The 71,531-nt window shown below is 46.5% G+C and overlaps 1 protein-coding gene across 3 annotated transcripts; it reads left to right on the forward strand.

Moving 5' to 3' along the window:
• The first annotated feature begins 6,356 nt into the window (after nt 1-6,356).
• On the forward strand, nt 6,357-36,246 carry LOC128096272 (GDH/6PGL endoplasmic bifunctional protein). Of its 3 annotated transcripts, XM_052715630.1 has the most exons (7): nt 6,357-6,654; nt 11,455-11,626; nt 13,013-13,151; nt 19,595-20,231; nt 21,395-21,512; nt 31,746-32,015; nt 33,038-36,246. In XM_052715630.1, exons 4-7 carry the CDS (start codon nt 19,614-19,616, stop codon nt 34,399-34,401), a joined length of 2,370 nt encoding a protein of 789 aa, XP_052571590.1. In that variant the 5' UTR covers nt 6,357-6,654; nt 11,455-11,626; nt 13,013-13,151; nt 19,595-19,613; the 3' UTR covers nt 34,402-36,246. The 3 variants fall into 3 exon arrangements, with proteins under 3 accessions (XP_052571590.1, XP_052571589.1, XP_052571592.1); XM_052715629.1 differs by lacking the exon at nt 11,455-11,626; XM_052715632.1 differs by lacking the exons at nt 11,455-11,626; nt 13,013-13,151.
• The last annotated feature ends 35,285 nt before the right edge of the window (nt 36,247-71,531 follow it).

Below are 71,531 nucleotides of genomic sequence, written 5' to 3' on the forward strand. Positions count from 1 at the left end.
ACAGACGAACATCCTCCCAGTCATATTGGTCATGTGCAGAGCGAAGGGACCCCCACTCCCCAGCACCTGGGCTTGGTGTCTGTGACTCCTCAGTGTGCCCTCACTCTGTGGACAGTTGTCATGAGGGTCTTTTATTTGTCAGGTACTGGTTTCCTGGGTCAGTCGCACGGGGTGGGATAAGTGTTTCGGTCATGTGTGCGTTGTGTGTCTGTGAGCAAATGCTTCAAAGGTACACCATGTGAATCCTGAGACAGGCAGATGTCCACGTGCCACAGAAGTTAACTAAGAATGATCTGAAACGTACGTTGGGCTAGCGGGGTAGCTCGGTGGTAGATTGCTTTTGTCATAGGCTCAACGTCCTGGGTTTTATCCTCAGTAATGAAAAAGACAAAAACAGAAAACAAACCTAAACATAGAAGCCTAAAGGATTAACTTCTAGGACAGAATGCAAAGTACGCATTTCCCTGGCAAGACTGTGGTGTGGCTCAGTGGTGTGGGTCAGTGGTGTGGCTCTGTGGTGTGGCTCAGTGATTTGGCTCTGTATTGTGGCTCTGTGGTGTGGCTCAGTGATTTGGCTCTTTGGTGTGGCTCTGTGGTGTGGACTTTGTGGTGTGGCTTGGTGGTGTGGCTCCGTGGTTTGGACTTTGTGGTGTGGACTTCGTGGTGTGGCCTGGTGGTGTGGCTCTGTGGTGTGGCTTGGTGGTGTGGCTCTGTGGCAGAATACTTGCTCTAGTGTACATGAAGCCCTGGATTTCATCCACAATACCATACACAGAAAAATCTTTATGACATTGGGTTAGCCTTCTTAGATAGGACACTAAGAGCGAAGACAGCAAAAGTAAAAATAGATAAACTGGACATCATCAGAATTAAAAACTTTCATGTCTTAAAGGACACCATCAGGAAAGGAAGAGAGAGCTAAGGGAGGCTGGGGAGGTGCAGCTCAGTTGATACAGCGCTTCCCTAGCATTCACAAGGCCCTGGGTTCAGTCTCCAGTCTTCATAAACTAGACCTGATGGTGCACACCTATAATCCCAGTATTCTAGAGATGGAGGCAGGAGGATCAGAAGTTCAAAGTAATCCTCAGCTGCATAGTGAAGTTGGGGCCAGCCTGGGCTATATGAGGCCCTGTGTGCTGGTTGGCTTTTTTTGTCAACTTGGTACAAGCTAGAGTCATTTGGAAAGAAGGACCCTCAAATGTAAAAATGCCTCCATCTGATTGGCCTGTAGGCAAGTCTGTGGGGGCATTTTCTTGATTCATGATTGATATGGGAGGGCCCAGCTCACTGTAGGTGGTACTGTCTCTGGGCAGGTTGTCCTGGGTTGTATATAAAAAAAAATCAGGCTGAGTAAGCCATGGAGAAGCCCATGAGAGGCTGTTCTTCATGGTTTCCGATTCAGTTCCTGCCTCTAGGTTCCTGCTTTGAGTTTCTGGCAACTTTCTCAATCTTGGATTAGAAAACGTAAGCTAAAATAATCCTCCTCCTCCCAAAGTTGTTTTTGGTCACGGTCTTTGTCAGAGCAGTAGAAGGCAAACTAAGACAGCAGGTCTCAAAAAAACCAAACCAAAACAAAAAAAGTGAACAACAAGAAGAAAAACCAAAAAACCAAAACCCAAGTAACTTAGCGGATGAGGAATTTGTACTGGGAATGTTTTGAGAACTGGGGCTGGAGAGACGGCTCAGCAGTTCAGGTTTCATGCTGCTCTTCTAGAGGACCCGAGCTCCACTCCTGGCACCCACACCACATGGCTCACACCAACTGTAACTTGAGCTCCACAGGATCAAAAGCGTCTGGCTTCTCCTCAAGTACCCACACACAGATACACACAAGATCAAAATGGGCAAAGAACCTCTCCTCAAGTACCCACACACAGATATGCACAAGACCCAAATGGGCAAAGAACCGAACTAGACATTTCCCCAGAAAACAGCGATGATAAAGAAGACAGGCAATGGTCATCAGCATCATTAGGTGCTAGAGAAAATGCAAATAAAAATGACAAGCAGATCCCCCTTCGAAGCCTCGAGGATGACTACAATCAAGAGCCAGACAATCACAAGTGTTGGTGCCTTGCAGGGTTCAAAGCCCACCCCCACAGTGACACTCTTCCTCCAACAAGGCCACACCCACTCCAACAAAGCCACACCTCCTAATAGTGCCACTTCCTAAGAGATTATGGGGGCCGATTACGTCCAAACCACCACAGCTGGGAACCAAACTCCAGTCTACTTCAGGAGTGAGCACAAGCTCCCTTGACCACTGAACCATTTCTTCAATCCCCAAGAAATAATGTTTACTTGCTTGGGTGTGCCTTGTTTTGTTGATGCCATCATGGTTAGATGGATATTTGGATTATTTCTACTATTTGGCTCTTGAAAATTATGCAGTTATGAACATGTATATGCATGTTTTAATGTGAATACAAGCTTTTGCTTTTCTTGGGTGTGTATACTCATGGCGGAACAGCAAGGTCACAGGGTAGTTCTGTGTTTGACCTTTGAAGACCCGCTCTACTGTTTTCCAAAATGGGGTGTGTGTCACTGTGGGGGTGGGCTTCCAGGTTTCCTTTGCTCAGGATACTACCCCGAGTCTCAGTTGACTTCCTGTTCCCTGAAAGATGCAGGGCTCTCAGCTGCTACTCCAGCACCACATCTGCCTTCACGTGACCATGCTTCCAGTCATGATGATAATGGACTGAACCTCTGAAACTGTAAACGAGCCACCCCAATTAAATTTTTTCCTTTGTAAGAGTTTCCATGGTCATGGTGTCTCTTCACAGCAATAAAAACCCTAACTGAGACACCAGCACACACATTGGGTGGCCCACACAGCCTGTAACTCCAGTTCCAGGGGATCCTATGTTCTTTTCTAGCCTCTTCAGGCACTTGTATACACATGTATATACACATATATACACATACGTAAAAATAATCTTAAAAATACTTTTGGGGGCCTGGCAGTGATGGCACAAGCCTTTAATCCCAGCATTCAGGAGGCAGAGGCAGGCAGATCTCTGTGAGTTCAAGGCTAGCCTGGTCTACACAGAGAGTTCCACCCCCCCAATATGGAGTCTAAAATGAGAAATATTATAATTTGGAATTATCATGTGTCCCTCCCCAGTCTGATATCACAGGCTCTTAAAGCAAACACTCTGTCCTGGCTGAGTCAGAAACTGCACCCAGATAAGAGCAAGAGAAATTCTCAACTCTCAACTTTCATCCAAGCCTTGAAGATAAGGGGCCCCAGGCAAGGAACTTTCAAGCTAAGAACAGTCCTCAGCGAAAGTCAGAGGGAAACTAGGAATTCCTTAGATCACAGGCACTGAGCTGTGCCATGAGCAGAAGAAGACAGCTGAAGCAAGACAGAGTCAGAAAATGGCTTCTCTACACCGGAGCTCAGCCTTGACCCTATAGCCCAGCCAGACCAGAGCCAGCGAGCAGCAAGATGACAGATCTAGGCTGTTTAGATGTGGTACCCTATTATGGCAGCAAAAGAGAATAAAATAATCGCTACTTTAAAACATAATGAGTTATTTGGAGGTTTCTCATCTGGGGATGAAAATGTCTACCCAGGGCTGAAAGACATAGGACACCTGTTCCCTCCCTCCCCTGCGAGAAGCAAGGAGCCAGCAAGTAGAGCCGACTTGGGGCATGGTGCCTGAAAATAGAAACTGCAACGTGATTTTCTTTCTAACTCCGTAGACATCTCTGTGAGTCATTCATCTCCCTGGGTTTCACTTTCCAAGTCTGCAAAGCAGGCTGAGTTAGCCCCGACTTCTGCTTACCCAGTACGCTGTGTGATGACTAGGAAGCAAAGTCTCACCAATGTGCTTCATAAATGGAGCCCTGGTGCCTTCCTTACCCAGGGCAAGATAAGTTGGATGCAATCTGGTCACAGAACCCTTCCCCCAAGAGGCACTTTCCTCCCGGCCCCACCTTCCTCCACGGAGCTCTGAGAGCACACTTTGTGATATGGTTTGGAGTGGGTAGTAGCAGCTAGCACAGAATAAGAAACTCTGGGCAGGCAGAGGCCCTGGAACCAATCCCACAGCCCTCACAGACAAGGTTTCCGGGACTGATTTGGGGGAGGCAGTGCTCTTATACCTAGACTATTGGGGGTTTAACATAACCAGATTGTTTCTCTGGAGAAAGTGAAGAAATTGTTCAGTTCAAAGCAGAAGCCACAGGGGTAGGACGGGAGGAGACTGAGGCGAAGGTGAGAGACAGGTCTGTGGGTACAGTGACTGCTGTGCAGGTGGAGGACCTAGGTTTGGATCCGGAGCACCCACATAAAATAGCCAGGCACAGTGAAATATATCCTGAAATCCTAGCACTGGAGTTGGAACAGCCCAATCAGCAAGCTCCAGGTTCAGTGAGAGACCCTGACTTAAAAAAAAGGGATGGAGACTGGAGAGACAGCCTGGCAGTTAAGAGCACTGTTGCTTTGCAGTGCTTTGCAGAAGACCCGGTTCAGTTTCCAGCACCCACATGGTGGCTTATAACCATCCATAACTCCAGATTCTTGAGATCTGATGCCCCCCTCTTCTGACATCTACCAGCACCAAGTACACATGCAGTGCACATAAATACATGCAAGCAAAACAGTCATGCATGTGAAATAAAATAAATACATATTTTTTAAAAAAGTGTAGAAAGATAAAGGAAGGCACCCGATCGATGACCTCTGACCTACACGTGTGCACACACAGACACAGATGAGGGGGAGGGCGGAGAAACTCAGCAACTTAGAACAACGTGGGAGCAACGGTCCAGCCGGGGTGTATGATGACAGGCTCATTCCTTCCCCAGCGCCGTCCTCACCACATAGGGGACACACACGTGTTTCCGATCAAGCCGGTCACAGCTAAATTGGTTTGGGGATGTTTTAAAAGATGTCTTCAAAGTAAGCAGAGATGACACTCTATGATGGCCACATAGAGGTCTGTGAAGTACCCTGCTCATCTCAACCTCTGGATATCTGTCCTCTCCCATGTACACTTTCCCTGGTCCTGGTTGTGTCTCATAGGACTAGGGAATGTGGGGAGGGCTCTAGGCTCTTGACATCAGCTGAGTCCAGTGTGGCTGACCCCTGCCTTAGACCCTCACTTCCAGTTCTAGGCCTGGCACTTTGCCCCATGTCCCACCTCAGACTGCACTCAATGTGACCTCAATCCTTGCTGAGGATCAGCAGTCTTTTCTTCAGGCCTCCTGGTGGCCCTGGGCGTGGTGACAGTGGGCCCCAGCTTCCCTTAGCTCCCCAGCCTTCCTGGAACCTTCTTGCCCAACATCCCATGTGGTAATCATGCCTGTTGGTTCTTCTGGTCCTGACAAATTCCCCCTGCTAGTGCTGCTTGGAGAGCAACTATCTTGAAAGAAAGGCCTGGTTCATGTTTCTTCTCACACCAGAGTCCCCTCTCCAGGTGGCAGGCTCAGGGGTGACCATGCAGCCTTTCATGCAGTCAGTGGGGTGTCTGGGAGGAGCCTCTGAAGAAGGAACAGAGCCCTGATGCTCCAAGAGTAAAGATGGGCACGCTCATCTAGGAGGTGGCCAAGGGCATCCTGCCGTGAGTACAGCACCATCCCTGCCTTCCTCCACCCAAAGTGGCTTGAGTTCTGCGGAGATTAAGGGCCACAGAGGAAGAAACAGCTTCATCTTCAGTGTCAGGGGTCATGGGGGACACTGTAGGGTTAGAATTAAAATGGGCATGAGGTTGAGAACAGGACATCAAAATGGATAGGCGTGGGATGGAGCCAAGAGCTGTCTTTTAAACACTTGCTGCTCTCTACCTAAAGCATCGTTTTATTTCCCATCTTACTTAAAGCCACACAGGCACAAGCTAACGCTCATCATCTGACAGTTAAATTTTGGCCCACACTCTCACTACCTTCATTTACAGAAGAACACAGAAACAGTCCCAAGACTCTGTAAATTAGGGGGTGTCAGAGATCTGGAGCTGACTGGCGAAGGTGTAGCAAGAGCGTGCACTCCCAGCTTTTAACTCACTCCTCTGGGTACGGGAATGCCTAGTGGATCAAGCTATTCACTCTACAGATGAGGGACCATGAGACCTGGGAAAGGTTCCAGACCACAAGCCAGGGACACTGCTCATCCTCTGAATCTTCTCAATGACACATCCACTATCTCCACCCCTAGCATCTTCAGGGGCACACGCGCATCTCCGCGCAGCAGGGCAGCCCTGCCACTGAGAGAATGACTCAGGTAAGAGAAAAGACCATGCATGCAAGCCTAGCAGCAGGACGCCAGGAAGCACTCGAAGGCCCCGCCTCCGCCACCGCGCCCGCGAGATAGGGGGCGTGCCCAGGCCCGAGGCCCCGCCTCCTCCGCGCGCCTCGCCCTTGGCCCCGCTGCGCGCGCTCCTGGCGCCCGAGTGAGCGCAGCGCGGGGCCGCGGTGGCCTGAGGCCTGCCCGCTGGGCCCTGTCGCTACGCAGCCTGAAAAACTGCGGCGTCCCAGGCAGAACTTGGCCTCGCGCCCGGGCGCTCTCGGAGCACCGAGGCGCGGCCCCGCGTGAAGCGCGCACCTGCCGAAGACGAAGCACGGGCAGGGGGTCCCAGGTCCCCCCAACGCCCCAGCCGCCTGTCGCCTGTCCTGTTAGCCAGCCCGGGCCACTTCCCGGAGGAGCGAGATGAAGTAAGCTGCACCCCCCTGCTTGCTCTGGGCTGCGTACTTCTTGCACTCGAAGGCACGCCATTCAGCTGGCCACGGGGGTGGCTGGGGTCCAACTGCTCGCCCGAGTCACCGACCCTCCACCCGCACGCCCCTCCTTGCGCGGAATAAAGGCATCATCTCCCCACCCCACCCCACCCTACCCCTGCAGGGCCTGGGGATGCGGTGCAGTTAGGTGGCGGGCCAGTAGGAGGCGGCCAGGCCCCTTCCCTGGCAGCCCTGGGGGCCCAGCGCGCCCTTGTCCCTAGGCTTCCGGGAACGTGCCGCAGAGAGTGAGCTGGTGATTTCCCAATGCTTAAACTTTGGCAGCTGCTATCGCATGAGCGTTCTCTAAATACCGACCCCGCAAATTCTTTTCCAGAGGCATGGAGCCTCTGAAAGTCGGCTTTCCCAGCCCTGAATGCTTAGCCGGAAGCAAAGAACTGAAAGTTCCATACAGCTGATTTAGTAGGTAGTCCACCCCTTCCTTCGTGGCCCTTAAAAGGTAACCAGTTGGAAAACCAGGACCCCTATAGTCTGCCGTGAAGCATGGCTGACCGACTCTTTTGAGTTGATGAGGCTCATCTTTACTTTGGGAACACATCACAGAAAAGCGCCTGTTTAAGAAGGGCGTAGTGGTGTACACCTTTAATCCCAGCACTTGGAGGGAGAGGAGCAGAGGCAGGAGGCAGAGGCAGGAAGATCTCTGAGCACTCTAGGCTAGTCCCACAATGAGACCCTACCTTAAAAAAAAATGTTGTGTTTGACTTGAGCATGGCTCATTTTAAAAGAGTTTTGGATTTAACAACAACAACAACAATTTTTTTTTTTTTATACAAGACAGTTTAACTGAAAACAACAGATTACTATTGGCTGTTTGGGTAGATCAGGGACCATTTAAAAAGGAAAGGAAAGATGGGCTGGTAGGGCCCACCCATTATCCCAGCATTTCTGAGCCTGCAGCAGAACATTGAGTCAGGCCGGCCTGGGCTACCTAGCCACACTCTTTTCTCCAACTAAAACAAAACCGAAAAGGAGACTTACGAAGACTGCTTTAGCATCTGTGGCGCAGTCCTCCAGACCTGCTAGAGCAGCTGTCCTGGTTTGTAAAGTCAGGAAGATCTCTTACATCATGGCCTCACGAAGTATGTTTTGTTCCCTGATCTGCTTTCTTCTGGCCAGCTATTAAAATGAGGTTGTTTGTCCCCATTTTACAGCCAGGGAAAATAATCTAGAATGAAGCCGGGGGGTTAGCGCCACACACTTACAGCCTTCCTCTTTTGACTCTTTGGTGTCATTTTTTCCCACCTAGGACATCATCCATGCTAGGCAAGCCCCAAACCTGTGAGCTACAGCCCAGTTTTTATTTCTTTTCAAATAATGTGTTATTTTTTAAAGGTTAAAAAAAATGTGAGTGTGAGTATTTTGCCTGCATGTCAGTATGCGGTGTGTGCGGTGTTCACTGAGTCTAGAAGAGGGTTTGAGCGCTCCTGGAACTGGAGCTATAGATGGTTATGAGCTACCGTGTGGACGTGGGGAATCAAACCTGAGTCCTCTGCAAGAGCAGCATGTGTTCTTAACCACTGAGCCATCTCTCCAGCCCCGTTTATTTTATTTGTATGTACGTGTGTACGTGTGTGCATGCCTGTGGAGAACAGAAGAGGGAGCTGGAGCCCCCGGAGCTGGAGTTACTGTGAACTGCCATGTTGGTGCTAGGAACTGAACCTAGGTCTCTACAAGAACAGCAAATGCTATTAACTGCTGAGCAAATTCTCTAGTCCTCCCCTCCCCCACCCCCATTTGTTTTGTTTTCATTTTACTTATTTATTGTATATGTGTGGTTAGGTGTTTTATCTCCGTGCATATCTGTGTACCACATATGTGCCTGGAACCCTTGGAGGCCAGGCGAGGGCTGGAGTTACAGATGGTTGTGAGCTGCAGTGTACATGCTGGGAATGGAACTCAGGTCCTCTGCAAGAGCAGCAGGCACCCGTAACTGCTGAGTCATCTCTCCAGCCCTGTTGCGGTTTTTTGGGACAAGGTCTTGTTTTGTATCCCAGGCTGGTCTCAAGCTCTCAATCCTTCTCCCTCAGCTTCTTCAGTTAGGGAATTACAGACATAACCCGGCTGTCATACTCTTCTTCTGGCCAGATGGTAGATTTCTCAAGATCTAAGAAGGGGCCATCCCAGCCCTGCAGCTCTTCAGTCAGCGTGATCAGAGGAGCCAGCTGAGCTCTTAGGAGCCGTGCCTTGCAGTTTTCCTGTAGCAAGGTGGTTAATTGTATTTGAGGCATTGTGGGAAGTGCCTTCATGATGCTCATGTTCAGGGGTAGAAGCTAGCATTTCATGAGAGCCTACGGCTTGCCAAGCACTGCGCTAAAGTGCCTTACACGGATCATCTTCGTGTGTGCTTATAATGGACTTGCTTTTCTGTTCTGTGGTTGAGGAACAAAGAAGTTAAATACCGTCTTGGGTCACCCAGCTGCAGGGAGGCACAGAGTTGAATTCCAGATTGTATACTCAGTGTCTTAGCCTTTAGCCTCACATTTGATAGCGGCATTGGAGGTTAGTACTATAACCATTTCTGTCACCTCTGACTTGTCTGACCTTCAGCAAGGTAGTTGACCTTTCTGTGTCTTAGTTCTCTGCTACACAAATGGTTGACGATGGTACCTACCTCACAGAATTGTGGGAGGAGTAAAAGAGGCCTAGCATTTGGCATATGGCGTATGCACCATAAATAGCTCACACTACTAATAGTCTTGGTATAAGCAAGAAGCAGCTGCTGGTGGGTTGCAGTGTCACAGTGCCTGAAGTGGCCATTACAACGTATTGTTTTCATGCCATCATTCAGTCCTAGGCATCTTGTACTGAGGTTACAGCGATCCTGTGCAAATGGTATTTGTTTAGCAGACATCACTGGGGCTTGCTGACTGCTTGGCCCTGTTTGGGATGCTGGAGATGCTGCAGTAAGATGAACGTACCTCTCCTTGTTCAGGCTGGACTTGATTTCTCGGGAGAAAGAGTGGCAGGCAGTAAGCAAGCTCCATGTAATCATCATACAGGGTCCTCGGAAGTGTTAGAGACCTAGGGCTGGGGATGTAGCTCAGTTGGTGGAGTGTTTGCCTAGCATATGTTACACATCCAACACTGCATAAAACTAAATCTGGTGACACATGCCTGTCACCCTAGCATTCAGGAGACGGTGGGGGGGGGGGCGGGGAGAGCAGAAGTTCATAGGGCAGGAGAGAAGGCTCAGCAGTTAAGAGCACTGGCTGCTCTCCCAGAGGACCTGGGTTCAATTCGCAGCACCCACATGGCAGCTCACACCTGTCTATAACTCCCATTCCAGAGCACCCCAAGCCCTATTCTGGCCTCTGCAGGCCCCAGGCATGTGTGTGGCACACAAACATACAAAACACCCACACACATAAAATAATTTCAGGGAAATTCAAGGTCATCCTCAGCTACATAGCAAGTTTGAGGGCAGCCTAGGATCCATGAAGCCAGGAAGGAAGGAAGGAAGGGAGGGAGGGAGGGGGGGAGGAGGCAGGAAGGGAGGGGAAGAAAAAACTACAGAGGGAAGTAGAGCGGGGAGGAGGCATGAAGTGGAGTGGCAGTTCTAGTATTTTGTGGAGTGGTCTGAGAGAGCCCGACTGAGCAAATGGTCTTGCTGCAGTTAGTGAAGGAATGCACCATGTGGGCACCTGTGGGGGAAAGTAGGCCAGACAGAGACAAGAGCCAGTACAAAGGCTGGAGGCAGGAGGATGGGCAGAATAGTACAAGAGGTCATAGAGGTGATAGGGAGAAGCTAGACTGTGTCGCCCCTCCAGACAGACCTGTGAACAGAGAACTGGCATGATACCAACCCTGGGAGGGTCGCTTTGGCCCCTGGGCCGACTCAACTCTGCAGGAGCCAGAGGAAGCTGTAAGAGGGAGGAAGGGCCTTCTGTAGTCAAGCAGGCGGAGGTGATAGCAGAACACTGTGCTCCAAACCTCTGTAACTTTTACTGTGTTTGTGTGTGCACACGTGTGTCCACATGTGGAGATCAAAGGACAGGTACTGGAGTTGGATCTCTCCTTCCATCCTGTGAGCTGAACTCAGGTTATCAGGCCTGGTGATGGGGACCTATAGCTGCCCCCAAATATAACCTGAAGGTCGACATTAGTGTTTTCCAACAGACCAGACACCTCTAAGGTTTGTGATCTGAACGTGTGTACGTTTACGGGGGCTTGTGGGAACTGCATTTGAAGCAGGTTGAGAGGTGTGGTGGTACGTGCCTGTAATCCCTGTGCCAGGGAGGATGAGGCTGGAGGATGGCAAGTGGAGGCCAGCCTGGGCTAGGTGGAGATGCTTTGTCTCAAAAACAAAGAAACACAAACCTGAAGGGAAGGAGAGAAGGGAAGAGGAGGGGAGAGGAAAGAAGGGAAGAGGAGGGGGAGGGGAGGGAAGAAGCTAGATTTTTTGGTCAGTAAACCAGTTGGATTTTGATGTGGTTAAGCCTAGTCAGCATTCAACTAATGTGACCAGAGGATCAGAGTGTGGGTTGATTGACCACTCTAGAGGTGAGGTGGGGGAGTCCAAACTGGAAATACAGCCTTGGCCACACAGATAGCAACTGGCTGGTCAACTTTGAACAGCTACTATGTAGGAGGCGTATTGACCTTTGTTCTTAATAGAATTCAGTTGGTTATTCATTCATCTAACTTTGATTTGGTAATGGCTATGCTTGACAACCCGTTGGGAAAACACCCAGAAATTTAGCAATCAAATCTTGCAAACAGGTACAAAGGGGCTTTGGGTGCCCTCACTGCTTCCAGCTGCCATCTGAGGAGGCCAGGGAAAGGGCTCTTTGAGTGTAGAGAAGAGCTTGGTCTGGAAGCCCAGGTCCCCAGATTGGCCGCAGAGGACCAAATGCAGCTCAAGGTTGATTGACACTCCTGTTTGCCTGCACTGGTGAGTCTGACATCGGACCTCAGAACTAGAGGGGACCTTTGGCTGGTAGGGATGGTTTTATAAATGTTCTTTCATTTGAATTCTTGCTTCCTTCCCAGTTCTTTTAAAAAGTCCAGATTTCTGGGCCGTGATTTGAGGAGCATCCCTTCTTCTAGCCCCGCCCCCAGGAGTCAGCTTTGTCAAGGCATCTGTGGGAGCTAGGAAAGAGTGTGTGTGTGTGTGTGTGTGTGTGTGTGTGTGTGTGTGTGTGTGTGTGTGTAATGACCCCTGATTTTCCCTCTCACTGCTATGGCTAGCCAACAGCACCAGCCCCATGCTTCTTTCTCTGCTGGCCTGGGCAGGGACAGCTGTAGGCTGGCTGGCCATGTCCCCCTTTCCTATAAGAGTAAATGGAAGACGGAACTGGACTCTTCTGTTCACCATGACCAAGTCAGTCTTTCACCTTTTGGAATGTTAGCAGGGCCTTTCTTAGTTGGGAGTTGGAGAGCCAAGAGTGTTGAAATAAGATCCTTGTGTGCACACTCAGTCCTAATTCTAAATTGAGCCTGTCAGAGCGGTGCGTTGTCACCCAGAGGAGGCCCACCTGTTTTCCTGCTTGCTGACTCCACCTCTTTTTTACTTATTTTATTTTGTGTGTTAGAGTATTTTGCCTGCATGTTCATATGAGCACCATGTGATGCTTGGTGTAGGTTTCCCTGGAACTGGAGTTAAGGATGGTTGTGAGCCACCATGTGGGTGCTGGGACTGGGCCCTCTGCAAGAGCAGCAAATGCTCTAAACTTCTGAGCCTTCTCTCCAGCCTCTATCCTCTCTCTTATTTTTCCTTGCTTTTCTTTCTTTTGATTTGGGGTTGCTATGTAGCCCAGGCTAACCCTGAACTCACAATCCTCCTGACTCCCAACGGCTGAGATTGTAGGCTTGAGTCACCATGTCCTGTTCCAGCCGTTTCTTGAACAACACAATTTGTTATATATGAAATTGTATTCTCCACACTCTCCTTAGCTTGTTTGGTTTTCTGAGACAGGCTTTCTCTGTGTATCCCTGGCTGTCCTGGAACTCACTCTGTAGACCAGGTTGTAGACTTGGCTTTATATCTCTTGGCCCTGTGACCCACAGAGGTCTCTGTCTCCCCTAGCACTTCCCTGCCTATATAGATAGGTGGTGGCATCTCCTTGATAGTGGAGTGGGGACCTCCCTGGAAAGCATGGGACCAAGGGCCAGTAAACTACCTGGACATACTTAGTTTACTTCCCTGGGGAGGAAGCTGAGACCTTGCCAGATTAAATGCCCTCTTCAAGGTTGTGTGATTATGGAGGATGAGGGTAAAAGTATGGCTGAGAAAGATGTTTTCCAGTGTCCATGTTGACATCTCTGTCCTTCTCTCCAGCTTCTCGGACTGTTTAGCAATGGTTTCCTGACTGATCGCTTAATTAGACAAAGAAGAAAGCAAGGGAGAAGAAAATTCCTAAGTGGGCATTTGGTTTCCTGCCTCTTGACCAACATCCAGCATCGTGTGCCCAGCTCTGGTAGGTTGTTTCATAGCCCCTTCCTCTCAGTCAGTGCGAAACCCCTCAAAGGTAGCCTCTGCAGCAGCGGGAGGTGCAGCTGCAGGGTGGAGAGCCAGGCTCAGCTCTCACTGTCCTCATCCTGGGAGACTGATATTGGTGAAATTATTAAGGCCACTCCATGTAGTTAAAAGGGAGGTTTATCTTGTGGGGTAATTTACAAATGAAGGGATAGCTTATAGGGTCTGGAAAAGGTGTGGTGCAGTCCGGCGGTGTTCTCTGGAGAACTCTGCTCGGTCTACCTCCAGCATCCAGGGTCCAGGAACCAAGAGAGCTGGCACATCCGGATCTCAGGTCTTCAGGGTCCTCCCTTGGCCCCGTCTTGTAGGTGTGACAGTTACCGAAGCCTCAGTGGGGGTTGAAACTTCCAGATCAAAGCTGGAATAGCTACCCACTACAGGCTAAGCTGATTGTGAGATTGGTAACAGACTTTGCTCACCAGAGTGCTTGGTGGGGTTGGCTCTGTAGCCCAGAGGAATGGTCAGTATCTCAGCAATGGTGTTGTGCCACTCTGGGGTGGGACATCACTTTATATTTAAATTTCTTCCCCTCCCCCCTCCAGACAGGGCCTCCAACTACTTATATTTGAAGCTGACTCTGAATTTCTGACCTCCCTAATTTCACCTCCCAAGTGCTGGGTTACAGGGGCACATCGCCATACCTGGCCCATTTGAGTCGTCTAATTAGTTAATATGTGTCTAGTATTCATTAAAAAAACTTTTTATTACTCTTATTTGGTGTGTGTTACATGCATGCATACCCATTTACCTGCCATGGCATGCATGTGGGGCTCAGGGAACAAATTCAATGGAGTCAAATTTCCTTCTACCATGCGGTTCCAGGGACTGCAATTGGGTCACCATGCTGCTCAGTAGTAAGAAGTGCCTTTACCCACTGAGTCATCTCATCCATCTGGGGGTGGGGAGTGAGAGAGAGGGAGAAAGAGAGGGTGGGAGGAGCGGGGGGGGAGAAAGAGAGAGAGAGTGTTATTGTTTGTTTTTTGGTTTGGAGACCGTCTTACTATGTAGCCGAGGCTGGGCTTGAACTTTTAGTAATTTTGCCTTAGCGTTCTGACTGCTGGGATGACAGGCATGTGACCTCATACATGGTTGTGCATGTTTTTGTTTTGCTTTGGTTTGGGTCACAAACCTCATCTCTACTCATCTTTACAACGCTTCCCTCTTTCAGGTCAGCAGAATCTGTCAGGATTTTTTTTTTAATGTACTAGAGACTGGACCCAGGCCTCACCCCCGATAGACAAATGCTCTACCACTGACTGGGATCTTCAGCCCTTTTCTCATTCTTAATTTTGAGACAGGGTCTAAGTTATCCAGACTGACCTCAGACTCCATTTGTAGCCCAAGCTGGCTTGAACTTTTGACCCTCCTGCTTCAACCTCCCAAGTGCTAAGATCATAGGCATGAGCCACCGTGCCTGGTTTCTGGCATGTTTTATAGATGAAGAAGTCAGGACCCAAATGGATTAACTATTTTCCAAAGGTCCTGTAGCTAGAAGGAGGGTTAAGCCCAGTGCTTCGGACCCCCTCGCCCACACCCCCTCCCCCGGGTCATGATTGACTAAGAAAGAGGGTTTAGCATGGTGACTGGAGCTTTATGGCTTCATAATTCATTCCTCCTCCTAGTCTCCTCAACTGTGTGGGGAATATTATTTTTAGGTGTGTTACTTTTGTTTATGTTGCGTTTATTTAACTCTGTGAAGCTGTGTTACTGTGCCTGTCTAATGCACCTGATGGTCTAATAAAGAGCTGAACAGTCAATAGCGAGGCAGGAGAAAGGACAGGCAGGGCTGGTGGGCAGAGAGAAAAAAATAGAAGGAGAAATCTGGGAAGAGAGATTGAGAAGGAGGAAGACATTAGGGGCCTGCCACCCCGATACACAGCAAGCCACAGAGTAAGAGTAAGATTTACAGAAGTAAGAGACTGGGAAAAGCCCAGAGGCAAAAGGCAGATGGGATAAGTTAAGGAAAGCTGGCGAGAAACAAGCCGAGCTAAGGCTTATTAAGAATAAGCCTCTGTGTGTGATTTGTTTGGGAGCTGGGTGGCGGGCCCCCTAGAAAAGAGCAAAAACAAACAACAACCTACAACACAGCTGTCTTATGAGAATCAGAACCAGTGGGGCCAGGCAGCACCGCTAAGTCAGCTCATTCATGTTGGCTACCACAGTCAGCACAGGGCTTACTTGGAGCCATTTATGACCAGGAGAAGGGAACTAAAGTGTCGGAGGGAAGCTCCAGCAGCATTGTTCTGACCTGGTGATGGAAGCAGGAGGCCAGGCCGGCATGTGCATGTTTTATTTTTTCTCTTGGTGTGTATGGGTGTTTTGCATGCACTATATGCATGCCTGGTATCTACAGAGGCCAGAAGAGGGCATTGGATCCCCTGGGATTGGAGTTACAAACAGTTGTGAGCTGCCATGTGGGTATTGGGAATCTAACTTTGGGAGCAACTAGTGCTTTTAGCCACTGAGTTGACTCTCCAGCCCCAGGCATGCATGTTTTGATGCTGATGCCTTCTGTGCTCAGTGCTCTGGAACCTGGCAGCTGGAAGTATGCTCCTTGGGCCCAGCTGTCAGCTTTGGCCTCTCCTTTATCTTCTCCATCAGAATCTGCATTTTAAACAGTTCCCCAGGGAACTCAAGCTCACAGTACAGCTTGAGCGATGCTGTTAAGGTTAAAAAACAGGATCATAATGAAAAACAAGTAACACATTCTCCCCTCCCTGCATCAACACCTGAGACAGATGGGAGAGCTGGCCCTGAGATCCTGAGAGCAGGAGACCTGTCCCTGCCCCCAAGCAGCTGCAACACTCAGGAGAGCAGGCCCTGCACCTCGCTTGGGCAGCACAGTAGAGCTGACCCTGTTGGTGGACGTGTGAGTGAGTCAGCCCCAGAGTTGTGAGCATGGGAGAGCTGTCCCCATTATTCATCTGTCATGTGGCAGCATGGGCAGAGGAGAGATGCCCTCCACTCCCCCCTCCCATCAGTGCCTGAGGCAGGTGGAAGAAGTCATAAGAGTGGGAGAGCTGTCCCTGCCCCTCACCAGCTGCAGCACTCAGGAGAGTGGCCCCTGTGCCATGGCTGGGCAGCACAGTAGAGCTGGCCCAGGAGGTGTGGATGTGGGAGAACCAACCCTGAGGATGTGAAAGTGGGAGAACCGGCCCCGCCCCTTGCTTGTCACTGCAAAGGGTGAACTAGCCAGGCAGTGCTGGAGAGCTCACCCTAGTGGTGAAGACAGGGGAGAGCTGGCAGGCTGACCAACCCTGCAACTACCCAGGCCCAGAACTTCCTTCTCCAGGCTGTTCTCTGTGTTGACCCACCCCAACATCCACCCTATCTGTGATCTGCTGGAGCAGGAGGGTGAGAGGTGGGGGTGGGGTTGATCCCGTGGACCCAAGGCTGCAGGATCTCTATGACACAGGGCAGCAACAGGGTGTCTAGGGTCTGGCATTGATGGTGTAGCAGAGACCAGGGGCCTTGAACCAGACCAATGATTCTTTGTGATAAATGCCTGCATGTAAAAATGTATGGATAAAGGGGTTTACTGATAAAGAAAAAATATTTCTCAAAATTTTATTTTGTTTTATTCTGGAGGTGGGGGTGGGAGGGAGATGGGTGGGATTGGGAGGCATGATGTGAAAGACACAAAGAATAAATAAAAAGAAAGTTAGAACAATGTGTGCCACCCACGCTGACTTCAGAAAGAGTAGTTACGGTAGGTGTTTAGTAATCACACTGTAAACAGTTCTGTTGAAATTCCCAATGCTGTTTGCTTCAAGAGTTCTGGGAATGCAAGAGAGAAGACTGGTTGACTTGGGCACTAGGTCCAGAACACACATGTTGTCCAAGGAAAATGGTGTGGTAGAGGACCAGAAGGCAGTGTGGGTCAGGTGCCATCCAACCTTGTCCTTAGAGAGGTGGCCTTGGGATCCCCCACCTGACAGCCCCTTGAGACTCCCAGCTTCTTTCTGTACCAGCACATCCCGAGCCCTGGCTCCCAGGGCCGGGTCAGGAGTTTGGGATGCAGCTTGCCAGCTGGCTCCTCCTCCTTCTCCAGGCTGTTCTCTGGGCTTCGGATTTCTCCTGCCCTGACCTTGCAGCTTTTCCTCCCCTGGGGCAGAGCTGGTGCCAGCGAGAAAGAAAGGCTCAGGTGCCAAGGACGGGAATTGGGAAGCAGAGGAAAACGGAATGCCCTGGAGTCTGTCTGTGTATTTGGGAACAGAGATACAGGGTGGGCAGGAGAGGACGACTGGGGCCTCTCACGTGCTTTGAATGGACGGAGGTGTCTGTGCCCTGTGGACGCTGGCACAGACACTGTGTTTGGGTCCTTGTCCCACTTGGGTGTCACCAGAGCCATCTTGGTGGCGGGTCCCCGGAGAGATGAAGAAGGAAGGCTAGGACCAGGTCAAATCGGGTGCATGGCTCACACCTGCAATCCCAGTACTTCAGAGGCTGAGGCAGGAGGATTGCCATGAGTGTGAGGCCAGGCCGCGCTACTGAGTAAGACCCTGTTTCATACAATAACAGTAACAGCAACAGTCAAACAAACAGGCAAATGTAATCCCAACAGAACAGTGCTGGTAGGCTGGTCAACTCCGTGGGGCCTCTGGTACGCTCCATGATCTCTAATCCCCTTTCCCATCTGTGTGGTCATATTTATTCTGTTCATGCTGTCTGGTTTATGAACGGTGTCCCGCCAGTTTCTGTAGTTCCCTGTTCACCTTTCCACCTCCACACTGCCCCTATTTCCACCTTTACCTCCCTTAGCTGCGGTTCCTGCCCTCTCCATTCCTTCGGCCCTTTCCCAAAGCCGGGCTTCATGGAGAGCTGGAGGACTATGGTGATAGAAACACAACCCTGGGCTAGAACAGAGAACCAGCCCAGTAAATACCCAGGTCCCTGTGACTTGACTCAGGCCTCTTGCCTCTCAGATGTACCAGCTGCCACACGTCGGGCTGACAAAGCTAGCCAGGCAGGCATGTTTGCCTGTGGAAGGCCAAGCGATTGCCAGGACCCAGCTGCCACTCTGTCACTGTGGAAGCTTCATTCCAAGGCACCTCAGCCTTCCCATGTGCAAGGGGACTGTAGTCAAACTGTCCTGTGTGAGTCGTCAGGGCTCTGGTCTGGATCCAGTGAGATCAGACTGAGAACGTTTGGTTTTGTGATCGGCACCTGTGAATATCATTTTATACCGTCAGCTTTCCTGAAAACAGTGGCTGAGAGGCAGCAGGTACTGCCTAAGCATCGTATGAATGTGAAGCCATTTTGTTCTTGCAACAAGCCTGTGATGGAGGCACCACTATAGCACCCATTTCAGAGGAAACGGGGTGTCGCCAGGCTAGTCGTCGGGCTAGGGAGCAGAGCTGGGTCGATACTCAGGCACTAGGCTGCACAAGCCTGTTTAATTGTTGTTGTGATGGTTTTTGGTTTTATTTTTGTGTTGGGTTTGTTTGTTTATTTGTTTTTCAGACAGAGTTTCTCAGTGTGGTCCTGGCTGTCCTGGAACTCACTCTGTAGACTAGGCTGGTGTTGAACTCAGAGATCCACCTGCCTCTGCCTCCCAAGTGCTGGGATTAAAGGCGTGTGCCACCAAGTACTTTCTTTTTTTTTTCCTTCCTGTGTTGGGAACGGGACCCACTGTCCTCGTTATACTGAACAGTTTACTACAGAGCCACATACACTCCACCCCCAAGTCTGTGCTTTCTCCATCACATTTATATGTGCATGTGCACATGTGCATGCATGTATACATGGAGGAGCTCAGAGGACAGCTTGCAGGAGCTGATTCTCTCCTCCCACCATGTGGGTCCCAGGGATTATACTCAGGTTGTCAGGTGGGGGCAGGTGTATTTTCACACCGAACCACGTTGCTGGCCCCCACACCCTCTATTAGTTGTGATTTTGTGTGTGGAGTCCAGTAGACATGGGAAAAGGCTGAGGATGGGTGAGAGAAGGTGGCTACTGGCTGAAGGGCACCTGCTGCTCTTCCTGGGTTAGGCTTCCCCTGCTGTCCAGCTAGCCTGTGCTCATGTCTGAGGCTAGCTGTGGCCGTGAAGTGGCCCACTGCTCTCTCAGCACTGTGGGCCTCCCTGGTGATTTGTGCCACTCTTTGGTGCTAGCAGTAGAATGCCCTGGATCCATCGAATGGCCTAGGACTCTCCCAGGCCCAATTCCTGCTTACAAAGCAAGCTCCCTACACACTGACTTCCTGGCACGGAAGCCAGTCTGCTCAGGGGAGGGGAATGCTGAGTGACTATAACATTTCCCCAAGAAACATGTGGCTGTGTCTTGCCAGGCAGGAAATGTCTGATGCTCTAGCTGTGTTTCTTCCACATCATAACCTCCTGAGCCATGTCTGATACTTCCTCCTTCCTTGTCTCTTCTTCCCAGGCACCCAGACGGTTGAAAGATGCTCATAGCGGCAATGTGCTTAGCCCTTCTGGGCTGCCTGCAGGCCCAGGAATTCAAGGGACATGTTTCTATAATCCTGCTGGGAGCAACTGGGGACCTAGCTAAGAAGTACCTGTGGCAGGGACTGTTTCAGCTCTACCTGGATGAGGCTGGGAAGGGCCACAGTTTCAACTTCCATGGGGCTGCCCTGACAGCCCCCGAGCAGGGCCAGAAGCTCATGGACAAGGCCTTGGAATCCCTCTCCTGCCCCAAGGACTTGGCACCCAGTCACTGTGATGAACTCAAGGGTCAGTTTCTACAGCTGAACCAATACCGACAACTGAAGACAGCCGAGGACTATCAGACCCTGAACAAGGACATTGAGACCCAGGTCCGGCAGGATGGGCTCTGGGAAGCTGGCAGGATCTTCTACTTCTCTGTGCCACCCTTTGCCTATGCAGACATTGCCCGCAACATCAACAGCAGCTGCCGACCACGACCAGGTGCCTGGCTGCGGGTTGTTCTTGAAAAACCCTTTGGCCATGACCACCTCTCAGCCCAGCAGCTGGCTTCAGAACTTGGAAGCTTTTTCCAGGAAGAGGAGATGTATCGGGTAGACCATTACCTGGGCAAGCAGGTGAGCTGCAGCTTGGAGTCCGGCATGGCTGTGCTGTGTGGGGTACCATGGATCTATCATCAAGGACTTAGTACCAAATTAGAATTGGGCTAGAGAGTGTTGGGAACCCTCAGGATCTGTGTTCTTCCTGAAGGCAGACAGGAGATGTGGAAGCAGGAGAGACCAGTGAATAGCAGGAAGGACCATTTTCTATCTCCTTGTCTTGGCTTTCCAGAGAGGGTGTACATCCTGATCTCCCCATGTTGACCTGCCTTCTCCACAGAAGTGGTCCAGGGACTCTGATATCTGGATGTTTTTCATTTGGAAATGCTGTGGAAATTAGAATTAGCTTTTTAAATCCCTCACCCATCTGCCTTTTAAAAATAAAAATCTTGGTCATCTTGAATTCTGTCTTGAGGCAAAAGGATGATAACAACTTAGAACTGAGTGAGGGAGTGGACTCTTGAATCCAAGTGGTTCAGTGAAGCCTAGAAACAGGAGCTGGGAGCGATCTGGAAGTTACAGGTCAGCGGCCAGTTCACTCTGCACAGGCCTCAGAACTCTGGGCTCATCAAGCGCTAGCATTCCCAGTACAGAGTGCACTGTGCCCTCTGGTACCCAGACTGCTGAGGTGGGCCACATACTGGGCAGGGAACCAGCTCACAGGCAGGTGCTTCCCTTCCCATCTGACCCTCTGTGTCTGTCATGGTAATAGTCTCAAACTGTGCTCCCCAGACCAGGGCCAGTCTTGATAAGGAATCAGTGCCCTGGAAATGAAAAGGAATATTATTAAATGTATACAGTTTAAAGTTTTTCATGTTACAATTTTGTCATTAAACTATTTTTATTAAAGTTGATAGTCTTAAAAGATAGGGTTCATTTTTTCCCCTTTACTGTCCTTTTTTTTCTCTTTGTACTGCAGATTGAACCTGGGGTCTCAGGCATGCGAGGCCAGCATTCTACCACTGGCCACAGGAAGACAGTCAATTTTAAACATGTTCTTTCGTGGCTGGAAACTGTTTAAGCCATTTAGTTTTAAGTGTCTCCATTGAGCTGTGAGACCTGAGGTCTAGGACCTGGTGCCCACAGATGGTTTCTCCCTTAAGCGAAGAGGTCTGGAGCTCGGGAGCCAGGGCTCTTCCTTCACCCAGGAACCTGCGATGACCAGTCTTCCTTCCCGACAGGCCGTGGCTCAGATCCTGCCCTTCCGAGATCAGAACCGTAAGGCCTTGGATGGCATCTGGAACAGGCACCACGTGGAGCGCGTGGAGATCATCATGAAGGAGACCGTGGACGCAAAAGGTACGTGGGTCTGGTGCCCCGTGGGTCTGGTGCCCTGTGGCTCCTCAGCCTTGCCTGCCTGGGCTTTGGTGGCGCTCCAGGCTGCAGTCTGGAGTGCCAGCCAGGCCTTTGCACCGTGGCCAGCTCAGCTCGGAGGGCGGAGTCCTGTTGGTGTTTAAGCTCCTGCTGTGTGCTGCACTCTTTACTGAGCTGACCTGCAGGGTGCCTGGCGGCGAAGCCCAGGTTGTCACTGATGCCATAGGAGGCATTTGGTCCAGTGATAGGCACCTGGTGCAGACACTTGAAACAGCTGACAAGAAGTCAGTGCTGGAGGTTACTCCAGGCATGTTTTCATGTGTGTGTCTGTGTCTGTATGTATGCATGTATGGTTGTTTTTGACGCAGGGTTGCATAGCTCAGGCTGGCCTCAAAATTACTACATAGCCAGGAATGACCTTGAACTTGTGATCCTCCAGCCTCTGCCTCCCTGGTGCTGGGACTCTAGGTGTGTGCTGCCACACTCGCATACTCCACTAATGTGGGTTTTACACTAGTGTGATGTGAGTCATTGCAGTTGTGAGGGTTTGTGCTTGTGTGAGTGATGCCACCGCCTGGGACATGGCAGCCTCTCCTGTGCCCTCCTCCCTCTCAAGTGACCTCTAGCACTTGCTCTTCCTGTGAGAGGCCTTTGCGGTCACTCCCTCCGGAAGCCACAGACTTCCATTGCTCTCTGTGGGGCTGCTCTTGTCCTGTGCTGGCCTCGCTGTCTCTCTCACGTGATTGTAGGTGCCAGGAGGCCACCCGTCTTACAGAGTACTGAATGAATGGTGTCAGTCCAGGGTCGGTGCCCTCAGTGTGTCACTGTTACATCTCTGGCAAGAGTAGGTTTGCAGGTGATGACAGATAAGGTTTCTTTGAGCATTCTGCCATGTTATTACAAAACATTTAGAAGTGCTGTGCTTGTGTGTGCATGTGCGTGCACGCATGTGTCATGTGATCTTGTGGAGGTTAGAGGACAATCTTTGGAGTCAGTTCTTTTCTACCGTGTGACTCCTGGATATTGAACTCAGATCATCAGGCTTGGGGTGGCAAGCACACATCTACTCACCAAACCACCTTTCTGGTCCTGTTATTATAATTAAAACCATTTTTATCTTTATTTCATTATTTCATGTGTATTAGTGTTTTGCCTGAAAGTGTGTGTGCACCACATGCATGCCTAGTGTCCAGGGAGGTCAGAAGAGGACGCTGGATCACCAGGACTGGAGTCACAGACAGTTGTGTGTCTCCATGTGGGTGCTGAGAATTGAATGCAGATCCTCTGCGAGAGCCTAAGTGTTTTAAAAACCACTAAGCCCAGTGATTAAAATCTCTCCAGCCCTGTTACTAAAATTTACAACATTGGTTCTTACATCATCATCCTCTAATAACTGAATAACAATAATAATTTAAAAAGCTAACTGTCTCCCCAGAAGCATATGAGGTAGGGACAATTACTGGCCTTCTCTACAGGAAGTGCTATGGCACTCTGTCCAGGGGCCTTGGTCTGTTTCTAGGCCAGCACTGTGGCCCTGGCTCTCACACCTGGCACCACTACACAGTGCCACCACCCCACACAGCTGTATACCTACCTTCTTCAGCTGCAGGAACTCCCTGGGGCCACCCCCCTCATACCCCAAAATGTGACCTGACTAGAGGAGAGAGCTCTAAGCTCCTGGACCAAAGAGCAGCTAGAGGTCTGTCCTTCCTCTCTTCCGTTTGTCCTTTTTGCTCTGTCTTTCTCTTCCTCTCGGTAGCTCTGGCTTCTCTCCTCTCTCTTGGTGTGTGTAGTTAGTGCTGGAAGCTCTGGGCTGGGTGGTAGGTTCTCAGACGAGATCCAGCCTCTGGGAGGCTGGGGTGGGGGTGAGAAACTCCAGTATGGAGGCCACAGGCAGACTGTGGTAGGCAGGTGAGGAATGAGGGGCAGGAGGCTAGACAGAGCTTCCCAGCCAGGCCTAGACAGGCATCTCTCCATCAGGAGGCCCTGGGTCTCCCTCCTCCAGGATCACAGCAGAGAACATTACAGCCCCCTGTGGTGGCTTCACCTGGGTCTCAGGACGTCTCCAGAGCCCTTTCAGGTGTCTGATGTCCAAGCAGGAGTGTGTGCTGCACCTGTCCTTGCTTCGTCTGCAGAGCTGAGCTGCAGCTCTGGTACTGAGAACATGGGTCCAGTGAGAGGTGCAGTGGCCACTCTGGAGCCAACCAGCAGTTTCTGCTGTCTGGACTTGGTCTGTTCCTGCCGCAGCTGGGAGGCAGGGTCTCGCTCCCTCTGCCTGACGTCTTCCCTGTGCTCACCACGGGGCATGGAAGAGTCCCGTGTGTAGAGCTGGCTCTGGTCCTCTCACCTCTACATTCTGCCCCTCTCCTGCCCATGTCCTCCATGTACTGCACACCCACTATGGACTCTTTGCAGGGTCTCTGTGGAGACAGGGGCCAGGCAGGCTATGGCAAAGGTGCCTTTGAAACTTAGAAAATGGAAGCCAAGGAACAGGCAGAAAGGCAGGTGGATGCCTGGGCGGGTGGATGCCTGGGCAGGTGGATGGATGCCTGGGCGGGTGGATGCCTGGGCAGGTGGATGGATGCCTGGACGGGTGGATGCCTGGGCAGGTGGACTTGCTGAGTTGAGCCTGTAACAGTGAGAGTGTGGGTCTGAGCAGCAGCTGGTACCCGGGTGGCTGTGCCCAGGGAACGGTCATGGGCTCTGGCTACAAGACTGCTGTATATAGCAGGTGGACTTAACTGTGCCTGAGCCTCCAGCACAATACTCTCCCACTCAGTGGGAGGCCAAGCAGCCAGGCTCCCCCTTGTTCCGAGGGCTGTTGTGTGGGACTGGCCAGCTAGCCGGATGTGCTTCCTTTTAACAAGTGCTTTGTTTCGTTTTGTTTCATTTAAGACAGTGTCTCTCAAGGTAGCCTAGGCTGGCCTCCATCTTACAATATAGCTCAGGCTGGCCTTGAACTCATAGAAATCCTCCTGCCTCAGGCTCCCAAGTGCTGGGATTACAGACACATGCTACCACTTCCCTCTTCTAGAATCTGTTTTTGTTGTACTGGCCAGCGGGACTGCTGCTCTGCTGGGTCTTTCTGGTCTAGGTACAGCAATAATGGGAAACTCTGCTACCAAGTCCCAAGCCCAGGAGGAGGGCTCTGTCATGGGCCACTTTGGCAATAGAATGACACACGTGAGTGCTGGGAGGACAAGTCTTACAAGGTCCTAAGGAGGCATCTACAGAAGCTCTGGTGACCCAGGCATGGTCCCCCTCTCCTACCTTCCGGACAGGAACTGTAGATCTGCCCAAGTGCCAACATCTGGGTGACAGAGGTGGGCTCAGAAGAGTGACTCTCCTGATGGCCTCAGTGTGGGCTGAATGTTTCCGAGGCTTCATTCTGAGCCCTTCCGTTTGAATTTTAAGCAAAAAGAGCAAGGTCACAAGGCATTCCCAGTCCACTGCCCTCCCCTCCCCTCCCCTCCCCCTGCCATACCACTCATGTGTTACTTACTCTTTCCTAGGAGTAGATGCTGGGGGAGTCTAAACTGTACCCTGCATTCTGGTAGGGGAGGGGCTCCTATCCTGGCCTGTTGTTCCCCTGCCCCTCCCCTGCTTTGCAGCAGCCATGGGAAAGGGACTTTTGAACTGCAAGGTCACTTGGCTCTTTCTCCCACCCCCATCCACCTGGGCGGCAGCAGTTCCACAGCTCCCTCCCTCTCTCCCTCCCTCCCTCCCTCCCTCCATGGCTTCTGCTGCAGCCTCTGGCTCAGTGGAGCTTGCTGCAGAGGCTGCTACACAGGCTGGGGCACCCTGGAGGAGGAAGCAAGAACCATCCATCAAGCCAGTAGTAACCCCGCAGTGTCTGACCTGGGTTCAACCCACAGGAGGCCCTGCCCCAAGTCACATACGCCCTAGGGCCCTCCGTGGGGTCTCCTGATGCAGCAGCATGGGCTATGGGTGTGACCTTGGTTAGGTCACCTGCTGCAATATAGCAGTGACTCCAAATGGCTGTGCAGAGGAATCAGATCTTTAATGACAGAGGTTCAGTAGTCTGTGTTCTGGGATCTGAACCCAGCCTCTGGATCATCAGAATCCAAACTTTTAACCGTTGTGTTCCTCATCCTCTCAGTGCCCAGGCCTCAGGAGTTGGCTTTCCTCACTACCTTGTACTCAGAGGCACTCTCTACTAACCCAGTTTCTCTCTGCACAGAAGCCTTTGGAAGGGGTGGGGGGTGGGGGACACACTTCCCGAGGCTGTCCGTGCTGGGCAGTGTCTCTGTCCAGGCCCCAGGGAAAGGAGTATGGTGTATGAGTTAGAGTGACTGCCCTGTGCCTCTCACCAGGGTACCGAAACAGCCAGGGTCCTGGCGGGCAGCACCAGCTGTCCTGCTCCTTCCACCTTGTGACATATGGTGGCGCTGGGCACTTGCTCAGCAGAGCAGTGTCCCTTCCGACCCATCTGCCTTGCTGTCTGCAGGCCTAGCTGGGGTAGCTGCAGCCTCCTGCCCAGAGGGAGGGCCCTGGAGAAGGGGAGGAGCAGCCAGCCATCAGACAGTTTCTGCTCTGCCCTCACCGGCCTTATTTTTAGCGATCCCTGAAGACATTGGGAGGGACTGCAGCTGGCTTTTAGTAGTTTTTCCTTTGTTTCATTAAAGTAATCTATTTTTGCTGGGAAACCCAGCTCTCGCACAGCACCGAAGCTATGGAAGGGGGTTACTGGTTCATTTCTGGGGACGTGACCCTCAGCTCAACGTTTGTAGTGCTGAAAGCCACGGTAGTGTTCTCTGGGTGATTTTCGGCATTAAACTAGGTAATGTCCATGGATGTACTTAACAAATAGAGATGCTGTCCAAGTTTGCCAGGAGAGGAACAGTCTTAAGATGCCTATTCCAGCCAACATTGGCTTAGTACGTAACAACCTGTAATTGGTCTGTAATACTTGTCCTTTCTTACTTAGCCCCCACCTCCATTTCCATATATTGACAATTTGCATAATGTATTTTTAACAGCTCTATATTTTTGTTCCGTTCTATTTATATCACAGAATATGCAGTATAAATTCTATAAGTAGGCATTTTGGCTGTTTCCAGTTTTTGCTATTTTAAATAGTACTTTCTGAAATTTTCTTCTGAGATCAAATTCACACTCTGTAAAATTCACAACTTCAAGTTTGTGACTCAGTGTGTTGTAGTACTTTGCAATATTGTGTAGCCAGTCTCTACCTCCAGAATGTTTGTGATCATCAACTGTTTCCCCTCCAGTATATTTCTACAGCGGGGTCCCTGGACCAGAGATGGGAGGCAGTTTCGAGCTGTCCTCCATTCCTTAGACCGACAGGATGCCAGGGCAAAGCCACGATCCGCCCTGGACTCGCAGTCAGGAGCTGAGTTCACAGGGGCTTTCTTTGAGTTGGCCAGACTGCTTGCACTTTCGCTTTCCAATACTATAGATTTTAGCTGGCAACCTTTAACCTGGGAAAGGATGCGCAAAGCCAGTACAGACCCCTTCAGGGAACAGACTGGGTTCCTGACAACTGGCAGTTCCTGGACTAGTCAGCACATTGAGTCCCACGGGAGCGCCAGCGCCTGGCTTCCCACCTGCCGCTCAGCGCCTGAGCCCCTGCACAGTCTCTTTCTCCTTCACATGTGGCCCAGGCCACAGCCCTGGTCCTTCACAGCTGACCAGGTGGAGAGCAGAGACCAGAAATCCACGGGTTGTGCTAAACACAGGCACACCCCCGAGCCTGAAGTGAAGAAATAAAGACAGCTCTCTTCCACTCAGCAGGTAGTAAACCCCAGGCATCCAATCTCCCCAGATTCAAGAAGCCGGTGGATAAAAATAGGAAAGGGGCCACTCGGGGATTGAGGAAATTAATGAATAGTAAGCACATAGCGGGCTTTTAAGGACTCTGGTGCTCTCTCTCCATCAAAAATTCATCTGTTCTTAAAGCCGTAATCGTCCTCTCTTTGCTTAAATCTGCTCTAATTCATTGATTTTTATCGGGTATGGGTTTTCATGTTTGAGTATCCCTGAAGCTGGATTTGCCATTGAGGGTGCCAGGCTGAGCCAGCACCCAGCTTCTTCCTGTGGCTATAATTAGCCAGGTTCGAATCTCAGGCTCGGTGAAGTTCATTGTTGCCTCACCTTGTACCTCCAGTGACCTTTCAGGGATGACCACCAGATGTCACGTCTGCGCTCGTCAGAATCAGCAGGTTTTAAATGGTGTCCTTGCACCTTTCTCATAAAATGCCAACTACCTTTTTAAAAAAAGTATTTGTTTCTATTTCTTGTGTATAAGCATCTTGCTTGAATATATGCCTGTGCGTCACACCAGTGCCTGCTGCCTGTGGGTGTCAGAAGAGGGTGTAAGATTCCCTGAAACTGGAATTAGGGATGGTGTGAGCCACCATGTGGGTGCTGGGAACTGAATCCTGGTCCTCTGTAAGAACAACAAACGCTGAGCCATCTCCAGCTCCCTACCATTTTTAAAAATATATATCTTTTTAAAGAACTCTTTTTATTTATTTTTATTTTTATTTTTTTAATTTTTTTGAGACAGGGTCTCACTATGTAGCACTGGCTGTCCTGGAACTCACTATGTAGACCAGGCTGGCCTCAAGATCACAGAAGTTTGCCTTCCAAGTGCTGGAATTAAAGGTGTGGGCCACCACTGCTTGTCTCTATTTTTGCTTTTAATTGTGTGTGTGTGTGTGTGTGTGTGTGTGTGTGTGTGTGTGTGTGTGTGCAGTACCTGTGGAGCCCAGAAGAGGGCATCAAATCCTCTGGAGCTGGAGTTCAGGTAGTTGAGGGTGTTGGGAACCGAACTCAGTTCTTCTGGAAAAGTGGCAAGTACTCTTAACCACTGACCCATCTCTCTAGCCCCCAACTGCCTTTTACATTTTATTATTTCCATGTCACCATGTGTCTCCAGCAGGGCAGGCTCTGAAGACTCAGGGTGCCTGCTCAGAACATGCTCAGCTTCCTAAGTCTAAGCCAGGCTTGCCTCCCTTTTATCTGTTTGGATTAAATATTAACTAGATTCCAGGAAAAATAATGCTTAGAAAACACATGCAAGGTGAATATAACTATGTAATAAGAAATGCAAACAGGTTTTAATTCAAATTTTTTATCCCCCCCCCAATGAGCCCAGAGCCTCGAGCATATTAAACATTCTGCCACTGTGCCACACTTCAAAAACCCTTTAGTGCACTTATTTACTTATTATTGATGTGCATGTATGGGCGTGTGCACGCCATGGCACACCATGGAGGTCGGATGATAACCGGTGGGAGCCGGTTCCTCTTTCCATCTGTGGGACCTGCGGGTTCCGGTCGTCAGCCTTGTTTGCAGACACCTCTGCCCATGGTCATCCTCGCCCCCTCTGCAGTTATTAAAGCACCTGAAGAGCTCTGTGTGTGTCTCCTTGGACTCTGTCCTGTTTCCTACCCTGTGTTCTCAATTTTGAGCATGCTTACTTCAGTGTGTATGTTTGTGCACTTTTGTATGTACGTGTGTGTACATATGTACACATATGTGTGCTTGTGGGGAGCCAAGTGTCTTCCTCAATCAGTCTCCACATTGTTTATTTTGACTTAGGGTCTCTCTGTGACCAGCCAGCTGTTACTGGGGCTCCCCTGTCTCCACCTCCTCAGGGCTGGGGTTGCAGATGTGCACCACCACACCCAGCTTCTTATTCGGGTGACAGGACTCTGACCTGAGAGCTTCATGTGCACAGGACGGGAATGTGGCTGACTGGGTCGTGTCAGCCACGCCTGGTTCTCTTTACTGCTGTCATGTATGTCTGTGTCCTTAAAGAATGCTTGTTAAACTTTAGTGAGGAGCCACACACTATACAGCAGCTTTTGGTTTGCCTGTTTCTTTTTTTGTGGTGCTGCGGTTGGAGCCCAGGGCCACATGTGGGCTAGGTGAGGTTCTGCTGCCGAGCTCCTCCAGCCGTCCTTTCACCTCGTCAGCCGGCCTCCCTCTGCGAGCTCAGGGGTCTTCTCTACTCCGACTCCCCCGGCGCCTTCTGATCTGTAACCACCCCTACTGAATTGCCAACTTCAGTGATGGTTACTAATTGAAATCCTGTTCATGCGAGCCAGTTTCTGGCCTATTTGTTTATTTATTATGACTTTACTTTTCTTTGTGTGTGTGCATGTGTTTGCACTCAACATCTTTGTTAGCACATGTGTGTTCTGGTACCCTCAGAGGCCAGAAGAGGGTGTCAGATCCCCTGGAGCTGGAGTCACAGGCAGTTGTGAGCTGACTGATGTAGCCTTCAGGAACTGAACTCTGGTCCTCTGTAAGAGCAGGAAGTACTCTTAACTACTGACCTATCTTTTCAGCCCCTGTACCCTCCTCGAATAAGTTCCTACTTGATCCAAGCAGTTCTGTCTCCTTGTGATGTCCTGTGTCAGGATGTGTGTGCCAGGATGTGTGTGCCAGGATGTGTGTGCCAGGACGTGTGTGCCAGGATGTGTGTGCATTCGTTCCTTCTGCTGCCTACTGTGTGAAAGTGGCAGTACCTTAAGCAGCAAGTCCGCACCGTGGGCCTCATGTGCAGACGTGAATGGCCAGCATCGAGTGGGCTGGAGAAGGCAGGCCTGCAGTATTGGAGGCCCACGCCCCTCGGTGCTCAGAATACATAGGAATCAGTTAGCTGCACAGCAGTGTGTGCGGCAAAGCATTTGGTAAGCGGTTGAGCTCTGTGCCAGGCTTTCAGGTTTGCTCTGTGAGTGAGGTGGTGAGGACTGGGTGTTGGCAAGCTGGGACACCCAAGGCTGTGATGAGGGTAGCAGTAGATCTGAACCCTGTGCTTCGATGCTTGTGTCTGTGTTGAAGTCAGGGGTAATCAGAACTCACATACCTTAGTCTAGGAAGGAGGGCTCCCCTAGCCCCGGTCACATGATCCCTTCCCATGTAGAGCAGGGGTAAGTATGTACTTGCCTCGTGGGGACTTTGTGGTACAAGAGTGACATATGTCAGGTGTTCGGTGCTGTACCAGGTCACAGGTGGCAAGCTTTGGGCTCCATGTTCTAGGCACGACCCCTGACCTTCACTGTGGCCCTTCCCACCTGTCAGCCAGCCGTCTGTCTCCACCTGGATGCCGACACATGAGACACGTGCATGGTTTCCTTCCGCTTGTCCCTGTCCTGCCCTCCCACTCTGTGAGTGTTACCACCGGCCACCCTGTTGCTCAGGCCCAGGTTGAGGATCCGCCTTTGCCTCCTCCCCTCTCCCTTCACTCACACTGTCCTCTTCTGTGGCAAGTCCAGTCAATTCCAGGCAGAAATGACTCTCGCTCCTCGGCCACTGCTCTAGCGGGAGCCTGGTCACCCCTTCCATCTCTTCCTGCCTCCACAGCCTCGCCACACAGCAGGCCAGGGCCCTGCTCTCGGTGTACCTCAGGGCTGCTCCAATGGGGCCATCCAGGGGCTTCCCTTGGAGTCCAGAGCACTGTACCATTCATTACCTCATCCCACAGGACCTCAACTCCCCTCCAGCCTCGTCTCCACTGTCTCCTTGCTACTTCTCTGTCCAGCCCCAGCAGGCCCCGTCTCTCCTGCCCCAGGGCTGTGCACATCAGGGTTCCTTCACCTGAAATGCTCTCATCTCAGAGGAGCCTCCCATGACCCTCTGTCACAGCTCACAGTTTTATTTCCTTTGTCTCCTTCCCCCTATCTCTCCTTCCCATTTCCGTGTACCCTGGCTAAGTGTGCTCTTGCAGTGGGTCGTGTGTGTGTGTGTGTGTGTGTGTGTGTGTGTGTGTGTGTTTGGTTCTGTCCAGTGGTCGGATGCACATCTAAGCAGCTCACAGTAGGAGGTGGCTGTCAGAGTCAACACCCAGTCCTTTCTCAGCCATCCTCCCTCCTCTCGCCCTGGCTAGGTTACCCCCTCTCTCTCCCCCCACCCTCGCCCGGCCAGTGCCCAGGGAAGGAGGGTAGGCAGGGTAGCTAGCCAAGCTCAACAGATGTTTCTGCCTAGCCCTGAGACTAGAACCTTCCCAAGACAATTCCTGAACAGGCCCAGTGGGATGATCCCTTCTCTAGAGTCGTTCTTGATGGAGGGAGGCTGCCCCAACGTCCCCTTTCCTGTCTCATGTCGAGGTTTGCAGTGACCCTCCTTGTCATGGGTTCTCTGGATGAAGGATAAGGATGCCAGGACAAGTGATGGGTAGTGTCTTACCGCCTCGGGGACCCTTCTGACAGCCCCCCTGTCGCTCAGGCCGAGCCAGTTTCTATGAGGAGTACGGTGTCATCCGTGACACACTGCAGAACCACCTGACGGAGATCCTCACGCTGGTGGCCATGGAACTGCCCCAGAACATCAGCAGCTCAGCCGCCGTGCTACAGCATAAGCTCCAGACCTTCCAGGCCCTGCGGGGGCTGCAGAAGACCAGTGCCATCCTGGGCCAGTACCAGGCCTATAGTGGGCAGGTGCGTCAAGAGCTGCAGAAGCCAGATGGTTTCCAGAGCCTGACACCAACCTTTGCAGGTAGGCACCAGAGCCGGCAGCTGTGGGGCCACCGGCAGCTGGAAGCAGCTGTTCCAGCCAGTGCCCTTTGGAGCGTGGTAGCTTGGACTCCAAAGAATCTTTACAAGAGGGTGCAGTACATTGTGATCACCACCCCCTAGGCCTTCTGCCATTTTAAAGCTGCAGGTCACCTACAGCAGCCTCCATTCAGTTCCAGAAAGGTCTCCTGAGGGCATGCCTGTGGGATTGAGATAGGTGCCACCTTCGTGGGCTGTGTATATGACTTCCATAATATGGCAAACCTCAGTCCAGCCACAGCCAAGGAATGTTCCTGTGGACAGACACCACATTGGCCAGCAGATAGTTGCTAGATCCACCTGGAAAGTTCCAGAAGCCTTTGGGGAGAGCAGCTGGATCCTAGCAGGTAGAGCCCATGACTGTGAGACAGCCCTGCATATAAAGGCCGTCTGATGTGCTGGGCAGCGTATGTACCTCCTCTCAGTCCGTCCTCACACACCCACAGGCAGCTGCAGTTATTGTCCTCGTTGGTGAGGAGACAAGGCGAAAAGGCAGCATCTCAGCTAGGCTTGAACTGGTGTGTAGTATGTCAGCGCCTGCGTCTGTGACTGGGGCTCGCACACACATGCACACATTCCTCCTACTCCATAGACTCCTACCCCCACCCACCTGGCTTCCACTCATGCTTGACTTTGTTTTGGCATTCTGGGGGCTTCACACAAAGAGACGCTGCCTCGGGACACTGCCCTTATCCATCAGGATCCAACATGCCTCCTACCCCTTTTGCCCCACGAGATCCTTCCACGGCAGACTCCAAACCCAGTTAGACCAGGTCTCTCAGAGGGACCTCAGAGTGCTGCTGTTGTGGCCATAGCGTTCACCTTGCTCGCTGTTTCCACCCCTGCCTGGGAAGGAGAAACAGCAGAAGGCACAGTGAGACGGGCTGAGCGGGGCCCGGGATGCAGGGTGGCTGCAGAGCCAGCCAGCAGGCTGCGGCGTCGCTCTCTGTTCTTTCTCCACCTTAGGTGTCCTTGTCCACGTCGACAACCTGCGCTGGGAGGGCGTCCCTTTCCTCTTGATGTCTGGCAAGGCCTTGGACGAAAGAGTGGGCTACGTTCGGATCTTGTTTAAGAACCGGGCATACTGCACCCAGAGCGAGAGGCACTGGGCGTCTGCGCAGAGCCGGTGCCTGCCCCAGCAGATTATCTTCTACATTGGACATGGCGAGCTGGGCCACCCCACCATCCTGGTCAGCCAGAACCTGTTCAAGCCCTACGTCCCTACCCAGAGCTGGACGGAGGTGCAGGGCCAGCCTGGGCTCCGCCTTTTTGGTCGTCCTCTGTCTGATTACTATGCCTATAAACCTGTGCGGGAGCAAGATGCCTACTCCACCCTCTTGTCTCACATCTTCCACTGCCGAAAGGAGTCCTTCATCACCACAGAGAACCTGTTGGCCTCCTGGGTCTTCTGGACCCCCTTACTGGACAGTCTGGCCCTCGAAGTTCCACGCCTTTACCCCGGGGGAGCGGAGAATGGCCATCTGCTGGATTTTGAGTTCAGTGGTGGTCAGCTGTCCTTCTCCCAGCAGCAGCTAGAGGTGTTGATGCCAGAGCTGGGGTCAGTCCCAAAGCCCAGTGACTTCCAGGTCCTCAGGGCCCAGTACAGAGAGAGCCCACTGATCACTGCCTGGCCGGAGGAGCTGATCTCTAAGCTAGCCGGTGACATTGAAGCCACCGCAGTGCAGTCCGTACGACGCTTTGGCAAGTTCCACCTGGCACTGTCAGGGGGTTCCAGCCCCATAGCCCTCTTCCAGCAGCTGGCCACAGGGCATTACAGCTTCCCCTGGGCCCACACACACCTTTGGCTGGTTGATGAGCGCTGCGTCCCTCTCTCAGACCCAGAGTCCAACTTCCAGGGCCTGCAGGCTCATCTGCTGCAGCACGTTAGGGTACCCTACTACAACATTCACCCCATGCCGGTGCACCTGCACCAGCGGCTTTGTGCTGAAGAGGACCAGGGGGCCCAGACCTATGCCAGCGACATCTCAGCCCTGGTGGCCAACAGCAGCTTTGACCTGGTGCTGCTGGGCATGGGCACTGATGGGCACACAGCCTCCCTGTTCCCACAGTCACCCACGGGCCTGGATGGAGATCAGCTGGTGGTGCTGACGGAGAGCCCTTTCAGGCCATACCAGCGCATGAGCCTCAGCCTGCCCCTCATCAACCGTGCCAAGAAGGTAGCTGTCCTGGTCATGGGGAGGACAAAGCGTGAGATCACCATGCTGGTGAGCCGGGTGGGCCATGAGCCCAAGAAGTGGCCCATCTCCGGCGTGCTGCCTCTTTCTGGACAGCTGGTTTGGTACATGGATTACGAGGCCTTTCTGGGATGACAGGCGTACCCTGGTCTCAGTCACTATCGAACTTTCTGTCACCCACTCAATGTGCCCCAGCTGTCCCGAGCCTGGTACCAGAGTCAGGCCCCAGAGAAGGGAGATCGAAATTCTGCCCTGCTTCCTGGGCCCACTGGTTCTGTGTAATTATGGTGCCTGGACACAAAAACAAGGCAGAACTCGGACCTCTGCTTTGGAGATGCCTCGAAACCCAGACAGGAGGGAAACTCTGAGGCCTCTCTCAGTTACTCGTCAGTGTCTGCAACGCAGAATAAGACAGGGAGAGGCTGCACGTTAAAGAACCAGTGTGTGTGTGCAGACTGGCCGGTGGTCCTGGGACCGGTTTCTGTAGGAAGAGGGGCCGGAGTTGGTGGAGAGAAGGATGCAGACTCCTGGTGAGTGGGCCAGGCAAGAAGAGTAGACACAATCCTGGGATTGCACTGGGCAGCTTGCCTCTTCTGGAATCCCGTCATCCCTCTGTGCATCTAGCTGACGTCTGGTCCTTGCTCAGGCAGCTTCTACCTCCTCAGTGCCTGACAGCCCTGTTCTCTCCATTCCCATTGCCCTCAGCCTCTCCCTATATACAAAGGAGAGACAGATACAGACACTGCCTTGTCAACCCCCCCCCCCCCCATCTAAAGACCTGGGCTCCCCTTTCCCCACTGAGATCTGTTCTGCCCTCATGGGGCCACAGGTGTCTCTGATCTATTAGATAGGGTGCTCTGTCTGCTCCTGGGGAGATGACTACAGCTCACAGCCTCTTCCTGGAGTGTATGTGGCCAATTCCCAGCACTAGGGGGCAGGCTGCAGCTAGCCCTCATCACACTACCTCTCTAGGGGCCCCAAGCCTGGCAGCTGACTCTGTGGGTGTCTTCACCTCTCTTCACCACTAACCTGGTACCACTGGGACCAGGACAGACTGCTCCTAACTGCAGCCTCCTCCAGGGCCTCTGCATTTTTATTTTTTAAAAGAAAGCCAACAGCATAAAGCAAACTTCTCAGGGTACGTGAAGCTTTTGTTTTGTCCTCCTGCTTAGTCACATGGACAAGGCAGGGCATAGAAGGGTTACCATGGCCCCTGCCTCCCAGTCACGCTCTGTCGGTCACACAGAGTCTCAGTCTTTCGGAATTTTCCCAGAGAGGGGCTTTCATTTGGTGAGGAGCATCAGGAAAGCTGTTTCTCTACTTTTGACTGTACTTTCTCCCAGGCAGTGCATGCAAGGACCCTTGCTTTCACTAGAGATGTGTGCACAGTGTAGCCTGAGCTGGGGCTCTGTATGAAAGGCACTCTTGTTAAAATTCTGCTTCCTCTGGCCTCCAGTGACCCAGACTGACAGAACACCTCTATTGCAAGAGAGCTACCCTGGGCAGAAAGGACGTGTAATGCCCTGGGGCCCTTTTCTGGCTGGTGCTCACTTTTGTGGCTGGCATCACAGGTAGTTGCAGTGAGGTTCCACTTTTGGCCATGTGGGGGAGCTCACGTGCCACCACTCACATTCCATCCAGGAGGCAAGTTTAGTGCCAAACATCATCTCTTTGTTTTATGCTCTGCCTCTCTGGCTTCTTAGCGTTCTCATCTGTTCTTTAAGGGCTCAGTCCTCTGAAGTTTCAAAATCAGAGAGAAAGGGACTTTGCATGCCCCGGGAGAGAGGGTGAACAGGCTTTGTGTCACCATGCTGAATAACAGTGAGTCACTGCCCAGCCTGAGCTTAGAATGTCTTGTTCTTACCCAGAAGAATGACTCGCCTCTATCTGTGGGGAGTTGCACAGGGGAGGCCAGTGTGGGGAAATACCAAAGATTTCCTTTCCGGAAGCAAGCACTAATAAAACCGCGTTGGAAAGGTTGGTGGGAGACGTTGTCAGAGTTCTTGGCATGCACCTGTGCGTGCCCTTTCCCTTTCTGCCCCAGGGTTAGGAAGGAGTGATGCTCAGAGTCAGGACCACCGAGGCTGCTGCTCTTCAGACCCTGTGGTCCATCATCTACAGCAAGCAGTCACATAATTGGTGTCTTGAGTCTCAGGAAGGAGTTCTCAGCCTTAGAACCTGGGATACCCTCAATTTTCTATTTTTCATTAAAAAAATTGTTGCTTGCAAATCACTTATGCTGCGTTGATAACAGTGTGAAGAACACACCTCTGTCAGCTTGCTGCCTGTCAGGAAGTGGGGATCTGAGGCTGGGAAGAGTGGATGGGTGTCCAGGTCCCTGGGGAGAGGGGGATGGATGGTCACTTGTGTCTGGGACACAGCCTTCCCTCCCTGAAGTCCACTTCCATGCATGCTTCCCCAGTGAAGTGAGGTCCCCGCAGCTGTGGGGACCTCTGACCTTGCAAGCATTCACCCTGTGCTGGCTCAGAGCCCCAGTGGATGCTGCTGACTGCATCCCCATCCCTCCCTTAGGGAGGGGAAGGGAGGGAGGGGGGAGGAAACAGTGGAAGCCTCTGTTGCTCAGGTGGCTCTTGTGTGTCCTGTGCTGACGATAGCACACCTTGTCCTGCTGACAGGCCAGTTTGCTGCCGGTGGGACCTCAGTGACTGATGATTTGAAACTGGAGTCCAGTGGCAGCCAGAAACTCTGTTAGGTTCTAGAGCCCGTTCTCAGCACCCACAAGGGCCTCATGTGGCAGTCAGGTTCCCTGAATGGGCCCGTGATTCCTCCGTGGGAAGAATGTAGGCCATGTGAGTGGCAGAAGGAGCCCTTGGGGTGACATGCCAGTTAACATCTCCAGCACAAACATTGCATCTGGGTGTCACAAGCTAGATCTGACTTCCAGTCCTGGGCAAGTGTTCTTGCTAATTAATTGTACGCTAAATGGTCCCAACTTCTTAATTTCTGCTTCTTTTTCTTATGATTAATTTTTTTAGTTTTATGTGCATTGGTGTTTTGCCTGCATATGTGTCTATGTGAGGGAGTCAGATCCCCAGAGCTGGAGTTACAGACAGTTGTGAGCTGCCATGTGGGTGTTGGGAATTGAACCCGGTCCTCTGGAAGAGCTGATAGTGCTCCTAACCACGGAGCCATCTCTCCAGCCCATATTCCCTGCTTCTTATTGCCCTACAAAAATACTCTCTTTTCACTTTGGCCCCCAAATTATCAGTGTAATCAGAGCTCCCTGCCACTTGTACCGATACCTTAGACCTTTCCCTCAAGGGCCTTCTCCCAGAAACGAAACCAGGCTTCATCCCCCAGTTCTCCTTGTTGCCCAGTTTCCCTCTTCCCCCATCCTGACAGAGAGCCAGGAGCGCGTGATGGAAAAGGGAATGAAGAAGCTTCCAGAAAGCCTAAATGGGGCAAATTCTTGGAATTTAATTTTCAGGAACTTTTTTTTTTTCCTACAACGTGTGTACTGCCCCACTGAGTGGCCCTGCGGCAGATCCCCACTGAGTGGCCCTGCAGCAGATCCCCACTGAGTGGCCCTGTTGCAGATCCCCAGAGTGGCCCTGTGGCAGATCCCCAGAGTGGCCCTGCGGCAGATTCCCACAGAGTGGCCCTGCGGCAGATTCCCACAGAGTGGCCCTGCGGCAGATTCCCACAGAGTGACCCTGTGGCAGATCCCCAGCTGTATTTTTATCTTAAACAGCTGGGGCTCCCGCAGCCCTCAGTCTACTGGTAGAAAAACCACCTGGCAATATCCAGTGTCAGGGAAGGAGCCACAGGTGGAGGTGGGGGGGGGTCACATTGGTTGGCCAAAGTGGTCAGCACATGCCTGCCCTGGGAATGACGCTCCAGATGAACCAAGGGTCTGAACGGGCTGCTGTCCCCAGATGTCACAACTGCACAGGTCATGAGGCTTTCTGCAGGCCACACTGGAGGAAGCAGGCCCTTCTGCTCCCTGCGTTCCTCTCCCCAGCTCCCAGCTCTCCTGCGGCAGTTCTGCACCCCAGTGTCTCACCCCCAAGGTCATGCTGTGTGTGGCCCAGGGACCTTGAAGACATGCTCATGCCTTGGTTTGGCAGCATATCTATGGGAGAAAGGATTGCACTCAGGAGTTAGTCAGAACGCAACCCAAACCAGCAGTCGGGGTGGGTCTGCACTGCTTTGTCTGGGCCCGTTTTAATTGCAGTGGTGGGGATGCCCAGTTGAAGATGAGATCCGTTCCTGACTCAGCCCTGCCTGCACTTACCTTGAGCCCATCAGAGCTGGCGTTAGCTGCACTGTCGTTCAGTTGGTTGCACATATGTCTTTTGCTTGCCTCATGCTGCAGCCCACGTGGGCTCTAGACACAAGGCTGCCCTGCCTCCAGCCCTTCCCGCTCCACAGCAGAACTGACCCTCCAGGTATCTAGGGAGTCCTTGCAAGAGTGTGGCCTCTGGGAAGGGGGGAGCAGGGCTCAAACCAAAATGTGTTCCTGGAAGATGCAAGGGGCAGATGTCTTCCAGGAACACCAAATCCTGTCTTCTGCAGGCTAGTGGCACCTTCTGCAGGTTCTTCACACCTAGAGATGGATGTGAGGAACCCCGAGAATCCTTCACCTCCTAGCTGAGGAAGGTGTCAATTCACCACTGCTGTCACCAGCACAAGACATCCTGGCAAGTGATCTGAGGATGCATCACTGTGATCTAGCAAGCCATGGGGACTGAGACAGCTTGGATGTATTGTCCCTTCAGCCATCCCACATTGGGAGTATATTTATTTGCATCCAAGGGGATGTCCATGTCTGTGTGTGACCATGGACAAGGCCTCAAATTAATGACACTCTGTTCATTCTTTGTCCTCCAAGGGTGAGCTTTGTTAAAGCTCCGTGTTGCTTCAGTGGCTGGTGTTTTCAAGGAAGTCCGTGTGTCTTTTCTGTCCCTTTCTGTCGAGTGGCAAATAATCTGTATTTGCCAAGCACTGTTGAGTTCATGAACAGCTGGGAGTTGGCACCGAGAGTACAGGTGTACACCGAGTGTGTGTGTGTGTGTGTGTGTGTGGTCTCTGGCTGTGCCTCACAGAGGGCTGGTTATGATGCATTATGCTCAACTGATAGAACACTTGCCTAACATGCAAAAAGCCCTGGGTTCCATTCCCACTGCCACATAAACTAGGCGTGATGCTATACACCTGTAATCCTAGGAGGTGGAGGCGGGAGGACCGGGAATTCAAGGCTATCCTTGGCTACATAGCAAGGTCAAACCAGCCTGGATAGATGAGATCCTGTTTCAAAAAAAGCCTTGTGAATGAAAAAGGTAAGGACTAGGTTAGCTGGGAGTGAGAATACCCAAGTTGTTTCCCTCAGTGTCTCTGGGGGGTCTGGTCCAGTTGACTCTTCCTGTGTCTGTTCACGTGGGAGAGCCGGGTGAGTGGACTCCAGGAGTTACCAGGGCCTCTCCTGCCCACCCGTGCCTGCGTGAGGAGCCTGAGTCCCCAGAGACCGTTGGACTTCTGAGTCACCCTGACAAACACCGAAGGAGGAAGGATTTATTTTGACTCATGGGTCATTTTAGCCCAAGGTCACTTGACTGTGTTGTTTGTGGGCCAGAATTGAGGCAGAATGTCATGGTGTGAGCATAGTGACCCAGAAGTGGGATAGAAGAGGCAGTGAAGGGGCAAGAGACAAGCATGTCCTCTACAGGCACACTCTTGGGGACCTGCTTTCTCCAGCGAAGGCTGACCTGTCACCTCTGAGAATGCTCTCATATTATAAAGTCAGCAGGGGATTAATGCATCCGTGACGTCAGCTTCTTCAGGACAGTTCTCCCAAGACCACCAGCTGCAGCCCAGCTGCCCATGCATGAGTCTGCAGACAGATTCCACACAAGGTGTCACAGAAGGTCACTACCATGCTGAGCGCCTGGGGCGGGGTTGTGCTCTTACTCTCTGCTGGATAGAAGGGAACTGGGGGTCTGGGCCTTTGTCAGGTCAGAATGGCAGTGGGCAGTGGCATAGGTGGGAATGTCCAGGAGCAAGAATGTGGGTTTTTCCCCCCCATGAGGGAAACTCCCCCAATCTTAGGGAGACTGGCACCTGCCTCAGAGAATGAGAGACATTCAGAATAAGTGCCTTTTAAAACTTTCTGAGACTCTTTATGTTTTTCTGTATATAAAATGTAACATTGATTTTTTTTAAACAATAAACTTGTTTATTTGCCAAAATCCAAGTTTCTTGCTTTGGGGGATGGAGTGAATTGGGTTGTATGTAGCTAGAGTTTTCCTGCCTGGTCCACAGTCAGGACAAATCTCTCTCACCCACCAGTCCCACAGCCGCTCAGACCCAACCAAGTAAACATAGAGACTTATATTGCTTACAAACTGTATGGCCGTACCAGGCTTCTTGCTAACTGTTCTTATATCTTAAATTAATCCATTCTATAAATCTATACCTTGCCACGTGGCTTGTGGCTTACTGGCATCTTCATATGCTGTTTGTCATGGCGGTGTCTGGCAGTGTCTCTGACTCAGCCTTCCACTTCCCAGAATTCTTCTCCTCCTTGTCCCGCCTATACTTCCTCCTGCCTGACTACTGGCCATTTTTTTTTATTTACTAACCAATCATAGCAACATATTTGACATACAGAACATCCCACAGCAGTTGTGAGCCTGACTAATGTGACAGAGGAGGGGATGTGGAACAGAGTTAGTGCTTGTCAACCTGACACAGGCTAGAGTCACCTGGGAAGAGAGAGATCCTCTTTTGGTTCCCTAGGGAACCTCCACACACAGAGAGATATGCACACACACACACACACACACACACACACACACACACATGCATGTATGCATACACAGACACACATAATGCACACATATACACACACTCATATACATAATTTTTTTTCTGAGAGGATTTCTCTGTGTAGCCCTGGCTATCCTGGAACTCACTCTGTAGACCAGACTGGCTTTGAACTCAGAGATCCTCCTGCCTCTGTCTCCTGAGTGCTGGGATTAAAGGCATGCACCACCACTGCCTGGCCATAAATAAATTTTTAAAAAATTTTATTCTTTTGGAATGCAAAATGCTACTCAGAACACAACTGAATTTATATATCCACCATGAAAAACAACTGTGACAGAGCTGAAACTAAAAAGAAAAAAAAAGAATGATTCTCGCTCATGACTCATGCATGTGTCCTTTGGCCTTTATTTCATCCTTCCTTATCACCTAATATTATTCTCTCGATCTCCTTTTTAAATTTTAGACTATATATACTGACTCCTGTTACATATGCACACAAATACATTATAGGTTATTATAAATGGAAGCTTTTCTCTGTCCTGCCCCTTCCCACAGCCACTTCCAAATAATCACTCAGAGGCTTATATTAATTATAAATGCTCAGCCAGTAGCTCAGGCTTATTACTGACCAGCTATTACACTTAAATTAACCCATAATTCTTATCTATGTTTAGCCACATGGCTTAGTACCTTTTCTCTGTGTGACATTCTCATCTTGCTTTCTCTGCATCTGGCTGGAGACTCTGACTCCGCCTTCCTCTTCCCCTCCTTAGTTTGTTTTTTCTACCTAACCTTATTCTGCCTGGCTATTGACTGAAGAGCTTGTTTATTAAACCAATCACAGTGACAAATCTTCACAGTGTACAGAAGGATCAACCCACAGAAGGCTATGATTGAAATATGACAGAGAACATGTGTTTTGGGTTGGATCACCTTGTATAATATTATACTCTCCAGGTCTATCCATTTTCCTGAAAACGTCTCACAATTTCATTTTTTTAACTGCTGAGAAGTATTCCAGTGTGTAAATATACCACATTTGCATTACCCTGCCATCTGTTGATGGACATCTGTTTTGATTCTATTTCCTTGCTCTATGAATAGAACAACAATAAACATGAATGTGCAAATATTTTTGTGATGGAGTATCGAGATCTTTGACAAATGCCCAGGAGTGCAATGGCTGGGTCATAGGGTAGTTCTACAGTTAATTTTTTGAGGAACCGCCAAGCTGATTTCCATAATGGCTGCATTAATTTGCACTCCAGCAGTGAACAAAGGTTCCCTTTCCCTACAACCTCCCCAACATTTGTTGTCAGACTATTTTTAAATGCTATTTTTATTAATTCTTTGTGAATTCCACACATTGTATTTTGATGGAATTCACCCTTCCATCTAACTTCTCCTGAATCCATCTCTGCTTTTCCAGTAGCCAGGCAGGAAATATAGGTGGAACAAGCAGAGAAGAGAATTCTGGGAAGTGGAAGGCTGAGGCAGAGAGACACTGCCAGCCAACGCCATGACAAGCAGCACATTTCATTGACAGTTTCATAGTTGTTCATTGTTACAATACGACAGAGGGGCCTACATACAGACTCACATACACACTCAATGATAATAAATCAAAGGCATATCCAGAAAACATGTGTGGTGTGTGTGTAGATGTAGAAGACAGCAAGTGCTCCCAGAGAACAGAAAAAGCAAGGGTGGTGTCAGATAATCTGGAACTGTTCCAAGAGTTTCAGGGTGCTGAAATCAAACGCTGGTCCCCAGAAAGAACAGCAAGCCCTGTTAACCTCTGAGCCATCCCTCCAAGAGAATCTCTCTCTAGCTCTTTGACTGGGGTTTCAAGAAGCTGAAGTTTATAAAATGCCCAAGAAGAGGGAATTTTGGGTCATTGTTCACTCTGAAAGTTCTAGGATGCAGAAGGTGTAGAAACAAGGGGGGCACGAGAATATGCAAACACGGTAAGCGTGATGAACAACTATGAAATTGTCAATGAAAGCGCCTCAGTAAATTAAAAGAATACAATGCCCTCTCATGCAAAAGGGTTTTCTTGAAACCTATGGAAAAGTGTAATGCTCAGGGTGGTGGGGGAAATAATATCCAGCTCCTCAAGCCTTCCAAAGCAAGAAAAAGACAGATCACAGCTCAACAGTGAGAATGTTGTATGCCCAACACCAGTTCATAGTTCAAACAACTTACTGTTCAAGAAAGAAACATATATCCATAAATTACAAATCTTTATGTAAGATGGACAACCAAAAGGCAGAGTCCAAACCAAACAGAGGCATGGAGCCTGCCTCATCCAGTCCATTATGCTCCTTGTAATATCCTCTCTCTCTATCCCCTTCCCTGTGTCTATGGTCTCTCAGACACTGATTGTTGCTGGGATGAAATCCCTACCATTTTCCAGTCTCTCTTCCTGTCCGAGGTTGGGTCTGCACTGTTGACCTTCATTAGAAAATGAGCCCCTGGTTCTCCATGTCGAAGCTTCACTCCCTCTAATCTGAACTAATGGAGCAGTCTTGTTTCCCAAGTGCATCCAAAATCCCTTGAGTACACATGTTCTGTGTCTCCAATGAGTCCCTTGCATCCCGGCTTTCATTTTTCAGAGCCCAGCTGTGACCTCTCCTTATTGATTGCAAACAGGAGCATGGTTTGAACTTCAGGTTGTAGACACAGAATCCATGAAAATCCAGACACCTCTTACCAACAAAGTAGATCAACTTGGGCTGCCTTATAGCCCCGAGTGTTTCCATGAGCTTAGAACAATGTGGCAGGTCTGTCTGGCAGGACGTCACCAATGTTATCATAGATCTCCACGGAGGCAGGGTACATCTCTAGGGTCTGATGTCTCAGGTCAGAAGGGTGCTGCTGCAGCTTCTTCAGGTTTCACAGGACAGGAAGTTCTTCACAAATTTGACCTAGGAGCCTTCGCAGGGAGGAGGACACTGATTTGGAAGTGTCTGTGATCATAGATCCCTTCAAGCCTAAGCTCAGCAGTGTAGCTGTCAGTCTTTCTTTCTGTCTTCCCAGAGTGAATGGCTTCAATGTAAAATAATGACACCCTCTCGACCTGTATTCCTCCTCTTCTGGTATGATGCACCGCAGGTTGGGTCTCGCTAATGACATCTGGAGAGCAGACAGACACCATCCTGTCTTCCAGCCCATATGTTGCAGAAATTGGGGTGGGCATCCCAGAAATGGAGCACTTGTAGTGTCCAGTTCTTGTGGGTTAAACAGAAAGATTCCGGTGTCTGGAACTAAATTTATAATCTGATTTGACCCCTGCCTTAGTTAGGGTTTCTCTTGCTGCAACAAAACACCATGACCAAAGAGCAAGTTGGGGAGGAAAAAGGTTTATTTGACTTACACTTCAGCATTACTGTTCATCACTGAAGGAAGTCAGCACAGGAAATCAAAACAGGGCAGCCTGATGACTGGCTTGCTTCACTGGGCTTGCTCAGCCTACCTTCATATAGAATTGAGGACCAGTAGCCCAGGGATGGCGCCATCCACCGTTGGGCTGAGCCCTCCCCCATTGATCACTAATTGAGAAAATGCCTTTCAGCTGGATCTCATTGGAAGCATTTCCTCAACTGAGGCTCCTTCCTCTCATGACTCTAACTTGTGTCAAGTTGACACACCAAACCAGCCTGTACAAGCCCACATCTCAAATTCCCTTCATTCCATTCTTTGAACCCAGTCTGTTTCCATTTCTAGTGACTGGGGAAGGAAGAACAGCCGCATCCTATATTGACTGCATCTGTTTGTCATGCCTAGATTCCAGGGTCCCCCAAAGAACACCAAGGAGTCCGAATCCATAAGCAAAAGCAGAGAGCCTGGATTCATGCAAGCTGTAGATGGACCCTCCTTGTGTATGATACAGTGGTACTATCAGAGAGCGCCAATCTGGGCGGGACCACAGTTTTTTTTTTTTTTGTTTTGTTTTTTATCATATTAGAGGTTGGGGGTGATTTGATTTCCAAGGTTCAGGACCCTAATTGGCTGACAGTTGTCTAGGGGTTTAGGTATGTGCTGGGCATGTTTGGACCATCAGGTATTTATTTCCCCTTAGTTGTTGGTCCTCCCTAGTTGGGGTCAGCTTATTGCTTTTTCTGGGCACTGGGTAGTACCTGCCAGCAAGCCTATCATGGCAGCTGTGTCTGGGCCTCTAAGCATGTGTTCAAGCTTCATGATGTCTCAAGGACAAATCCTGCAGCTCCCCTTCCGACGATGAGTCACGTGCGGACTTGCCCAAGCTTATGCAAGTGTGAACAAAAAGGATGAGACTAAATCTCAGCCAGTTAAAAGTTACTAGTGTAACAGCTGCTTGCTTAACCAATTATGTATGAGATGACCTAACTGTCCCTGAAACTCCCCCTAGCTGTGCTTCATAGGAGCCTGCACACTCTACTCAGGGTTGACCTCACATGCATGCTGGAATATTAATGAACACTCTTTATTGCCATGATGGTGTTGTTGCGGAATATTTCCCTCAAGTACATCCACCCTTGTAAACACCTAAATATTTTTATCTGCGGGCCAAGCAGCAAAAGATGTGTCAGAATCTGGACTTTAGGCCATCCCTGCCTAAAACCTCCTAGATCTGCTGGAGGTATTTGTTTCGTGCTTCATGCAGAATTGGATATAAACAGGTGTTGAGGCAGGTTTTGCTCCCACTGCCTTGTACATTTGCGCTGTGTGCCACTACCCTCCCAAGCTCAGCTCAGCCGAGCTCTAGAGTTAAATCAAGTGCAGCTTACAACTTCCCTCTCAAACAAATTTTGTTCAGAGGGATCAAGTGCTGGAGCAGAGTTTGCTCTGGATCAGGCATGAGGAGGCTGAGCTGCCTGGATGCTGCACCTGCTCCTCCTGCTGGTCAAACACGTCACTACATCTGAATACCTTCACACTCCCCAGCCATCCAAGCACCAGATTCCCCTGATGGTCAAACATCATCATGATTTTCTGAGGATCAGAACTCTGTTAACTCACCTGGGAACTTTCAAAGGATAACTAGGTTATTGATGAGAGAGAGAGAGAGAGAGAGAGAGAGAGAGAGAGAGAGAGAGAGAGAGAGAGAGAGAGAGAGAGAGAGAGAGAGAGAGGATAATAAGGGGAAAGGACAATCTTAAACTTAAAACCTTTTCCTGGTCAATGATTGGGAATATCACAATGCAGGGAATGAGGACCCTGCTCACCGCTACTATGGACGAGATGCTAGAAAAACTGAGGAAATAAACAACTTAGCTGGGATTCATACAGTTTCAGTCATAATTGTTATCAGTCTCACAATTGAAATTTTATCCTGAAAAACGGTTTGATAATGGTGCCAAATATGAGAGATTGATGGAAAAGATACGGGCCTCCTGTATGATGGTCTTTCTGTACATTGTGAATATGTGTTGCTACTACTGGTTAATAAAGAAGCTGTTTTGGCCTATGGCAACACAGGTTATAGCCAGCAGAAAATCCAAGAGAGATACAGGGAGAAGAAACACAGAGTGGGTGAGATGCTGTGAGTCGCCAGGGGAGCAAGATGTAATAAAACACAAGAAAGGCAATGAGACACTTGTCCATAAATAGATAAATAAAAATGGGTAAATTTAAGATGTAATAGCTAGCTAGCAGTAAGCCTGAGCCATAGACCAAATAGTTTGTAATTAATATTAAGCCTATGAGTGATTATTTTATAAAAACAACTGCTACCTGGGCAGGACCAGGCAGGACTGAGAAACTTCAGTCTACACAGGCCTTAGAAAAGGCAATTACTGATGGTATGCAAGTCTTACAAATAGTTACAAAGGAGAATAATACAGTTTTGACTAACAAGATAAAGACTTTAGAAACATTTACTGATGAAGAGAACAAGAAGGTCATTGATAATATGCAAACCTTAGAAAAACTTAACATTCAAGTCTTAGAAAGGGCTACTACTGATAATATGCAAGCCTTAAAAATGGTTACTAAGGAGAACAATACAATCTTGACTGACAAGAAAAAATCTTTAGAAATATTTACTGTTGAAGAGAGTAAAAGGGTGATTGATAATATGTAAACATTAGGAAAGCTTACTATTGAAAATATCCAAGCCTTAGAAAAAGCCACCACTGATAAATTACAAGCCTTAGATAAATTTATTTAAACTAATAATAAAAGCATTCAGACACAGACAGAAGAATTCAGAAGAAATCCAACCTCACCATTACCTTATGGAATTAGAGAGGAGTGGCCCAAGGTTATTAAAAAACAACCTTGATTTATCCAATTACCATTCAAGAAAGACTACCAGATGATAGCTATCCCCAAGGTTATACATAAGGATCCTATAGAAATGATAGATTTAAGGAGATTTAAGGAAGCAATGGTTTCCTATGGTATGCATTCCTCTTATGTGAGGCAGATGTTGAATAAATGGTCCATTCAGAACAAAATTACTCCAAAAGACTGGAAAAATATAGTTATAGCCATATTACAGTTGAACAGTTGGTTGAGAGAGGAAGCTAAGGCCCTCAGACAGCAAGGTAGGGTTAAAGATTATAAGATTTCCCAAGATAAAATCTTTGGTGAGGGCTCTTATGTGGATAGTCAAGCTACATTTGGTGACAACACCTTGTCCTTATGCCATACAGCAGCCTTAAATGCTTGAGACAAAATTCAAGAATCAGGAAAGCGGACTGAGCCATTTACTAAAGTTTTACAAGGCCCAAGAAAAGCCTTCACTGAATTTTTGCAAAGATTGATTTCAGTTGTAAAAAGAATGGTATCAGATCCAGAAGTTAGACAAATATTAATTGAATCTCTGGCTTTTGAAAATGCTAATTCACAATGCAGAAGGGTAATTGGGTCTTTAAAGATAAGATCAGTACCCATAAAGGAATACATCCCCTACACAGTCAGTATTCAATCTCATAACTATTATGATGCTTGGATAGTAGAGGTGATTTCTAAAGGGTTAAGGAAAGAACAAAATATTAATTGTTTTAATTGTGGTAAACAAGGCCATCTAAAAAGGAATTGTACACAGGGCATTCCTAGAAATAATATTTCTTCTCGAGATAACCTGAACAGAAGGCCCCAACCTTCTGGAGTATGCAGAAGATTTGGACCAATTTGGCCAAAATTGGACCACTGAATGTAGATCAACAAGAGACAGGCAAGGAAACCCTTTATCATTGGGAAATGCCTTGGGGGCTTTCACAGGCCCTAATGTCAAATTTGGTTCAGTCATTCCCTGTCTCTGTGGGGGAAACTCCTCCCCAGAGCAAATAAAGGACCTAATGCCTATTGTAAAATACCATACAGCTCTGGATGATAGAACAGCTTTAGAAGATAAAACAAAAATTTCAGGAGAAACCATAAAGTGAATATTTTGGCAAACTTTTATAAATGATCAGAGACCAAAGCTAAAGGTATGAATAAATGACATTGTAATTGAAGATTTTGTAGCACAGGGGCAGGTATAACAATTACACCAGAATCTTGACATCCAAATTGGCTTCTTTAGGAGGTAAATGTTTAGCTTTTTTTTTTTTTTTTTTTTTTTTTTTTTTTTTTTTTTGGTTTTTCGAGACAGGGTTTCTCTGTGTAGCTTTGCGCCTTTCCTGGAACTCACTTGGTAGTCCAGGCTGGCCTCGAACTCACAGAGATCCGCCTGGCTCTGCCTCCCGAGTGCTGGGATTAAAGGCGTGCGCCACCACCGCCCGGCTATGTTTAGCTTTTAAGGATTTGAACTTTATCTAAAGTAAAACAAAACACAAGATGGCTCAAATGTATAGGGCCAGAAGGACTGAGAGGAAAATTAAAGGCATATGTGGCCAATATAGCAATGAAATTATGGGGACATTATTTGTTACAGCAATGAAATACCTAGATCAACACTCCTCCATTCTCAGAAACAAACCATAAACCAACATATATTTCTGGGACAAATATTGAAAGGTATTATAAAGAACAGTTAATGACCATTCAGGTTGTACAAAAACAGGGCACAACAGCTGTTGATCTTTCAAAGGTACCAATAGTCCTACCTTGACTGACAAATCTGTCTGGGTATAACAATAGCCTTTGACATTGGAAAAATTACAGGCCTTAGAACAGCTTGTACAGGAGCAAATAAATGCACAACATATTGAAGCATCACTCAATCCTTGGAATTCGCTTGTATTTGATATTAAAAGAAATCTGGAAAATGGAGAATATTGACAGACTTGAGAGTCATAAATTAAGTAATGCAGCTGATGGGTTCTCTACAACCTGGAATCTCCCTGCCTTCTCTATTACCTAAAGGATGGTCTATTATAGTTACTGAATTAAAAGATTGTTTCTTCATTATACCTTTACAGGGAAAGTATAGAGAAAAATTTGCCTTCATGGTGCCTACTTATATTAATTCTCAGCTTGTTAAGAGATATCAATGGTTCTCCCACAAAGAATCTTAAACAGCTCCACCCTGTGCCTCAATCTATACCATTATATGGACAATATCTTTCTAGCTAATTCAAATGTAGGTACTTTAGAGAAAATGTTTGAAGAAGTAAAGAAAATTTTGTCTTGTTAGGAATTACAAATTGCTTCTGAAAAAAATACAAAGACGATAGTCTATTAATTACCTAGGATATAAAATAGGTTTACAAAAAATTCAACTCCAAAAGGTATAAATCAGGAGAGTTAAATTGCACACTCTTACTGACTTTCAAACATTTCTGGGAGATATTAACTCGCTAGAGCCCACAATTAGAATACCAACTCAAGAACTGAGTAATTTGTTTCAAATCTTTCCAGGTGAAAAGAACTTAAATGGTATAAGAAAATTATCAACTGAATCTGAGAGAGAATTGGCTTTGGTAGAAAAGAAATTACAGGATGCACATGTGGATCACTTCAATCCAGAGCTTGATTGCATTCTGGGTATTTTTACCTTCTGTACATTCCCCTATAGGGATTTAACTGTAAAGAGAGGATAATATCTTAGAATGGATTTTTTTTCCAGAGCTGAGGACAGAACCCAGGGCCTTGCACTTGCTAGGCAAGCCCTCTACCACTGAGCTAAATCCCAAACCCAACAGAATGGATATTTTAAACCACACAAACAGAGTAAAAAAATAAAGTCCTATGTAGAAATGTTTCTGAGTTGATTCTAAAAGGCAAATTGAGACTTTGTAAATTGGCAGGAATGGACCCAACAGAAATTGTAGTATATTTTACTAATGCTGAAATATTCTCTTTATGGGCATAAAGTGAACATTGGCAAAGAGCTTGCAGTAAATTTTTTGGGAGAGAGTAACAATAACTATCCCCAAAAGCAAGAGACTTTAATTTATTAAAAAACCAATTGTATCCTACCTGCATTGTACAGGGAACATCAATATCTGTAGGCCCTACATTCTATACCGATGCAAATAAATCAGGAAAGGCAGTTATAAATGAGGAAATTTAAATAAAGTGGCTCAGTGTCCTTATGAGTCTGTTCAAAAGTCAGAATTATATGCTAGTCTCATGATATTATTGGATTTTCAGAATCTCTTAATATAGTTACTGTTTCTCAAAGTGCAGAAAGAGTTGTTTTGTATATTAAAACCACTGAAATTATTCCTGATGATTGAGAATTAACTTTGTTACATAATACAGGAAATAGTCAGAAATAGGAATCATCCCATATATTTAACACATAGCAGATCCCATATGGGTCTGCCAGGCTCTCTAGCATGAGGTAATGATGAAATTGATTAGTTATTAGTAGGAAATGTGCTGGAGGCCTCCGAATTTTATTAAAAAAATGTCAATAGCAAGGGTTTGAAAAGGCATTTTTCCATCACTTGGCAACGAGAAAATGAAATTATAAGAAAATGTCCTACTTGTTCCTTCTAATAACAAACTCTACTACCTGCAGGAAATAACCCAAAGGGTATTCAAAGAAAGAAAATTTGGCAAGTAGATGTGTTTCATTTTTCAGAGTTTGGAAAGGTAAACTATGTATACCATACCATAGATACATATTCAGGATTTCAATGGGCAACTGCTTTAAGTTCTGAAAAGGCTGATTCTGTAATTACACATTTATTAGAAGTTTTAGTAATCATGGGAATACCTGTACAAATTAAGACTCACAATGCTCCAGCATATGTCTTTAGCAAAATCAAACAGTTTTTTGCATATTACAGCATAAAGCATACTGCAGGTATACCACACAGATCCAACAGGACAAGCAGTTATAGAAAGACCTAATTATAATTTAAAAGAAATGCTTCATAAACAGAAAGTGTTTAAAAAAAGACCCATAGAGATAGATTGCATATTGCTCTGTTAACTTTAAATATTCTAAATGCTAATGAGAAAGGATGACAGCTACAGAGAGACATTGGACAGTAGGAAAAAACTACTGAATTAAATCAGCTTGCATACTTTAAAGATGTGTTGACTTCAGAATGGAAATCAGGATATCTGATATGTTGAGGAGAGGGTTTTGTTTTTGTTTCCACAGAAGATGAAAAGCTATGGATACCATCAAAATAAATAAAGATCCGATTTGAACAGGAGAGACCTCTTGATGAGGAGATGTGACATAGTTCCTCAACTGATGTGGTGATTCAATCTGTCAAAAGGGAAAACTCACCAAATTAGGGTCAGGGCAGGTGCCCGTTTTTGTCTTTCCAGGAAAATAAAAACATCCATCTGGAGGAATTTAAAGACCTTTGGACAAATACGCATCTAAAGGAGAAGGGAGAACTGTCTGGAAAAAAATTACAAAGGGGCTGGAGAGATGGCTCAGAGGTTAAGAGCACTGCTTGCTCTTCCAAAGGTCCTGAGTTCAATTCCCAGCAACCACATGGTGGCTCACAACCATCTGTAATGAGATCTGGTGCACTCTTCTGGCCTGCAGGGATACATGCAGACAGAGCACTGTACACATAATAAATAAAATTAAAAAAAAAAAAATTAAAAAAAAAAATTACAAAGAAAAGGAATAATCCGGCCTAACTTTATAAATCACTTTCAACAGGGTAAAATTTTATATATCCTTTGAAATGTTTGTGTTTGCTGTTCTCTACAGTCATGTTAAACAGGTGTTCTTTATGTAGTCCCGACTCAGTTAGTAACTAAAACTGGCTTTGAAGTTGGAGTGTGTGTGGTTCTCTCCTTCTCTAAACCCAAGCGTGTTGTCAAAAGAAAACTCAGAATCTGTCTAATATTAGAAGAGACCTATTAAGATCAATCCACATGAGTCTATTTGATGGGTAATAGGAATTTATTCAGATATAAATTGAGGAAATACACTCACAAATACAGAACAGTGTAGACAGCTGAAGTCGTCCTCTGATCTCACCAGGAGAGAATCCACCTCGCAGGCAGCAGGGAGAAGAGACATGTGACCCTTCTCCCTTTCCTTTTAAGAGGTCATGTACAATGGCAAGAAGCATCACCTCCTTAGGGCTCTATATCCCACATTCATGGACAGAGCAAATACCACTACATTTCCCCTTTTTATCTAAATAAGAATGTTCTAAACTTAATGTAAACTGTATACATTAAGAATGATTATCATATATTGTCTAGGAAAAAAAAAGGATAATAACATAAACAAAAATGGAACTATAACCAAAAAGAATATCATCAAAAAGAAAGACATGCTAAATATCCAGAAGTATTAAGAACATAGGTAAATGGCAAATTACTGAGATTATTCCAACAGTTGTCCTATCTTGAAGATTCTAACTCTAGTACTAATACGTTCTAGCTAAGATGAGAGAAGATTGTAACTTTGTCTAGTTTTCAACTCCATCAAAGACCCAAGAAGAAAAATAATAATACTTGAGAAAATGGAAAATGCAAGCAAGCAATTTCTGAAATTCTTTCAAGAAAAGACAGAGACAGCCTGGACAGTCACCAAAGTTTCTCAGCACTATTGGGGCATCTAATTTGGCTACAGGTCTAGAATATCTGACAGACCATTTTCAGAAGCAGGAATTTTGAAAAACCATCTTACCTTGTCTTGGCAGAGTTCAGTAGTCACTTTGCCTTGTGTCCAGAAAGGACAGCGTTCATATTGTCAACAGTTGAGGCAAGGGCAGTTCTTTGCCTATCAGGCCATTTTGTGCCAAGAAGAAGACAAACTTCCAAATGGGAATGTCTGAAAACCCAACATTCTCTTGGGATCAGATCAGTGCTGCCAGGAGCAATCATGTCTCATGTCAACAGAATTCTAAATTATCAAAACATTTAAATGCCATATTCTCTAGGTCTATGAAGTGTTTGAAGAGTACCTATCCATCTGACATATGTTTCTGTAGATCTGGATAACCTAACTAATATAACTATAAAATGACAAGCATAGGTGACTATAAATCTGTAAGTCTTCTCTACCTAAATAACCTAAAGATTAAGGCTTCACATTAACAAGATAAACATTCTGTAAGCAGATGTACCATATAAGGACAATGACTTCAAAATTGTGACAATACACAAAATATCTTCAACAGAGACAGAAATATATAGTGCAATATACAATATGTCAACAACATTCTTAATATATACAAATATATACAATATACAAAATATTTTAAACAAGAGTAGAAATATATGTATAATACAACAAATATAGTTTTGTATTTGTATCAATGTACAAATAATCTTAAATAGGAATATAAGAATAGTTTACATTTATATCAAATATACAAGAATCCATTTCAGTGCAAATTATCCAAGACTGATAGTTTGCTAAAACAGTTTACTAGGCCAGGCAGTGGTGGCACATGCCTTTAATCCCAGCACTTGGGAGGCAGAGGCAGGTGGATCTTTGTGAATTTGAGGCCAACTGGGCTACAGAGTGAGTTCTAGGAAAGGCACAAAGTTGTACAGAGAAACCCTGTCTCAAGAAAACAACAAATAAGTTTACTAGTAGATATAATAATCTCCCTAAATATACTATACCTACCCATTTCCCTTTTTCTTTACTAAAGGAGAGTACTAAGTTGTATTGTTCCACCCCAACTCTATAAACATCCATCCATAACCAAGAGAATAATGAAACTTTTGGGAAAGGGGTATTATTTTCTTAGGATTGCTTCCTGCTCTTTAGGGCATGATGGTATATCTGTGCAGTCCTGTAAGAAAGCTTATATAGTTAGGTCTCAATAGGGATAGCCAGAGAGTCTGTAGTCAGTCTCAAAGTAATGGATAAGATTATCTGAGATTCTGGCTAGAAGTATAGTATGATGAACCATCTCATCTTGGAACTGTCCTGAAGAGTTTTCAGTCCAAAGCTGATCATTGAGTAATGTTCTTAAATACAATGGCATCTTTCTGGACTGAGTGGAGTTGTTGTTGTGGGGCCCCATCTTTCTTCTGGAGACTCCAGAGATTGCTGTTGCACAGACTTATTTTCACTGTGGAAAACTTGAACATTATTAATATCAAAATGGAAAGTTTGGAATTTAGGATGCCACGACATGTGAGGAAGGATTCTGAGAAATCAAGAATAAGCATGGAGAGAAACAGAATCTTGACAACAATGGTCCTTAGATTTTTGGTTTTCTTCTGTCTCATACCAGTCAGCTCTTCCATTATGAGACAGAATCTCCTAATATTTCTTTTAGCAATATGCTTGCGTTTAGAGAAGGAGAGAGCAACATTCCAACACCGAAGCCAGCTTGATTTATAATTGAATCAGGGCCACAACTATTCTAGAGTTAGAGATATTGATGTTAGGCAGTGAGATATTACCCTGTAGAGTATATAGGTACTAAAAGTCCTTCCTTTATGTGGTAAACATCTAGGTGTCCAAGGCCTAATGATTTCTTGAAGATGGGGATTTCCATTATCCTGTAAAGACAAAAAACAGAACCCTATCCTACCCTTGTTTGTTGAGTTTTTCTTACAAGTTGTAGAGTTGTCACATTGGTAAATGAGCTATTACTTCTCTTCATCAAGGGGTTTCTCCTGTTTGAAGTGAATTTTTATTAATTTTGTTGGTATCCATAGCTTTTCTTCTCCTGCAGAAACAAAAGCAAAATCCCTTCCCCAATATAGGACATATCCTGGTTTTCATTCTGAGGTCAACACAACTTTGAAGTAAACTGGTTGGTTTAGCTCAGCTTTTTCTGTTGTCCAATGTCTCTCTGCAGCTGTTGTTCCTTTCTCATCAGCACGGAGAAAATTCAAGATTAATAAAGTGTTATGTAATCTATTGCTAGGAGTTATTGTTACCCGTTTCTATTTATTTAGCATGTCCTTTAAATTTTATTTAGCATATCCTTTAAAGAGTCAGCCTTTTCAGAATCCATAGGAGTTGCCCATTGAAATCCTGAGTAGGTGTCAATGGTATGGTGTACATATTTTAATCTTCCAAATTCTGCAAAATGAAACACATCCATCTGCCAAATTTCATTTATTTGTATACCATTAGGATTACTTCCTGTAAGCAATGGAATTTGGTTATAGAAGGAACAAGTAGGACATTTTTTTTTTTTTTACAATTTTCTTGACTTTTGCAAATGATGGAAATATCCTTCAAACTTTTGGTATTTACATGATATTTCTTATGAAATTCTGAGACTTGACTCATATTACCTATTAATAACTGATCAATCTCATCATTACCTTGTGTTAAGGATGTAGCAGACCTGATGATTTCCTGTAATCATCTAAACAGTGAAGTTAACTCTGTTATCAGGAATACATTCATCAGTTTCAATATGTAAAACAACTCTCTCTGTGTATTGAGAGTCAGTAACTATGTTGAGAAGTTCTGTTAAGTCCATGAGTACCTTAAGAATGGCATACAGTTCTGCCTTTTGTACAGAATTGTAGGGGCTTTGAACCACTTAAGTCTCCTGATTTATATCTTGCCTTTCCTGATTTATTTGCATCTGTATAGAATGGGGACTCCAGAGATTGGTTTTTGCAAACCAATGTGAGGAAGGACACATTCAGTTCTCTTTACAAATTCTATTCTCTTTCTTTTGGGATAGCAATTGTTAATCTCTCCCAAAAAGTTACTGCAGAGTCTTTGGCAGTCTTCATTATCTTTCTATAAAGAGGAAATTTCCTCATTAGTTAAAGGTACTACAATTTCTATTGGGTCTATTCCTGCCAACTGACAAAGTCTTAATTTTCCTTTTAGAATCAAATCAGAGATCTTTTCTACATAAGTCTTTAGCTTCATACTCAATTCAAATGGTAGAAATATGCATTCCAATATAATATCTTCCCTCTACATCAAAATCCCTGTGGAGTAGTGTCTGGAGGGGAGTATGACCTGCTGTGGATATTGCTTTGTATAAATAAAATGCTGATTGGCCAGTAGCCAGGCAGGAAGTATAGGTGGGACAAGCAGAGAAGAGAATTCTGGGAAGTGGAAGGCTGAGGCAGAGAGACACTGCCAGTCGCCACCAGGACAAGCAGCATGTGAAGATGCCTGTAAACCACGAGCCACGTGGCAAGGTATAGATTTATAGAAATGGTTTAATTTAAGATATAAGAACAGTTAACAAGAAGCCTGAGCCATTAGGCCAAACAGTTTAAATAATATAAGTGTCTGTGTGTTTATTTTATAAGTGGACTGTCAGACTGCCAGGGTTTGGCGGGACACGGAGAGAAAACACACCAGCTACAAATTGCGCCCAACATAGGGCGCTAGACATTGGAGAAATTATTAAGGCCACTCCACGTAGTTAAAAGGGAGGTTTATTTAGTGGCATAACTTACAAATGAAGGGATTGGTAGGTTGCAGGGTCTAGGAAAGGCGTGGTGCAGTCCGCCGGTGTTCTCTGGAGAACTCTGCTCCTGCTCGGTCTACCTCCATCATCCAGGGTCCAGGATCCAAGAGAGACAGAACATCCAGATCTCGGGTCTTCAGGGCCCTCTCTTGGCCCTGCCTTGTAGGCATGACAGTTAACAAAGCCTCAATGGGGATTGGAACTTCCAGATCAAAGCTGGAATGGCTACCCACTACAGAACTGGCTTTGGCCAGTGTCTCCTCAGTTCATGGTTTCTAGTGTGTTGATGCAGGTAGAGAAAGACTCACCCTCCCTGAGGGGACTGGCCAGTAGGAATTTGACCAAAACAGTGAATATATGGACAATGTAAAATGGACTTTTGGAGGGGCAGGACATGTGGGAGGGGTATCCATGGGAAGACTAAGAGTTGAGTGCAACCAGGGTTCATGAATGGTCTTCAAGTGGTTTTGATAATTGCCATATTGAAATTTTTAGATAATTATGTTCTTGACTAAACTGAAAAATTAACTTGGGCTCAAGAGATGGCTCAGAGGTTAAGAATAGTAGCTGCTCTTCCAGAGATCATGAGTTCAATTCCCAGCATCCACATGGTGGCTCACAACCATCTCTAATGAGATCTGGTGCCCTCTTCTGACTTACAGGCATACATGCAGGCAGAACACTGTATGCACAATAAATAAAAATCTTTGCCTGGTGGTGGTGGTGGTGGTGCACACCATTAATCTCAGCAGTTGGGAGGCAGAGGCATGAGAATCTCAGTGAGTTCAAGGCCAGCCTGGTCTACAAAGTGAGTTCCAGGAAAGCCAGGACTTTTGCATAGAGAAACCCTGTCTTGAAAAGCTAAAAAAAAGGAAAAAAGAAAAAGAAACTTATTGATGATTGTTCAAATAAAAAAAAGAAAGAAAGAAAACAGAACCTTTTTCATTGATACTGATTTACTTTGAAAATTGTTATTTTTATTTTTGTTTTGTTTTATATGTGTTTTGCCTGCATAAATACCTCTCAAAGGCAGCAGAGCTGCAGTTACAAACAGTAGTCATCTGCCATGTGACTATTAATTTGAAGGAGATCCTCAGGAAGAATAGTCAGTGCTCCTAACCACTGACAATTCTCCAGCACTCAATAATTGTCGACTGTTTTGTTTTGTTTGTCTTTTCAGATGGGGTCACATGGTGTAGATCTTAGTTGTTCTGGACATAATAGTTTAGCCAGGTATTTCCCAGAAGACTGTAGCCCCTGTTCAGAAGTCTGAGGCTGGAGAATTACTGGAACCCACAGACAACAGGACAATCTGATGCACTTTCCACCAATCAGTTCTTGCAGTTTCACCAATCAGTTCTTGCAGTCTCTGTTCTTATTGAAAACCCCAGAAACCAGATTGGCTTTTGATTTGGGACCTTTCTTTCCATTCTTTTCAGGGATTCCTGTTTCACTGTGCTGAGGACAACATCCAGGGGTTCAGATGTGCTAGGTAGGAGCTCAGGCATGTCCACTGGACACTGTCAGTTCCAGCACTCAGCAGGCACAGTAGGCAGATCTCCATGTGTTCAAGGCTGGCCTTGTCTACATAATGATTTCAGGATGGTCAGGGCTAAATGATAGTATCTATCTCTAAAAGGAATAGATTGTCAGTGAACTCACTCAGTGTATGTAAAGGATACAACCATGCTTTCAGGCAAAACTATTTTATTGAAACCTATGGGAAATTGTAATGCCATAGAAGGTGTGGAAAAGAATATATCCAGCATTAGGGTCTCCCCAGACATGAAAATGAGAAATCATAGCTGAACAGTAATAACACTGCTTTCCCTCTACCAGTTCATTAAATCAGTCAATCGTATACTGGAGAAACAGATATGTGTTCATATATTACAGATCTTTAAGTGAAGTAGACAGTCGGAAACAGAGAGAAAGCAAGACTTGCTTCCCCAATCCCTTTTGATCATTTTAATGTCATTTAATTTTATCCCCTTCTCTGTAGCTATGGTCACTCATATCCTGAGTGCTCTGGGTACCGTTTTCAAATCTCTTTTACTGTCCAAGGGTGAGTCTGTCCTGTTGAACTTAGCCATAAATTGAACATCTTGTTCTCTACATCAATCCCTCTCCCTGAAATCTGAACCAATGGAACAATCTTCTTTCCAAAGTACATCTAAAATGCTTGAATACATATGTTCTAATGAGTCACTTTAGTGATAGCTTTCATTTTCCAGAGCCCACAAGTGACCTTTCCTTATTTATTACCAAAAGGAAAATATTGTGGCCGCCAAGTTGAAGACACAGAATCCATGACAATCCAGGCACTTCTTAACTCACAAAGTAGAGGCCTTTCAGCTGCCTTATAGACTTGATCGTATCTGTAAATTCAGAACAATGTTGGACAAATCTGTCTAGCAGAACATCACCAATGTCATCATCATAACTTCATCTAGGGCAGGGTACACTCCGAGGTCAACTGTCTCAGGTTGGTAGTGTGTTGTAGCAACTTCTTTTTTTTTTTTGTAGCAACTTCTTAAGGCTGTGCATAGACAGGAAGTTATTCACAAAATTGATCTCAGTGAGTTGGTATCACTGGATCAGGCAGGCAGCAACATGGTGATTTGAAAGTCCATGACCACACCTCCCTTCAGTTCTAGGGTCTGTCTGCACAGTAGCTGTCAGTCTTTCTAGCAGTCTTCATAAAAGTGGATGACATATTTAAAAATGTGACACCCCTCGAGTGTTTGAGCTGATGGACACTCAGGCACTGAACCAGATAACTAATATCTGAATCTGATAGCATTGAGTGATTGCAAAGGTCTCTAAGGGCCTCTTCAAGCCCTAGAGAGAGACAAAGGAGCTCACCTCAGTAAGTTTTATAGTGATAGAGAGATGGCTATAACTTCAAAGTAGCAGAAGCTAGTTAGGCCCAAGATCATTCTGAGCTCATCATGAAGGCCAAGCCCAGGATGCTCCCTGATAGAAAGTTAACAACTCAAGTCTTGTCCTTCTAGGCAGAGAACTGTGACTGTTTCTGCCCCCAGCTCTACAGTTTTCTCTGTACTGTCAAGCAGAAAACAAGACGATTAGATAGATATGTCAGCAGGAAAACCCATAAGGAACAACCAGGAAACAGTACAATCCCTGGGTGTGCCAACGTTTGTCATGCTGAGCCCCACCTCCATAGCACAGTGTTACACTGTGGTCATAATCAATATCACTCATTTCGAATATACTACAGCCACTGCCTGTGCTCAAATAGCCTCTGACCCATGAGGAATCAGAGGCAGCTAGAAACTGTTCATTTAGTTCTGGGTACAGAGTTGACATGGGGCAATGTGCAGTGTAAGTTCTCACACCCTCTGTAGATCTGTGTTCCCTACATCTGGGTCCCTAGCAGAGACCTTTACGAGATCATAGACCCATAAATGACAGTCTGAGTTTACTAAGGTGACACCTTAGGATGCTAGAGTAGCAGAAACACTACTAGATCAGCTATTCTAAGGTTACACCAATATGAACTCAACAGTGGCTGGAAAGCCACAGGTGTACACTGATGATTAGTGGAGCATAGAACGGCTTTGCTCTGCCCTGTGGGGAAAGCTCTCTATCCTTCCTCACTTGAGCATTTAGTCCTGGTATACATTCAGGAAGCAGACTCCATTCAAATAGAGATACTGGAGTTTGTTGAGTTGGGAGAACTGGGGAATGATCTTGGTAAAACACAAATCATTCATCTCTTGGTTTCCAAGCTACTCCAAAGGCATGCAGATTTCATGGAAAAAGAGTCTCTGAAGGTTTCTCATCTGACCCAGGCCAGGGCTATCAATGTGAGGGTTCTAGGATCCCAATATACGTTCATATCCAATTCCTGCATGAAGCGTGAAACAAATAACTCCAGCAGCTCTAGGAGGTGTTAGGCAGGGATGGCCCAAATGTCCAGATTCTGACACATCTTGTCTCTGCTTGGCCCAAAGATAGAAATGTTTTAGGTATTTACAGGGGTGGATGTACTTGAGGGAAATGTTCCTCAACAACACCATCATGGCCTGTTCTCTGTCCCCCCGCCCCACACACACATTGGGAAATCTTGGAATGTTGGAAACCTTGTATTGCCCAATGCTCACAATCTGTCTTTCTCATAGCCACAGTTCCCTGAAAGGCCTCGTGGAGATTCATAAGCACCCTTTTAAACTGATCTTCCCTGTTATTCTGCCCAATCACAACCACTACTTCCCCTGAATCCTTCTCCACCTGGAAGTGCTTAAGAGGAGATTCAAACGTGAGCCCCAAACTTTTGTGGGCAATCTTCTACAAATGTCTCTTAAGAACAAAATGAAAGGTTCTATACTCAAACAATACTTTGAGTTCAATAATTTGACGTCTTTGGGGACTCTGTGACATGGATGCAGGAGTACTTTTACTTCCAAAAGCTTTAGAGCCAGGGATCATGCTGAGCTCTAGGCTGCTCATTAAGAGATTGATTCTGAGAACTGTTAATTTGATGTGATAGAACCCAGACTCTGGTCCAGCAAGAGGCTATTGGTGAAATTATTAAGGCCACTCCACATAGTTAAAAGGAGATTTATTTAATGTTGTAACTTACAAATTAAGGGATAGGTAGGTCGCGGGGTCTGAGGAGGGTGTATCGCAGTCCAGCGGTGTTCTCTGGAGCTCTGCTTGGCCCACCTCCACCGTCCAGGGTCCCGGAACCGAGTCAGAGTGCAGGCCCATCCAGATCTCAGGTGTCCAGGCACCTCCCTTGGGCCTGCCTTGTAGGTGTGACAGTTGCTGAAGTCTCAATGGGGGTTGGAACTTGCAGATCAAAGCTGGAATGGCTACCCATTGCATTTCCCCCTTTTTGTCTAAATAAGAAGGTTCTAACCTAATACAAGACTATATACAAAGTAATGGTTATCAAATATTGTCCAAGAATAATGAGGGATAATGACCTAGATAAGATGGAACTACAACCAATGCAAACAATATCAAGCAAGAAAAACATACTAAAATCCAGAGAAGTATAGAGCATAGGTAAATGGCATGTTACAAAGATCATTCCAAAAGGTGTCCTATCCTAAAGAACCTGAATCTAATACTTAATATGTTCTATCTACTAAGTTGTAACTATAACTGCTAGTCTTCAATCCCATCAAAGACCTGAGAAGGAATATAATGGTACTTGAGAAATGGTAGATGGATGCAAGCAACTTTCGGGAATCTTGCAAGAGTAGATCGAGACAGCTGGCAGCCTGGACAGTCACCTAATGTTTCTCAGCATTGTTGATGCATTCAAATTGGCTACAGGCCTAAAGTATCTGACAGACCATTTTCAGAAGCAGGAATTCTGAAAGACCATCTTACCCTGTCTTTGCAGAGTACAGTGGTTGCTTTTCTTGTGTCCTGCTTGTCCAGAAAGGACAGCATTGCATTCGTACTGTCAGCTGTCAAGGCAAGGGCAGTTCTTTGCCCAGTAGGCCATTTTGTGCCAAGAAGACAAACTTCCAAATGGAAATGTCTTAGAAGCCCAACATTCTCTCGGGATCAAATTGGTGCAGCCAGGAGCAATTGTGTCTCACGTCAACAGAATTCTAAGTTATTTAAATGCCATATTCTCTAGGTCTATGAAGTGTTTGAAGATTACCTGTCCATCTGACCTATGTATCTGTAAATCTGGATAACCTAACTAACGTAACTATAGAGATGACAAGCATAGGTGACTAAAAGTCTATAAGTCTTATCTACCGAAATAACCTAAGGACTAAGGCTTCACGTAAACAAGGTAAACAGTCTCTAAGCAAATGTATGGTAAAGAACGATGACTTTAAAATTGTGACAATACACAAGATATTCATAACAGAGGTAGGAGTATATAGTGTGATATGCAATATGACAATAATCTTAAATATATATCAATATTTATGACAGAGGTAGGAGTATATAGTGCGATATGCAATATGACAATAATCTTAAATATATATCAATATACCAAATATCCTAAACAGAAGTAGAACATACATAAAATATGACAGATATAAATTTACATTTGTATCAATATACAAATATTTCAAATAAGAGTAGAAATATATGTACATTATAACAAATATAGTTCTTTATTTGTATCAATATACAAATTATCTTAAACAGGATTATAAAAATAGTTTACATTAGTATCAACATATAAGAATCCATAACAGTGCAAATTACAGTGCAAATTATCTAAGGCTGCTATTTTACTAAATTTGTTTACTAGTATATACAATAATTTACCATAATATCTTATACCTATGCCTATCTAATCCATTTCTTCTTTTCCCTTTTTTCTCTCTCTCTTTTTTTTTTTAGAATACTGAGTCTAATATTTTTTTCCACCCCCAACCCTATAACCATCATCCATAACCCTGTGAATTATGAAACCTAAGGGAGAAGGGGTGTCGTTTTCTTAGAATTGCTTCCTGCTCTTTAGGGGGTGATGTTATCTCTGTTGGGTACTGTGAGAAAGCTCAGATAGTTAAATCTCAGTTAGACTAACTCTAGGTTCTGCAGCAAGTCTTAGAGTAGTGGGTAAGATTGTCTGAAATTCTGGCAAGAAGTGTAGTATGATGATGATTACCATGGCATCATTCTGGATTGAGTAGAGTTGTTGTTGTTGGGGCCCCATCTTCCTTCTGGAGACTTCTGAGATTGCATGTGTAGATTGGTACCAATAGATTCTTTCTTTCTGCTGTAAACATCTGGATATCCAAGGCCTTATGATTTTTGGAAGATGGGTATTTCCATTATCCTAGAAAGACAAAAACAGAACCCTACCCCAACCTTTGATTGTTAAATTTTTCTTACAACTTGTAGAGATGTCACATTGGTGGATGATCTTTTACTTCTCCTCATCAAGGGGTTTTTCCTGTTTGAATCGAATTTTTATTAATTTTGTTGGTATCCATAGCTTTTCTTCTCCTGCAGAAACAAAGGCAAAACCCCTTCCCCAACATAGAACACATCCAGGTGTCCATACTGAGGTCAGCACATCCTTGAAATAAATCGGTTGGTTTAGCTCAGGAGTTTTGTCTGTCGTTCAATGTCTCTCCACAGCTGTTGTTCCTTTCTCATCAGCATTGAGAAAATTCAAGGTTAATAAAGCACTATGCAATCTATTTCTAGGAGTCATTGTTACCTGTTGCTGTTTATTTAGCATATCCTTTAAAGTTCGATTGGATCTTTCTATGACTGCTTGGCCTGTGGGATTGTGTGGTATACCTGTAACATGCTTTATATTGTAATAAGCAAAGAATTATCTCATTTTATTGGAGGCATATGCTGGGGCATTGTCTGTCTTAATTTGTACAGGTATTCCCATGATGGCCATAACTTCTAATAGGTGTGTAATCACAGAATCAGCCTTTTCAGAACTCATAGGGGTTGCCCATTGAAATCCTGAATAGGTGTCAATGGTATGATGTACATACTTTAATCTTCCAAATTCTGCAAAATGAAACACATCCATCTGCCAATTTTCATTTCTTTGTATACCTTTTGGATTGCTCCCTGCAGGTAATGGAATTTGGTTATAGATGGAACAAGTAGGACATTTTTTCACAATATCCTTAGCCTGTTGCCAAGTGATGGAGAAATCCTTCTTCAAACCTTTGCTATTTACATGGTATTTCTTATGAAATTCTGAGGCTTCTAGCACATTACGTATTAGTAACTGATCAATCTCATCATTACCTTGTGCTAGAGGTCCTGGCAGACCTGTATGGGATCTGATATGTGTTATATATATATAGGATGTTCCCTTTTTCTGATGATTTCCTGCAATTGTATGAATAATGAAGTTAATTCTGTATTATCAGAAATAAATTCAGCAGTTTCAATATGAAAAACAACTCTCTCTGCATATTGAGAGTCAGTGACTATATTGAGGGGTTCTGTGAAGTCCATCAGTACCATAAGAATGGCATACAGTTCTGCCTTTTGTACAGAGCTGTATGGACTTTGTGCCACTTTACTTAAGTCTCCTTATTTATATCCTGCTTTCACTGATTTATTTGCATCAGTATAGAATGTGAGGACTCCAGAAATTGGCTTTTGTTGTACAATGTGAGGAAGGACCCATTCAGTCTTCTTTATGAATTCTAGTCTCTTGCTTTTGGGATAGTGATTGTTAATCTCTCCCAAAAAGTTACTGCAGGCTCTCTGCACTATCTTTCCATAGTGATGAAATTTCCTCATTAGTTAAAGGTACTACAATTTCTGCTGGGTCCATTCCTGTCAACTGGCGAAGTCTTAGTTTACCTTTTTGAATCAAATCAGAGATCTTTTCTATATAAGTCTTTAATTTCTTATTTGGTTTACATGGTAGGAATATCCATTCCAATATAATATCTTCCCTCTACATCAAAATACCTGTTGGGGAATGTCTGGAGGGGAATATGACAAGAATGAATTTAAGTTCTAGATCCACATGATCCACATGTGCTTCTCGAATTGTCTTTTCTACTAGAGCCAATTCCTTCTCAGCTTCGGCTGATAATTCCTTGGACTATTTAATTCTTTGTCCCCTTCTAGAGTATTAGCCAAATTTTGTAGTCCATCTTTGGGTATTCCCATGATACCCAGTAAGTTGGAAATGCTTCCTAATAACTTTTGAAAATCATTAAGAGTCTTCAATCGATCTCTCCTTATTTGTACCTTTTGGGGTCTAATTTTTTGTAGCTCTATCTTATATCCTAAGTAATTAATAGAATCTCCTCTTTGTATTTTTTCAGAAGCAATTTGCAGTCCCCAGCAAGGCAAAACTTTTTTTACTTCTTCAAACATGCTTTTTAATGTATCTAACTTTGGATCAGCTAATAGGATATCATCCATATAGTGATAAATTATGGATTGTGGAAACTTTACATGAATTATCTCCAATGGTTTCTGCACAAAGTATTGGCACAAAGTAGGGCTGTTTAACATTCCCTGTGGGAGGACCTTCCATTGATATCTCTTGACTGGCTGAGAATTGTTATAATTAGGTACTGTGAAGGCAATTTTTCTCTATCATTTTCTTGTAAGGGTATGATAAAGAAACAGTCTTTTATGTCAATAACTATTATAGGCCATTCTTTAGGTAGCAGAGAGGGCAAGGGCATCCCAGTCTGTAGGGAGCCCATTGGCTGAATTACTTTATTAATAGCTCTCAGATCTGTCAGCATTCTCCAATTACCAGACTTTTTTTTAATAACAAATACAGGGGAATTCCAAGGGCTGGTAGATTCTTCAATGTGTTGAGCATTTTACTGCTCTTGAACCAGCTGTTCTAAAACTTGTAGCTTCTCTTTTGTCAAAGGCCATTGTCCAACCCAGACAGGTTTATTAGTTAGCCATTTTAAAGGTAAGGCAGTTGGTACTTCTGAGAGTTCAACAGCAGTCGTGTTCTGTTTGTGAACAGCCTAAATCATTGGTGACTGATTTTTATAGCATGTCATGATATTATTCCTAGAAACTTGCATTGGTCTGTATTCCTTTTCTGAAAGTGTAGGAATTTTAATCTGAGTATTCCACTGTTGTAACAGATCTCGGCCCCAAAGGTTTACTGCTACATTTGCTACATATGGCTTCAGCCTTCCTCTCTGTCCTTCTGGCCCTATGCATTCAACCCATCTCAAACTCTGTTTTATCTGAGATTGGGTGCCAATCCCTAAAAGTTGGACATCTACCTCTTGAAGAGGCCAATTAGGATGCCATGATTTTAGTGTAAATATAGTCACATCTGCACCTGTGTCTACCAGGCCCTCCATAACCAGGCCATTAATTCGAATTCTAAGCTTTGGTCTTTGTTCATTTATGGAAGTCTACCAAAATATTTGTTTTATAGTGTTCTTTGTAAACTGTGATCCACCTATCAGAGCTGTTTTATCATCCATTGCAGTATCGGTTTTTACATTAGGCATTGGTTTATTCAGTTGTCCTGGAGAGAAATTTCTTCCACAGTGGCTGGGTATGTTCATACTATATCTGATTTGGGGACCAGCAAGAGGCCCCCTGAGGCGTTTCCCGCCAATAAAGGGTTGCCTCGTATATCTATTTTTGATCTGCACTCACTGGTCCAATGTCGGCCTTTGCCACACCTTCTACATAATCCGGGAGGTGGTTGGGTTCTCCTGTTTAGGCTATTCCTAAAAGGAGCATTACTTCTAGGAGTACCCCACGTACAGTTTTTACTTATGTGACCTGGTGTACCACATTTAAAACATTTGGTAACACGGGGCCTTCTTTCACCTCTGGGATTTGTCTCTCCTATCCAAGCCTCATTACTGTAGTTACGAGACTCCACACCATTAGTATACTGAATCCATTCTTCCAAAGGAGCTGATCTGATCTTTAATGGTGTAAGTATTCTTCTGCATTCTGCATTAGCATTGTCAAACGCCAAGGACTCAGTTAATACTTTTCTTAATTCTTTATCTGATACAGCTTTTGTTATAGCTGTGTTCAGCCTTTGTAAAAAATCGGCGAAGGGTTCGTGTGGTCCCTGAAATATCTTTGTGTATACCTCAGTTGGTTTTCCAGGTTCTGGAATTTTTTCCCAAGCATTTAGAGCTGCTGTACAGCATAGGGATATTGTATGCTCATCATAAGTGGCTTGTACATTACTGTCAGCAAAACATCCCTCACCAAGTATTTGATCTTGGGAGATCACAAAACCTCTGAGTTTACCTTGTTGTTCTAAATTTTTTGCCTCTTCTCTCAACCATCTTTTCCACTGTAGCTGCTGGCTATATTCTAGAACAGCTGAAATTAACTGATGCTAGTCATCTGGGATGATTCTATGTGAGGTAGATCATGAATTTAATATCTGTCTTATGTATGTGGAGTGTATCCCATATGTAACTACTGCTTCCTTTATATTTTTAAAGTCCCTTGTTGAAATTGGTTAATGTATATGTATTATATGGCTCGGGGTGTGTGTCATCCACTGGCTTCTCATGGATGATAACTGGATAAGCCATTGTATGAGAGCCATTTGGAGATGTTACAACCTCTATGGTCTTGCCCTTCTGCTTATTAGGTTCCTTGTCATGTTTACTGAGAGTTTCTTCTAAGGCTTGCAAACGAACAACTAGGGTCTGTTTTAGGGAGTGAATCTCCTCTCTGGCAAGGGACTCCAGATTTCTCATGGAATCATAGAAGTTTTTATGTTCCTCAGAAACACATGATTCCATGAACCTTATCTTATCAATTAATGATAATCTTTCTTCCTTATATGGTGTCTGGAGAGTTAGTGTTCTGTCCATTAAATATGCACATTTATTATCAATAAGATCAATTTTCAGTACAAGCCTGTTTTGTAAATCCTGATCAGCAGATTCCAGAGAAAGAATCTTTTTCTGTAAGGCTTCATTGCTATTTTTTAAAGCAGATTCCAGAGAGAGAATCTTTTTCTGTAAGCCTTCATTGCTATCTTTGAATAACCTGTAAATCCAGGTTAGCAGATACCAGAGAGAGAATCTTTTTCTGTAAGCCTTCACTGCCGACTTTGAAAGCCTGTAAATCCTGGTTAGCAGATTCCAGAGAGAGGATCTTTTTCTGTAAGACTTCATTGCTATCTTTGAAAGCCTGTATCAGTCCCAATAATGACTCATATTTGTTCTTGTTATTAAATCAGTGTTTGAACACTGTGTGAATTATTACGATGAATGCCAAAATGGTACAGGCCAGATATGCCTTAGGAAGGTCGTATATTTCCAGGAAGATGTCATTCATCATACAGGCAAAAAGGTTTTCAAATTCTTGTGAGGTAATGTTGTCGGCCATATTACAAGAATTACTCAAAATTTGTTAGTCAATTTTAAGGTGTAAAATCATCAAGTACTTTTACTTGAAACAATATGCTTGCCTTTCGTGGTTTTGTGGGGTGTAGTAGCACTTTTCAGCCAGCAGGAGGCGTTGGTACAGCTCCAAAGCAGGGCCTGCTGGTGATCTTGGCTGACTGCAGCTCGCTGGAGTCAAGATGTCAGGAGCCGGAGCCAGCACTCAGGAAGCGGGGGAGAGCCTCTTTCGCTGGTCTCGGGGCTAAGAACCATGTAGGTGTTCCCTGGTTATATGGAACTTTGCAGGTGGATTTAGGTACCTGCTAGCCGGGGAGGAACCTGAGGGTGGGACCCACCCAGGCCTTTGGAATTTGCCCCATGTGAGCACCAGATATTGGTGAAATTATTAAGGCCACTCCACGTAGTTAAAAGGAGATTTACTTAATGGTGTAACTTACAAATTAAGGGATAGGTAGGTGGCGGGGTCTGGGGAAGGTTTATTGCAGTCCAGCGGTGTTCTCTGGAGCTCGGCTTGGCCCACCTCCACCATCCAGGGTCCCGGAACTGAGTCAGAGTACAGGCCCATCCAGATCTCAGATCTCCAGGCACCTCCCTTGGCCCCGCCTTGTAGGCGTGACAGTTGCTGAAGTCTCAATGGGGGTTGGAACTTCCAGATCAAAGCTAGAATGGCTACCCACTACAAGAGGCATTTATTGAAGCGACTGTACAGACGGGCAAACTCAAGCTCCCAAGAGCAAGAGTCGCATCGCACTATAGTCACATAGACACTTTTAAAGGAAAAACCCACAAAAGCCATAAGATTACAATTCCCATACAATCACAGAGTGATCACAGAGTGGGTACAGTTACGTCAGTACCTGTACAGGAAGAATTGGCACATTCTTCCTGAAACCTCAAGGGGGGTATCAGGGCAGGAGTGGAGTTTACACAAAGGTCACAGTGGTCCTTCCTGGAACACTTGCAACTATCCCAGTCACAGTTGAGCACATCTCTTAACAGAAATCTCTTTACATTGTTATATTGTTGCAGGGGTGATTGAATAATGATTGAGTCAGCTTGCCCTGGGAACTAGTTTTCTTTTTTAGTTCCTTATGTCCTGGGGCTTGGGGATGTAAGCCTGAAGGGTTAGGGTCTTTCAGATGTTTCCTGGGATTCACAGCCATGTGTCCTCATCTATAGCATTATCTTCATTTTCATTTAATGATATGTTGATGTGTAATCACTTTGAATTAAACTTCCTAAAAGTTAGTTCTGGAGATGCTGATCTTTAGATAGTGTGCATGTCCAGGTTGTCTGAGTCCTTGGATGTTGCATCCTCAGCACTATAGGAAGAGCAAAAGGCAGTTCAAATTCAGGTCTCAGTACTCAGGAGGTGGAGGTGGAGGCAGAAGGATCAGTGTTTCACAACACTTAGCTCCATAAAGAGTTCAAAGCTAGCCTAGGCTAAGTGAAATTTGCTGCTTCAAAACAGTCACACCAAACAAACAAACAAAGCAACACCAACAAAAAATCCCAAATAATAATATGAAATGACAGACTGGCTATCCAGGGTGAAGTGATGTCTCTTGATTGGGGGTGAATGATCTGGACACTGCTACCAGTTAGGTCTTCCAAACCTAGCAGGTCCAGGCAGTCGTACCAGCCCCCAAGGCTCAGAATATCTTGTCTGGCCATTCTGAGCATTATAGCAGCCCCATTCATTTCCTTTGAAGCCCCACCTCTCAGCCACATGTTGCCACCTGGTTGGATGATGGAGCTTCTACCTTATAATTCTATTTGGAATTTTGCATCTGTAGCTTGAGTGAAATAGATCTCCATGTGGGAAAGTATGAAATCAGAGGTTATGATCAAGGTCCCTGGACCATCCATGATACTTCTAGACAAACTTTCAGCTCTGGCATTCATTGTCTTTCTTACATTACTACATTTTTTTTGTTAGATAAGATCTCACACTGTAGCTAAAGTCTATCTGGAACACACAGTGTTACCTGAGCTGACCTATAATTCTCAGTAATCTTCCTGCCTCATTAGAGATTATGTAACAGGGTGTGTTCCGGTTGATTAGATCTCTGTGAAGTAAAGAGAATGAGATGCCACTGTGGTGAAGGTAAGGATCCATTCCCAGAGTTACTGCCCCAACACTCAAACTTCATTTCCTTCTTTCTTTCTTTCCTCCTTTCTTTCTTTCTATCCCCTCCTTTCTTTCTTCCTTCCTTCCTTTCTTCCTTCCTTTCTTCCTTCCTTCCTTCCTTCTTTCCTTCCTTCCTTCCTCCTTTCCCTCGCTTCATTCTTTCTTCCCATACCTGTACCAGTAATGCCCTTGATGGAATTGTTGCCTAGATGAGGCTAGAAAACAGCTGTATTGTCAAGCGGTATTGAGTCATTGATGAGAAATCCAGAGTGTATGTGATGTCTGTTATTGGTTCCCACCCCCAAGGAATCATGCTGGTGTTAAAAAGCCAAGCAGTTGCCTACCGATTCAGGGAAGGAATGGCTGAGAAAACTCTAGAGAAAGGTTGTCTCTGCCCTCTTCCTCCATTCACAAAACCCTGGTTCTCTCTCCAGCATTGCATGAGCAAGACACACAGAGACATGCTGGTCACTCCAGAACTGAGTTTGGGGCCTGAGGTTCAGAGATTCAAGGTCATCTTTGACTATCCAGCAAGATTAAATCCAGCCTGGGCTATAAAATAACCTCTCTCACAGAGCAAGGCAGGGCCCATGGCTTTCTGTTGGAAGAGGTGCCGCAGAAAAGGAAGTCAAGAATGAGAGCTGAACCAGAGGTGGCCCCACATGTAGCACAAATCCTAATTGATCTTAAAATAGAAACCTGGAGCCAGATATCTGGGTCAATGCTGAAAGATCAGAGAAGCAGAGCGGTCAGCTGCCTCCCCAATCCTCAGCTGAAAATGCTGAGCTCCTGTCTCTGGAGTCCTCACAC

The sequence above is a fragment of the Peromyscus californicus genome, unplaced genomic scaffold (genome assembly GCF_007827085.1).
Source record: "Peromyscus californicus insignis strain IS unplaced genomic scaffold, ASM782708v3 Scaffold_5__1_contigs__length_169319896, whole genome shotgun sequence".
In the NCBI taxonomy this organism is placed as follows: Eukaryota; Metazoa; Chordata; class Mammalia; order Rodentia; family Cricetidae; genus Peromyscus; species Peromyscus californicus.

Coding starts and splice junctions, on each gene's coding strand:
- LOC128096272 (XM_052715630.1), top strand. CDS start 19,614: ATGCTCATAGCGGCAATGTGCTTAGCCCTTCTGGGCTGCCTGCAGGCC. Junction 20,232..21,394: donor ACCATTACCTGGGCAAGCAG/GTGAGCTGCAGC, acceptor CCTTCCCGACAG/GCCGTGGCTCAGATCCTGCC. Junction 21,513..31,745: donor GGAGACCGTGGACGCAAAAG/GTACGTGGGTCT, acceptor CCTGTCGCTCAG/GCCGAGCCAGTTTCTATGAG.